Below are 72,089 nucleotides of genomic sequence, written 5' to 3'. Positions count from 1 at the left end.
TTTAAAAATTCACACGTGCAAAAAATCTGGAAAAATCACCATAATAAACTAGAGATCAAGAGAAGCAATCCACAAAAAATCCCATCAAAATTGGCCAAACGGTTTGAGAGATATGGCCCTTTGAAGTTCAAGATTTTCTGAAATCGATTCGATCATAACTTGCCAACCACACATGGGAATTGAGAGTTCTAGGACTTTTTGGAAATGGGAGAACAAGATCTTCAACTTTCATGTTGGGCAAAAATTCATTTGAGGCTTGTATCACAATGTAGGTTTGAGGATCAAGACTTTCCATTTATGGCAGGTTTCAGTTACAGGCCCAGTTTCCATTTTGGGAAATTTTTGGTCTGGCTTCAAATTCTTCCATGATGGTGTTTGGCATGATGTATGATTACTATTTGGACATGAATGAACTCTCACAAACCAATTCCAATCATCCAATCACTGATTAAATGGACAGTTGACCAACAGTTGACTTTTAGGGTTTCTGACTGATTATGCATTGACTGATGACTTCCAAACCCTAATTCCTTGAGGACTTGACTTCAAATGATGTCCCAAGCTGTATGAACTCTTGATTATTGATCATGGTGCCCAAATTCCACAAGAATGACCACCATCCACTGCTTTGACTGACTGTTGACTTTTTAGGGTTTTTGACTGTCTATGTATGAACTGATGACCTCTGAGCCTTCAACCCTTGACTTGAACACTTCAAATAGACCTCCAAGCCCTGTGAACTTGTTGGACAAACCCCAAGGCCTTGGTTCAATGAGAAATTCCTTTGCTTGCTTGGTTGACTGATCAGGAGATTAGTTTGACCTAATTCTTGATTGCTTGCTCTTGAGGAAACTGAGGACAATGCAAGTGATATGCAATGGATCATGATATGCTATGACCTAATATGAAAATGTATGCATAATGATAGGTGCAAATTTGAGGTGCTACAGTTGCCCCTATTCAATCAGCTGGGAACCCGAACGGATGATAGCAACGGCTGTCAGACTTTCAGGGTAAACAGGGATTGAATACCAAAGAACCGTAGAATTTGCACAGACTGGATATGATACAAGAAGAACCACGTCATTTACCGATGACAAAACTTTCAGAAAAAGCAAAACCATTTACCGATGGTTAGAAGATGGAAACTTGATATTTACCGATATCAACTTCAGCACGACCATTTACCGATGGTGGCTGGGAAACAGATTTTGATGTAGAAAGGAAGCAAGACCATTTACCGATGGTATCTTCAAAGAAACTTGACATTTACCGATGTCAACTTAGCAAGACCATTTACCGACGGCATGCCGCAACTGGGAATTCGATATTTATCGATATCGAAGAAAACTGGGCCATTTACCGATGGCATCTCCACTTGGGGAGGAACAACATCTTTGTGGTGTAATCAGACAAGACATTTACCGACGACTTCTGGGGATTTTGATTTTATTGACCAGACATTTACCGATGACTGGGATGAGACTCGATGTTTACCGACATCGAAAGATGATGTTTACCGACATCAAAAGAAATGATCAGACATTTACCGATGACTGGAAATGAGAAATTTATTGGGGAGATACAAATATTTGCAACTGGAAAACAGATAGGACATTTACAGATGACTCTACTGGGGATTTCTAGCTGGGGATTATCAGACATTTACCGATGACTGAGGAAAAGACTCGATGTTTACCGACACCAAACAATGGTGTTTACCGACACCACACAAAGATGACCAGGCATTTACTGATGACTGGGGAGAATACTCGATGTTTACAGACACCGAAACAATGGTGTTTACTGACACCAAAAAATGATGACCAGACATTTACCGATGACTGGGGAAAATACTCGATGTTTACAGACACCGAAACAATGGCGTTTACCGACACCAAACAAAGAAACACACGTGGGTGCTAGCATGACACTTGCCGGTATCACAAGAACAACTTTTTAGATATGTCAAGGCAAGGCTGATCACTTGCTGGGGGTCTCACTGAGGAGAAATAGACTTTCTGTCACCATCGGGTGAGGAAATAAACCTCTGTCACCATCGGGTGAGGAAATAAACCTCTGTCACCATCGGGTGAGGAAATAAACCTCTGTGGGGAATAAACAATTCTGAATGCTGTCAAGAACAACTGTAGCAGACTTGTTGTGCTGATGTCGAATGAAATGATCCGCCTCTGCCGGGGATACGGTCTGGTGAAGTTAACACATGAATGTATATGTTTGAATTTTTCTATGGCGTAATGCTCCATTTAGGAATGGGAATGCTACGCGATTTTTGAGGATGCAATGATCACTACATGCGAAATGCAAATGAACCCTGGCTAAGGAGCCAAAAGATCAGGTACTCCAACTCTGTGGGGAAGCTCTGACTGAGGAAATACTCTGCGGGGAATTCTGCTTGGGGAATGGCAAAGCGACTTCATTGGGAAGAAGGCCCAACCAATCCTCGGATAGGATGAAACTCTGCTTGGAGAATGTTTGTTACTCTGTTGGGGATGACTCGTGCAATCCACGGGTAGAATCAACTCAGCTGGGGATGGCGATACCAATCTGCTACAGAAACTCGTCCAATCCACTGGTAGGATGAACTCTGCTGGAGAAATATTTCATTGAAACCCGCTCCACTCGGGGAGGAAACGGCAAATACAGGCCTGCTGGGAATAGGCAATCCTTAGATCTGCTGGGGAATAGAAGGCCCTACCCACGGACGTCTTCGTAGGGGAACACAGCTCTGATAGCTTCCAAACTTGCTTGGGGAGAATATCTGCCGAGGGAACGTCCTCACAGACGCCATCCTGAAAAACAGCACAACAAAATGCCCCAGGGGATACGTGGACAAGATACGCTCAAGTGTCCTCAACATTCAAAATGATTTTCAAATGTTTCGTCATCCTGCAAGCTATTGTGTAGCCTCCATATTCTTATATGCAATGCTTATCAAAAATTCGGACATTTTGCAAACAAAACAGTAAAAATAAAAACAGAAAAGCTATTTATCTGAATAACGACTTTTATTGATTGAAAATGTGCCTGAAGAGGCAAATACATCGGGAAGCAATTCCTAGAAAGAGGTAATTGCGCATAAAAGGAAAAAATCTATCCTAATGGCAATGTGAATACGGCATCCACTATTTCCCAATTCTGTTATAACTCACAGATCATCAGTTTTCCTCCCAACTCCTTGCTTTCTGAGAAGAATGACTGGACGGATCACATCTTTCGAGATGGCGGATGACAAAGCTTGATGAAGTACAGACAACTCAGACTGTAGTCTTCGCTTTAATCCCTAACTTTTGCCTGGATCGCCCTTTCGGGTTTTCAATCCACCGGGATACCCATTTTTGCCTAAGCCGCCCTTGCGGGTTTTCGACTTACCGGGTGTACGAATTTTTCATTTTATCCCTAATTTTTGCCCGAACCTTTTCTTTCTGTTTTTTTGGTTCGCCGGGATGCCCTTTTTTTGCCTGGACTCTTTTATTCTTTTTGTCCAGCGGGTCGATTTATGCGAAGTATTTTTTGACTACATCTGAGTTGACAGGAGATGGAAAATCTTCACCATCCATAGTTGTAAGCATCAAGGCTCCACCGGAGAATACCTTCTTCACAACATACGGACCTTCATAATTAGGAGTCCACTTGCCCCTGTTATCTGCACCGGGAGGAAGGATCCTCTTCAAAACTAAATCACCGATCTGAAATGTCCGAGGACGCACTTTCTGATCAAAGGCTCGCTTCATCCTTCTCTGATACAACTGTCCATGGCATACAGCTGCTAACCGTCTCTCCTCAATAAGGCTCAACTCATTAAACCTTGTACGAATCCACTCGGCTTCGTCCAGCTTGACATCCAATAAGACTCTTAGAGAAGGAATCTCCACTTCAACAGGTAGGACAGCTTCCATACCATACACGAGGGAGTAAGGGGTTGCCCCGGTCGACGTACGTACTGAGGTACGGTACCCATGCAAAGCGAAAGGCAGCATCTCATGCCAATCCTTGTACGTAACGACCATCTTCTGCACAATCTTCTTGATATTCTTGTTCGCCGCTTCTACAGCACCATTCATCTTCGGTCTGTAAGGAGAAGAATTGTGATGTTCGATCTTGAAATCTTTACAAAGCTCTTTCATCATTTTGTTGTTAAGATTCGAACCATTGTCAGTGATGATTCTCTCAGGGACTCCATAACGACAGATGATTTCTTTCTTGATGAACCGGGTAACCACTTGTTTGGTAACATTAGCATAAGAAGCTGCTTCCACCCATTTGGTGAAATAGTCAATCGCAACCAAGATAAAGCGATGTCCATTCGAAGCAGTAGGCTCAATCTTCCCAATCATATCAATGCCCCACATGGCAAACGGCCAAGGCGAATTCATGACATTCAGAGGGCTTGGTGGTACGTGCACCTTATCAGCATAAATTTGACACTTATGGCACTTCCGAGCATACTTGAAACAATCGGATTCCATAGTCATCCAGTAATAACCCGCTCTCAACAATTTCTTAGCCATTGCATATCCGCCGGCATGAGTACCGAAGGAACCTTCATGAACTTCCTGCATTAACATGTCTGCCTCGGGTCTGTCCACGCATCTGAGCAAGACCATGTCAAAGTTCCTTTTGTATAGCACATCATCCTGATTCAGATAAAAGCTTCCAGCAAGCCTTCTCAGGGTCTTCTTGTCATTCTTCGACGCACCGTCAGGATACTCCTGAGTCTTGAGGAAATTCTTGATGTCATAATACCATGGCTTCTCATCAATCGCAACAGACTCGGCTGCAAACACATACGCAGGCCTCTCCAGTCGATTCACCGCAACATGTGGCACATGATTCCACCAATGAACTTTGATCATAGACGACAAAGTAGCCAAAGCATCAGCCATCTGATTCTCATCCCGGGGGACATGGTACAACTTCACCTTCTTGAAGAACGTCAGTATTCTTCTGGTGTAATCTCTATACGGAATCAAATGCGGCTGATTCGTATTCCAATCTCCATTGACTTGATTGACCACTAGAGCTGAATCTCCAAATATGTCGAGTGTTTTGATCCTCAGATCAATGGCTTCTTCTATCCCCATGATACAAGCCTCATACTCAGCTTCGTTGTTGGTGACGTCAAATGTCAATCTGGCAGAAAAAGGTATATGAGCACCTTTAGGATTGATCAGCACTGCCCCAACACCATTACCATTCATATTCACAGCCCCATCAAACATCAGTGTCCATTTGTCATCTGGGTCCGGTCCTTCCTCGACAGGAGGCTCTTCGCAATCTTTCATCTTCAGATACATGATGTCTTCATCAGGGAATTCAAACATCATGGGCTGATAATCTTCAATCGGTTGCTCGGCGAGGTAGTCTGACAGAATACTACCCTTGATGGCCTTTTGTGACGTGTACTGAATGTCATACTCTGTTAAGATCATCTGCCAACGGGCAACACGTCCGGTGAGAGCTGGCTTCTCAAAGATGTATTTTACTGGATCCATTTTAGAAATCAATAAGGTAGTATGGTTCAACATATACTGCCTTAGTCGGCGAGCAGCCCAGGCCAAAGCACAGCAAGTTTTCTCGAGCAGTGAATATCTTGTTTCACAGTCGGTAAACTTTTTGCTAAGGTAGTATATGGCATGCTCTTTTCGACCAGACTCGTCATGCTGTCCCAATACACACCCCATCGAGTTCTCAGTCACTGACAGGTACATTATCAGAGGTCTCCCTGGAACTGGAGGTATAAGGATTGGAGGTTTCTGCAAATACTCCTTTATCTTGTCAAAAGCTTTCTGACAATCATCATTCCACTTGATCGCTTGATTCTTTCTAAGCAGTTTGAAAATTGGTTCACATGTAGCAGTTAGATGAGATATGAACCTTGCAATGTAGTTCAATCTCCCTAAAAACCCACGGACTTGCTTCTCCGTTTTCGGTTCAGGCATCTCTTGAATAGCTTTGACTTTTGCTGGATCAACCTCAATCCCTTTCTCACTGACAATGAAGCCTAGCAGCTTCCCTGATCTCACTCCAAACATACATTTGTTCGGATTCAGCCTCAGTTTGAACTTGACCAGTCTGTCAAACAACTTCTGCAAATTAACCAGGTGCTCCTCTTCTGTCTGCGACTTCGCAATCATATCGTCTACGTACACTTCGATCTCTTTATGCATCATGTCATGAAAAAGAGTCGTCATCGCCCTCTGATAGGTAGCACCGGCATTCTTCAGCCCAAATGGCATCACCTTATAGCAGAACGTGCCCCAAGGTGTAATGAATGTCGTCTTTTCCATGTCCTCTGGCGCCATCTTGATCTGATTATATCCAGAGAACCCATCCATGAAAGAGAATACCGAGGACTGAGCCGTGTTATCAACCAATACATCAATGTGAGGTAATGGGAAATCATCTTTCGGACTCGCTCTATTCAAATCCCGGTAATCGACACACATCCTGACTTTACCATCCTTCTTTGGCACAGGAACGATGTTGGCCATCCATGGGGGATAACTTGTAACAGCCAAAAAGCCAGCATCCCACTGCTTCTGAACCTCTTCCTTGATCTTAGCTGCCATATCAGGACTCGTTCTACGAAGCTTCTGCTTGACCGAAGGACATCCTTCTCTAAGAGGTAATCGATGCATCACAATATCTGTATCCAATCCAGGCATATCTTGATATGACCAGGCAAATATCTCCACATATTCTCTCAGCATCTCAATCAGCCTCCTCTTGACAGAGTCTTCTAAAGCAGCCCCAATCTTGATTTCCTTTTTGGCGTCCTCAGTACCCAAATTAATAGTTTCCAACTCCTCCTGATGAGGTTGGATGACCCTTTCCTCTTGCTTCAGTAGTCTGGCCAATTCTGCAGGGAGTTCACAGTCTTCCTCACTCTCCTCTTCAGCTTGGTAGATGGGATTGTCGAAATCATACTGAGCCATAACAGAACTGTTCATAGTGAATGCCATAAGATCGCTTCTGCATGTTTTAATGCTTTGTTTTTAGAAAAAGAGTTCAAGAAAGTCACAAAAAACAAAAACATTGCCATTTTTATTGTTTTGAAAAAGTGAAAACAAAAATAGAAAAACAGGGATCACAAAGTTTGATTGCAAAAAATGTCCTTCATTAATGATAATCATTAAAACATGATGAGGCCCTACAAAATGAATCACTACGCCTTGGGCAGAACGTAGGATTTTCATGCAAAATGACAAACAACAGAAAATTACTCTGTCAGAAGAGTAACTTGAACCACTTCTTCAGCCGTCCAGTTGTTGATGGACCCCCCTGGTGCACACGGGCGAACCCAGTTGTCCAGATCACAATCACTGTCACAGTCTTCACTACTGGTTGCAGAGACGTCGCCATGATTCATCAGCCCAGCGCTGGTAAAGGTACTCGGACCTGCTTGACCATTCTGCTCTGCTTGGAGAGGCTCATAACCAACGCCAAATTTGTCTTCTTTGATAGGCAAATCCACCATCTTGCCCCAGCCTTCAGCTTTGCCAGAATCAACAACCTCCTTGGCCTGCTTGTAAGAAGTAATTGAAGCACCTGGCTTCCTCTGCTCAGCATACGCCACCTTCTCAAGAGCCACGGTCTCAAACGCCTGGCATAAGGTTTCGTGGATCTCGCCATCCACCTCAACATATTTGAACGAGGATAGGTGACTCACCAGAATCTCTTCTTCACCGCACACAGTCACAATCTGACCGTTCCAGACATATTTGAGCTTTTGATGGAGAGTCGACGAGACTGCCCCTGCTGCATGAATCCATGGACGCCCCAACAGACAACTATAGGCGGGCTGGATGTCCATAACATAGAAGATGATATCAAATACCTCAGGACCTATCTTCACAGGCAAAGTAACTTCCCCACACACGGAACGTTTGGATCCGTCGAAAGCACGAACAATCAGGTCACTGGGATTAAGCACAAACCCTTCCGCATCAATCTTCCTCAAAATCTGCTTAGGCAACACATTCAGCGACGACCCGGTGTCTACCAACACGTGAGACAACACTGCCCCCTTGCACTCCATGGTGATGTGCAAGGCTTTGTTATGGTTTCTCCCTTCAGGCGGTAAGTCCAAGTTGGTGAAACCCACACCATGCCTGGTGCTCACATTGGCCATCACACCCTCCAGTTGATTGACAGAAATCTCCTGAGGCACGTAAGCCAGATTCAACATCTTTAGCAAGGCATTACGGTGTGCCTCAGAGCACATCAATAGTGAAAGTATAGAAATCTTGGACGGAGTTTGATTCAACTGGTCTACAATCTTGTAGTCACTCTTCTTGATTATCTTCATAAACTCCTCCACGTCTTTCTCAAATGACCCCTCGGGCGCTTCTTTCTGAACAGGCTCTTCCTCAACCACAGCTTGCTTACCCTTTGCTTTGGCGAGAGCTTCAGCATTGTTGTCCCTCAAAGGCTGCGGTGCGAACAGACGACCGCTTCTGGTAAAACCTCCTGGACCCCCTACATTATCCACAGCCGGACCAACAGTTGCAGGAACTCTATTTGGTACACCAATCGTCACTGGAGTTTGACTCACTGGTCTTGTCTGACTTTCGGCCCTTCTATAATTGCGGTGAGCATTATCATACTTCCACGGCACGGCTTTACTATTCTCAACAGCCCTTCTTCCAGACGCGGCAGTAGTAGTTGGAACACTGATGGTTACAGGCACGGGAATGGTAACTGGGGTACCATTCGTTGCAGGCGCACTGACGACCCTTGGTCCACGTTCTTCAGACGGTTTAAAGTAAATGGTGATAGTTGATGCTGTTCCACGATCTTTTACAGTCCTACTGAATTGCAAACAACCTTCATCCATCATACCCTGGATACCGGTCCTCAACTGGTCGCAGCCATTCTCAGATTCTGCACAGCCCAAACAATCTTTATCACAGCCCGGGTAGACACCCCCATTCAGCAGACGACCCTTCACAACTAGCAGAGAAGTCTGAACATCATCAACATTAACAACCAGATCTTCAGCTTCTTTCCCTTCAATATTGTTCACTCTATGCCCACCATGCTGAGGCATAGGGTTGTTTACGACGTTAGGCACAGGAGCGAAGTTGATCGCCTTGGCATCAATCAAATCTTGGACCTTGTGCTGGAGAGCTCGACACTTCTCAGTATGGTGGCCCGGTGCCCCAGAATGAAAGTCACATCTGACATTAGCATCATAGCCAGGAGGCAGCACTGTTGGGGTGGCCATCGTACGCAACTCTACAAACCCTAACCGGAGTAGTTCGGGTAGTAGCTCTGCGTAAGACATAGGCAGAGGATCAAATCTTCTATCAGCCTGCAATTTCTGCCTAGGCTGGAAAGGACGTTGTTGTTGTTGTTGTTGTTGCGGTTGTTGAACTCTTTGTTGTTGTTGCTGACGAGATTGAGGTGTCGGAATGGTCACTGCAGCAGCTTGACGGTATTCAATTCTGTTCTGATCTCTGCGGTGTTGAACAACATTAGTTTCACCCTCCCTTCGACGAGGTGCCCCAACAAACGGCTTCCTAGAAGAAGAGGAACCAGCATCTTGGATCTTCCCAGTTTTAATCAAACTCTCAGTCCTCTCTCCACAAATGACAACATCAGAAAAACTACCGAATGGGCAGCTCCCCATCCGGTCCATAAACACACCTTGAAGAGTGCCAATAAACATATCTGTCAACTCCCTCTCCAGCATAGGGGGTTGAACTCTAGCAGCCAGTTCACGCCACCTCTGGGCATACTCCTTGAAGCTCTCATTGGATTTCTGACAAAGACTCTGCAGCTGAGTCCGGCTCGGTGCCATGTCCATGTTGTGTTTGTACTGCCTCAAGAAGGCCTCACCTAGATCTCTCCAGCATCGGATCGAATCTCTCTTCAATTCCATGTACCAGTCCAAAGAAGCCCCAGATAGACTATCTTGGAAAAAATACATCCACATCTTTTCATCATCGGTATACGCAGAGATCTTTCGATAATAAGCCTGCACATGGGTGCGAGGGCAAGAAGTACCGTTGTATTTGTCGAATGACGGTGCTTTGAACTTGTGAGGGATTCTCAAACCTTCAACCAATCCCATATTAGTAACATCAAAACCGAGAGAATTCTGACTTTCCATAGCGCGGATCTTCTCAGCAAGAGCCTCAACTTTACGATCTCTCTCATTAACCCTTCCCAGAACTTCTTCGTCTTCACTGAGCAGAGAGAACATATCCTCTTGTCTGTCAACAATCGGAACAGGATTACGGGTCGGAGCACGGACTACTCTAGCATTAGCGGCATCTGGAACAATAGGTTGACCGTTGATCCGAATACCCCCCAACTCATCACCTACAGCATAGTTGTTGACGGGTACAGCAGCAGCAACATTGTTATCATTGACCGGACCTCCCTCTGGCGGAGCATGGTTGATCGGTGGATTTGCAGCCTCTTGTCTCTGAACCATAGCTCGAAGCTCTTCTTGACCTTGCGCAACCCCTTGCATCATATTCATAAATTGGGCCATGCTAGCCTTCATCTCAGCCAACTCAGCTTGAAATTGATCCATACTTCTCTGTTGATTCAGTCTTGTTGAGTAGCGGTGCGGACGTTGATCAGCTATCCTGCCTGAACAGGAACCAAGAGTGAGAAGTCACGACCAAGAACACCTGTTATGCAAAATGATATGAGTATGATGCTAATGATGCGTATGATGCATATGATATGCTCATTTCTCAAGCATTCAAAGAGCCTGACCCATCCTGAAAAGATGGCAACCTGCAGCAACAAGAGAACAAACAGATACAAGGAAATGCTGACATCCTTATATATACATAAGGGTAAAAAGGCATACAACCAATGTCAACATAATATCTGAATAAACAACGTACAAAGAAAAAAGAATCCCATCCAACAAGCCTGGAGGTGATTCTTAACAAAAGATCCAAGAGATGGCTTTACACGCAAATGAATCCCATCCAACAAGCCTGGAGGTGACTCAACAAAATACAATCAAGGATACAGTCTACAGCAGACGGTCCTCCGGAATGAGGGTCTTCAGGTAATGACACTGGTCTATCAACAGCGAACATTCAGAGCAATCTGGTAAAGGAGTGATCTTCTCTTTCAACTGTCTTCTCAGCTCCAAGACTTCTCCTCCAAGGTGGTTCTCTGATGCTTGTCTCAAGTCTACTTCCTTCTTCAACTGGATGTCTTTATCTCTGAGTTGCTTCTCTAGGTCTCTGATCTTCTTCTGATAGTTGGCCTCTGCTCTTTGCAACCTCAAACACTCCCTATGCTCTGCATCCAACATGGATTCCATCTCCTGGTAAGATCTCTTCTTGCTCCTTGCTCTGCTAGCATCTTCTCCTTGCACTTCCCTGAGTTGATGGGCCAAGTGCAGTCTGTCAGCCTTAGCTTTGTATAGTTCCATCTGAGTGTCTTGCTCCTTCTCTCTCAGACGACGATTCTCCATCAGGGCTTGCTTATAGTGCTCAGCAGGTACACTATCAGCGAGAACCAAGGGTGGTTGCTCTTGCAACGGCTCCATCCTATCGTAGGGTAGCAGCAAAGTTTCCACTCTCTTCTTTACCCAATCAGTGTAATCGGGCATTGCAATGGCAAACTTCTTCCCTAAGACGGATCCATCCTTCGCTTCAACAAATTTCCAGGCTCTCCCAATTTGCTCCAATCTAACAGGGTCAGTACGCTTCTCAAAATACACACTCTCAACTACCTCAGCTTCAAGTGGCCTTCTACTCATAACGAATCCCAACTGACGCAGAGAAAGAACTGGATTATAGTTTATACAACCTTTGGTCCCCACTAGTGGTACGTTCCGGAATTCTCCACAACTCATAATAACATCCTTCACATCTATCCGGTACGACTGCCATCTGATGTCATAGGAGGTGAGCGACATGACCCTCTGAGTCCACTTAAGAGTGCTCTGGGTATCCACAAATGGTCCATTAGCTGGCAGAAGAGACATGAACCATTTGAACAGAAGAGGTAAGCAGCACCTGATGGCTCCACCCTTACCATGCCTACTGTGAATAGCATAGTAAGTATCAGCTAGAAGGGTAGGGACTGGATTCCTTCCAATGAAGATACTGATAGCTGCATGGTCAACAAAATTTGGCATACTGGGAAATAGGACAATCCCATAGATCATGGTGGCAAGCTGTGCGTGAAAAACTTCCCAATTCCCCTTTTCTGCTTCAACTCTGGCAACTCTCAATAGAAACTTCAATGGCAGACCCACAACTTCCCCACAGGGCTTCCAATTCTCACCAACTTCCTCAACACTCAACCGGAGGGCTCTGGCAATCAATCTGAAATCGACCTCCTTTGGGACGTCCAAAAAGGGAATCTGATGCTGAATAGGGATACTCAACAGGATAGAATACTCCTCGAGAGTAGGTGCAAGCTGATAATCCTGGAAAGTGAAGCATCTGAGCTCTGGGTCATAAAACTGTAGTAGTGTCTGCAGAGGCACCGGATCCACTACTGTCTTCAGTACTGTCAAGATATCTCCATACTGTCCAACGAAATTCTTCAGACGATCATCTGTCACAAAGCTACCCAACTCAATCAGTGAAGTCAACGGCTCACGATGAAAGCTGTAGGAACAGGTCTTCCGCTTCGGCTCGGGGACCGTTGCCATCTCTATCAGTAGACAAGCTCTGGAATGTACCTGAGAAATGATATGCATGCAGAGATTAGTTTTTTCTTTTTTTTTTCTTTTTTTTTTTTTTTTTTTTTGTTTTCTTTTTTTGATTTTTTTTATTGCGTTTCTTTTGAAAAATAAATATGCTATGATGCAAATGATGCAGACTGGACTGGCTGGTTGTGCAAACTCTGATACTAGGTCAAAGCTTCAGTCAAAATTAGAACATAAATCCCACTTAAGGTTTACTGAACACTGTCTGAACACAAAGTCACCATCAGAACCAAGTCACCAACAGAACCGAGTCACCAACGGTACCTGTAATGAATAACCCTTCCCCACTCACGGGTGTAGTCTAGGCCAGGGTAAAGCTTGAGAGAAACGCAGCATAAATAACCTTTCGCAGAATACTGTCATATACACACCCGAAGTATGTAACGACAGCATCCCACCAGGGTCTGAACTGCTCGTGATATCAATGTTCCGCTAAGTGGCGCCATACCACCCGCTTCCCATGAATCACTCTATTCCTAGGTATCCTAGATTGCACTCATGGTCTGGGTATTGGACCTTTTACCTCAACTGACTCTTCCCCCCCACACAGAGAGAAACAAACAACCAGCCAGGTGAACAGATGAATAAATGCAAACATTAATGCAAACATAAATGCAAACAATAGACAATGAATGCAAACAGTAAATAATGAATGCAATAAATAAACACAGCACAAAGCAACCAAAACCCTAACCTAGAGAGCGCTAGTAGAGACTCGCTCAGGGAAGATGGACCAGCATAGGTCAACTTCTCTTAATCCCCAGCAGAGTCGCCAGCTGTCGCATTACGCGAAAAACCGGCGGGAAAACAAGACAACAGAGCCGCCACCGTGCGTTAATTATCCCAAAAGAGGGAAAGGAAACGCTCAGAGTAAACCTGGAAAGAACATGGTCTCGCGACCAAAGAGAATGGGATCGGGAGTCGGTTATGCGAAGGGAAGGTATTAGCACCCCTACGCATTCGTCGTACTCGACGGGATCCACGCACAAAAGGAAGGAATATGGTTGCTAAAACACTGCTCAAACACACACACACTGGCTGAAAGAGACACAAGAAAACAAACAAGACTGACTCGGCAGGATATCGCATCCTGGGCCTACTTAGTCTATCAGGCATAGACATCAGAGTCAAAGTAGTTCGGACTGGGGAAACGACACATGCTCGCTAGGATATCGCATCCTATGCATACGTATCTCCTCGGACGAAGGAGAATCAGAGCATTCGTAGCTCGGCTAACACGCACACAAACAAACATAGGCAAAGGCAAACGTGGAGCCCGAATGCCAATCGCTGGACTTACATCAGCATCCGAACCAAAACACACACAAGAAGGCAAACGTGGAGCCCGAATGCCAATCACTGGACTTACATCAGCATCCGAACCAAAACACACACAAGAAGGCAAAACAAAGACACAGGCGCCCGGAGAGATCTGCTCATCTCCTGCCTACGTACCTCATCTGGTATGAGGATCAGGGCGACGTAGTTCCCCTACGGAGGGACAAAGGACTAGCTTAACCAGATAACAGAGGGAGACACAACTAGGGAGACTACGACTCGAGCCTAGATGTTATCATGCAAATTCATCCCTAAGTTAAGGTTTCTAGCTAACTTGCACAGGAAGCAAGCCTATCCTAAACATGACTTGCACAGGAAGCAAGCCAAACTAAACCTAACTTGCACAGGAAGCAAGCTAAAGCAAACACACAAGCACAAATAGCACACACTATATGCAATCAATGGGCTCAATCAAGGTTAGGTTTTAGTCGAGGGGTCATATCAACCTCAACAAACAAACCACTGTAACAGGGTAATGTTAGCTCTTAACCCTAACATTGAGAGTTAGGGTGAAGCTGATGAAAGGTGAGTGAAGATGAGACTTCACAGCTCTTATCCCTGGCCCGGGAGAGCTTAAGACAAGAATGTGTGGGTTCAGAAAGTGGGAACCCTTCTACACATATGACTGACACAATGTACAATGATCTTGGGTTAATATCTGCAATGCATCAACACAGTGGTGTGAGCAAAGCAGATGACACACAGAATAGCAGGGGATGGATTGCACATCCCTCATATCTGCCAATGCCTCTTCACTTAGGAGGTCTTTGAACAAGTGCAAGGACAAAGGTAAACAGTCACAAACATTGCCTCTTAAGGAGGACTTTAGACAGGTGCCTGACCAAGTAACAGGCCAGGTCTTCCAGACTACATGGAGTAAGGAAATTATACCTCAATGCAAATTGCTATCAAGCAAAGCAAAGCAAAGTTCACAAAGAACTACTAGCAACTAATGTACCTGAAATCAGTCAAACACAATTAGTATACCAGACACAAAGTTAAAACAAACAGCATAAGCCAACAGACAACACAGTCAAGCATATGTGCAAAGCACAAGCTCATAACAAGTGAGCTAAGCAACCTATAAAACAAACAAGTTAGTTCATGATAAACAATCAAACTCATTCAACTTGTATTGATCTCTTTGAAGCATTTGTTGCTTAACCTGAAAAACCAAGCTTAAACATGAGCAACAAGACCACTAGGACAAGCCTAGGGTCAAAAGGGGATAAAAAATTCAAAACAGCAAGTGACAAGTGTCCAAAGTCAAGATAAATCAATCAAGAAGCCAACCCAAGTGGTTTCACATTCATACCATTCATCATTATTATTTCACAAGCAAATTAGGTCAAAGCATGGCATATATAACCTCAAAGAAGTCAACAGAATGACTCAACTCAAATTAAATCACAAACATTTCAAAAAATCCTCAAATAAATCATGATCAAAAATCATCCAAAACATGATAAGCATACCAAATTTCATCTCATTTGGATCAAAGGAAGTAGGTCAATGAAAATCAGAAAGGCAAGGCATGCAAATACAAGTTCAAACTAGGTCATAAATGATGCATCAACTTCAACCAATAATAAAACAGTGATAAAGCATGATAAATGAATGGGACCAAAGCCATGATATACTTCAAGATGTCCACAATGCACATATCAAATTTCAAGTCCATCCAATTAAGCATTAGAATTTCACAAATCATATAGCATCATGTGTCACAAAAGTCAACAATTTGGGTCAAACAGGGGAGAAATTATCAATCAAATAGAAAATGCATTCCAAAATTCCAGAAAAAATTTCACACATATCCTCAACATGCACAAGTGTCTTCATGCAAAAATCCAGACCATTTTGAGTTCAATAAGCAAGATAATTAAAATCATGAAGTTGGACATGCATGGTGTGACACAAATTGTCACACCCCTATTCAAAAAATCATATCTCCACAACCAGCAAAGATAAAATCACAAACTCTATACCAAAATCACCATGAACATGTCTAGTTTAAGCACAAAATTTTTGAGAGGCATTGGATCATGTATCATCATTTCACAAGCAAATTGGCAAAGCATACACAAAATGGATACACATGAACAAACCCTAGCACATTTAAAAATTCACACGTGCAAAAAATCTGGAAAAATCACCATAATAAACTAGAGATCAAGAGAAGCAATCCACAAAAAATCCCATCAAAATTGGCCAAACGGTTTGAGAGATATGGCCCTTTGAAGTTCAAGATTTTCTGAAATCGATTCGATCATAACTTGCCAACCACACATGGGAATTGAGAGTTCTAGGACTTTTTGGAAATGGGAGAACAAGATCTTCAACTTTCATGTTGGGCAAAAATTCATTTGAGGCTTGTATCACAATGTAGGTTTGAGGATCAAGACTTTCCATTTATGGCAGGTTTCAGTTACAGGCCCAGTTTCCATTTTGGGAAATTTTTGGTCTGGCTTCAAATTCTTCCATGATGGTGTTTGGCATGATGTATGATTACTATTTGGACATGAATGAACTCTCACAAACCAATTCCAATCATCCAATCACTGATTAAATGGACAGTTGACCAACAGTTGACTTTTAGGGTTTCTGACTGATTATGCATTGACTGATGACTTCCAAACCCTAATTCCTTGAGGACTTGACTTCAAATGATGTCCCAAGCTGTATGAACTCTTGATTATTGATCATGGTGCCCAAATTCCACAAGAATGACCACCATCCACTGCTTTGACTGACTGTTGACTTTTTAGGGTTTTTGACTGTCTATGTATGAACTGATGACCTCTGAGCCTTCAACCCTTGACTTGAACACTTCAAATAGACCTCCAAGCCCTGTGAACTTGTTGGACAAACCCCAAGGCCTTGGTTCAATGAGAAATTCCTTTGCTTGCTTGGTTGACTGATCAGGAGATTAGTTTGACCTAATTCTTGATTGCTTGCTCTTGAGGCAACTGAGGACAATGCAAGTGATATGCAATGGATCATGATATGCTATGACCTAATATGAAAATGTATGCATAATGATAGGTGCAAATTTGAGGTGCTACAACCCCATTAGAAAAAAAATGCATTTGTGAAGAGGAATGACACACCCCATATATTGATTGTACAACCTCTTATCACTTTCACGAGGTGACACCATAAACCAAAGGAAAGACCCAATCTGATGAAAGTGTTATCTATATCATATTCACTAACAAAGGCAAAAAAATGTATCCAACGTCTCTTGATCCAACCAAAAAACCGATCTTAGACCTTGAGAGTTTTGCATTTTGATGATCCTTTCGATCCATTACCGGTTTGCTATCAGAAGACAAAAAGAACAACCATAAGTATAAACATGTGACTATGATTTTATCAACCCTATAAATTCAGTGTCCTTTAGGGAATAACCAAAATCACATATATGAGTCGTAATTTAAGTTTGAGCCTTTCGTTCTCGTTTGAAGTTATCTATGTATTATGGGTTGGCTAAATGCAAAGTGAGAAAGCAAAGTCTCTAATAACTTCTCCAAGGCCAATATGAACAATGACGTTTTTCCATTCCACAACATTACTAGCCTCGGGGTTATAACCATACCAAAAAAACAATCAAAGAACAAGCAAGGTTGTAAAAAGAAAAAGTTGTTACCTTAATGTATCCCCATGTTTCGAGATGTGAGAAACTGAATCACCAGAACTCTAAGAAGAGCTTCATAACAGGAGAATAAAGTATGAGAAAAAAAGGCGTGATGGTTCAAAGTAGCAAGAAGTGAAGAAGAATAAATGCTTTGCAAATGAGGAAATACCAAAGCATTACCAACAACCCAAATCTGACATCGATGCTGTAATGACACTCAAGCACTTTAAGGACATTATCCCTTATCCTAAAAGCCTAGGGCCATGTGAACGATTTATATTGCAAAACATTTAGATTACAAGACAAACATTTAATGCACGTGTTTTCGATACAACATACTTTCACTCAACACACCCTAACCTTTCCCCTTAACACGAATGGTTGTCTAAAGGTCTTAAAAAATAGAGAAGAGTATACTAGAGGCTGATTCCACACGTTTATGACAATCCTAACTCCATGCCCGATATCAAGGACTCGAGGGGCAATTGTTCCGAACCGTCTAAACAACTCAATAAGACTATCCTAATCCAAAATATTCTCATTCAGGATTGACGATCATGCAGACCCTTCCTACGAGATTACATATTGGAGCCAATCAACACACTCATCTTAGCCATATGAATTCAATTCAACGGTCTCATGCAGTCCACTAGGAGCAGTTTCAACCGTCATCCATATCTAAACATATTTACATGCCATAATTAAGTACAATTTATTTACTCTTACAAGTTACACCTCTCCGACCTCACTGGCGTGAACATTATAATACTAACCTTATCAGAATAATCCTTCTCCACTTATCAGAGACCCTTACTGCTGCATCACAGAGTTTTTACAACAACTTTTACCTACACATCACAAATTTTTGTTCGACATTAAAACAATAATTAATTTTTTAAATTACTGTGTTTTTCAAAATAGTCTTACATATAAAAATCAACGTAATAGTTTAAAAATAAAATTATTGAATTAAAATGAATTAAATTATCGTGTTTTTAAAATGATTTTTTCCTAGTCAATCGAAAAAGAATCAGAATAATTTGAGACAATTTTCTAAAAAAACAGATTTTTTTATCCTAAAACACAAAAAGACCAAAATGCAAGAAAGTTAGGGCAAAAAAAAGCTAAAACATAACACTTAAACCTATAATAATGATTACACTATAATAATGGTTAAGATCTACAAGAGTCCCCGACAACGACGCCAATTTGATCCGCTGTCGCACACGGGTCAAAAATGAGTTTAAAAGTGTAGTAGAACGGAAGCGATACTCAAATGTCGTATCACAAGGACTCTTGAATGTTATAATCAAACGAATGAAAAGAAGGGGGTTTTTAAGGTTCAAAACTTAAATCAAATATGATTAAAGGTAAAAGCAAAATTGATAAATAAGTTAATATATTGTATCAATTTCCGACTTATCATCGATTATTATAATTTCAATTCCCTAGCGGATTCAATTCCATTCGATTACAATACCCATTGACAAGCGCAATTGGTATTATATGATGTATGTTCCTAATTTCTGAATTAAGCAAACGGATTTAAGCATACACAAATTAAGCAAACACGATAACGAAAAAGCTACGCTAACATGATTATAGTTAAGGATCATACAAATAATCAAATTAAATCAACTTTATCCTATAAGAAACAATCGAATTAAGCAAACGAAAGTAATCGAATTAAGCAAACGAGTTTATAGGAAGAATTGAAAAGAAATCAAAATTAAACTAAAATTAATAAAAACCTCAAAGTGGAATCCGAATACAGCATATCAACTCTTGTGAATTTTAGTTCTCCATCAAATCTTCTCAGCAATATTGTATCATCAAAATTCAGAACTAAGATTTCTATAGTAGTGAAAGACCTAATATAATAAAAGATAAATTCGGGCCCTTATAGGATCCGACACGAAAATTACAAAAATTGGCCCAAACTAACTATTTTAATTAAGTCTAGAACTTCAACGAATTATTAGACCATCCTTCACTTAGATTCAGCTTTTGACTTCAACATAAAACTTTTAACTTATCCTTTCAGCTTTCCAATGCATATTAGAACGCATCAATCCGATCCTTGTAGCTCAAGTTATGATATGCATAGTAACAAGATATGAAATAACTATTTATAAGTACGAAAATAAAATAAAACTAAAAATAAACTTAAATGTAAAAATACACTAAAATAGTAAAAATAATAGAATAAATTAAAGAGTTGCCTAAGTATAATAGTAGACGAAGGTGCATCAAAATTCATTGATCACGGGGCAAGGGGCAAAATGTAGGGTATGACAATGGGGCGTAGTTGTTTATCTGTGCAGTAAAATGCCACAGGACGTGTTGTCCACTACATGCTGGAAATTGTACTACCTAGAGCTTATTTAAAGGAAAGAATAAGTAATATGATGTGTTTACTGGGCCACAAGCAAGTTATATCCACGAGACCCATGACCCAATGACAAAACAAAATCCTAAAAGTTATAGGATATAAAAAGAACCTCTTGAAAAAAGGGAGAGATGTTTAGAAGTTGAAAGAGTTGAGAAACTACTCTGAAAATATCTTATTGAAGAAGAAGAAGAAGAAGAAGTATGAACCAATAATTAAAAGTTCCTTCCATTCTCCTTTCATTAAAGAAGTGTTAAGCATCCTAGTGTGGCAAAACCTGCCTCCTACTAATTGATAGATTGTAAGGAGTAGAGTGTCATACTTATGTTTATATTTTCTTCTCATTTGTGTTTATAAATGTTGAATATAAGAACTTGTGCTGTTGTATCTCTTTTAATCATTATGAGCTAAAACTCTTTATGTTAAGCAATGTGAAATTTAATGAAAATTAGTATTTTATGTTAAATGATGTGATTTGAAGTGGTGCATTTTACTATGTGGATTAATGTTATATATCTATTTCTTTGCTCGACCACCTTAAAAATACGTAAAAGTTGGTTAAGGATTGAGAGATCTATTAATTAACAGTCTTCATGAGCAAATGTGGTTAAAAATAGTAGGTTAAACATATTCATTATATTAGTCACTTTAGAGATAAAGAACTACAACCATAAGGGAGATCAGAAGATGCAAATAAACATATTTTGATGTTACTGAGAGACCTCACGAGATGTTCCATTGACTTGATGCATATGCTTTGACGGTGTAAATATACACCACTAGATCACTTCATGTCTCGTCTGTCACGACAGATCTCATTAAACACACATAAATATGAACTTCATTAGATAAATTATTACCTAACATGTCTCTCACTACTGATTTATCTTTTTCGTCATCACTTGTCATTTATTGTATTTCAAGATGAATCTATGACAACCCATTATTATTGTTACATTTTTGCTCATGAATATTCACAAGATTTTGATTTAAGAATCAACTTAAGCTAGTACAATATATGTGTCATCAATACTTTTACTTTTATATCACTTACTATTATTTGACTGGGTATACTTGCACATATCAATAGTCCACGGTCCCTTAACTTTTAAAAATACTATTTTGATCACTTAACTTTGCAAACTGGACTATATTAGTCATTTTCATTCATTATATTAGTCAAAGTCAACTCTTAAGTCTATGTGGCGTTGACGTTGAATGCCATATGACTTAGATAAATTTTGTGTCCAATTTAGTGACAGAAAAATCGGTCACTAAAATATTTTATGGGTTTTAATTATTGTTCTTCATCTTCTTTCCCAAATCCAAACAATCCAAATTAGAATCATCATCCACACCATAAGTGAAATGAAAATAGAAAACATGACTTGGTTGTGGAAGATGAAATGGAAAATCGAAAATAAATAATAGAAAAGAAATTAAAACCACACACACACACCAAAATTAAATATCAAAGAGAAAATTTATAATGGGGTTTATTGTTGGAATTCACGAGGAATAATAGGAAAAAAACGAATTGGAATTCACAAGTATTTTTAAATAGTAAAGGTTCTTATTTGCAATTCTGATAAGTCTTTATCTTCTTCTTTTATTAGTACACATCGAGTTATTAACATGGCATTAGAAATCACTAGTATGACTCGTTACCACTATCACTTATGAGTCGTATTATGTCTTACATCTAATTTCCTTTGTCTATACAACAATATTTACCTCCACATGTTGGTGCAATTGAGGTTTATACAAGATAAATCAATTACAATTATGATGAAATGGTGAGTTCAAGTTCTCTCAATACAACTCAATAACATGGATCATGATTGAGACTACGAGAATTTCATAGTTAGTTTCGTCATATTATTTTTGTTACGGTGTTTTTAAATTATATTGTCATTCTCTTTTTGTTATGGTTAATATAAACGGTTTCATACGTATAAGTGTAACCTCAAATTTCCATTTAGTTTAACAATTATTAGATATATATGAAGGAACAATGATATTTTTCAAGTGTAAGAGCTTTCTTTAGAGTGATATTGAGTTGTTCAACTTAAGAGGAAACATGCCATTCACTATGAGTAAAAGAACAATAACATAGTTTTGGTGAGGAATTTTTAATATAGATTTGGTTTAAGAATTTTTAAAAGAACAAATCTTTCACTATTATTTCCTTTGTTCCTTTTTAAGTGTCACTTTCTTGAAAAAAAATGGTTTCCTTTTAATTGTCACTCGCAAAGTTCAAGGTAGTATTAACTGCATTTTTGTCAAAATTACCCCTGAGTAATTATTACATAGAGAGAAAAATTAAAATGAAATGTAATAAATTATTAAGGGTATTATAGGTAAAATGAGAGTTATTGTTTGAAAAGTACCAATAATGATTAACTTTCTTGATATGTGTAAAAAATAAAAAAATATCACTTAAAAAAGAATGGGGAAGTATAACAATTAATTTTTAAAATGACACTTGATTCAAGAATTTCATCAAATAAATTATGGACATCATTGAAAAAAATGCATTATAACATAAAGTTTGATGTGAAAGGTAGAAACATAAATATTAGAAAAATTATATTCAAAAGATGTATCATAATAACTATGAATATGTTCGAATTTGTGGCCAAAAAATTAGTGGCAATTCCTTACTTTGTCTATTTTAAACAAACCAAGTCTATATTTAGATAAAAAAAAATGATATCAACATCAACCAATTATCACCACAACTTATAAGTATGAATAATTATACTAATGTATTATTAATTGATTATTGCTATACATTATTGTTTAGAGTTGTAAAGGGTATACATTTTATGAGTTTGAGTTTTTGAAGAAGACGAAGAATATAGATTAAAATTCAAAAAACCTCTTTTAATGCCTGATTCCCCCTTGCTAAATCGGTCACAGAAGTTAAATGTTACATATCTTTTGCCACATCAGCTAAAACTAACATCGTTACTGACATTTTGACGAAAAGGACCGACATCCAGTTTGCATAGTCAATGGATCTAAATTGTCTTTTTTAAAAGTTAAGAGATTAAAATGGATCACGAGTCAAAGATAATGGATGAAAAAAGTATTTAGCTTATTTCCCCCCTTTTTAATAAAATCAATTCATATTGAATTTTAACCTAACAACTCAATATTTGATAAAGAGCGGCAACATTCAAATCCACGCAGATGCAAATGTATACGGCCAATAATAATAATAATAATAATCAACTTCTAAACACGTTTTGTTTTTATTTTTTCTTATACTTTTTGTATTTAAAAATTCAAATTTAACCATAAATGAATTATTTTTTTTTGTCAAAGGTTAATAATCAAAACAAATAATCAAAATTGAATTTTTTTATGACTTTATGAATAAATCAAAATTATGGTAAATAAAATAATGACTCAAATTAGAAGACAAAAACAATATTTTTTTAGAGATATTTTTAGATTTTTAAAATGATAAAAATACAATAAAATAAAACACAAAATCCACATTTTTTAAATTGTTTTCTAACAAAATTATGACACTATAACCTTCAATATAAATTAATTGAATATATAGAAGACGTTTCCACCCTTATAAAAGATGTTACACCTCTTCTCTCTTAGTGAGTGCTTCAACTAACATACACAGATTATTGTACCATTTTTTTTTCTTTTTTGAGTGATCTCCATAAGACTCGTTGTCGTCAACAACACTGAGGCCTTCCCAAAAAGTGGTGAACTTTTTTTTCAAATACTTATCTTCTTGGGGTAAATCATTGATCTCATATATGTATAATTTTTATCCCACAAAAAAGTGATTTTGTCTCAAAATTTTGGGAATTTATCAACATATCTCGAGGGGACCCTGTCCCGAATCTCACAAATACTCGTGAGCATTACAAGTAAGGGGCACACTATGTAATACACGTCCTTACAATTTTTTAGACTATCTATATACACCTCAAACAATTTTTTACCATGCTTGGAAGAAATCAACCCTTGGCATCCGTTTGAGTTGGCCGAAGTTCGTTGGATGTTAAAGAGGTGGAATAATATTTGTTGGGTTAGAGTGTCTTTCTTGTATTTGCACCAATATTGATTTTTTTTACACAAGTCAATCATATGGTGCAGATGCGAATGAGTGATCATCATACGAGTAATAATCCCCTCCTCAAAATCATTGAAAAGGAGTCGAAACCCCATTAGAAAAAAATGCATTTGTGAAGAGGAATGACACACCCCATATATTGATTGTACAACCTCTTATCACTTTCACAAGGTAACACCATAAACCAGAGGAAAGACCCAATCTGATGAAAGTGTTATCTATAGCATATTCACTAACAAAGGCAAGAAATGTATCCAACGTCTCTTGATCCATCCAAAAAATCGATCTTAGACCTTGAGAGTTTTGCATTTTGCTGATCCTTTCGATCCATTACCGGTTTGCTATCAGAAGACAGAAAGAACAACCATAAGTATAAACATGTGACTATGATTCTATCAACCCTATAAATTCAGTGTCCTTTAGGGAATAACCAAAATCACATATATGAGTCGTAATTTAAGTTTGAGCCTTTCGTTCTCGTTTGAAGTTATCTATGTATTATGGGTTGGCTAAATGCAAAGTGAGAAAGCAAAGTCTCTAATAACTTCTCCAAGGCCAATATGAACAATGACATTTTTCCATTCCACAACATTACTAGCCTCGGGGTTATAACCATACCAAAAAAACAATCAAAGAACAAGCAAGGTTGTAAAAAGAAAAAGTTGTTACCTTAATGTATCCCCATGTTTCGAGATGTGAGAAACTGAATCACCAGAACTCTAAGAAGAGCTTCATAACAGGAGAACAAAGTATGAGAAAAAAAGGCGTGATGGTTCAAAGTAGCAAGAAGTGAAGAAGAATAAATGCTTTGCAAATGAGGAAATACCAAAGCATTACCAACAACCCAAATCTGACATCGATGCTGTAATGACACTCAAGCACTTTAAGGACATTATCCCTTATCCTAAAAGCCTAGGGCCATGTGAACGATTTATATTGCAAAACATTTAGATTACAAGACAAACATTTAATGCACGTGTTTTCGATACAATATACTTTCACTCAACACACCCCAACCTTTCCCCCTAACACGAATGGTTGTCTAGAGGTCTTAAAAAATAGAGAAAAGTATACTAGAGGCTGACTCCACACGTTTATGACAATCCTAACTCCATGCCCGATATCAAGGACTCGAGGGGCAATTGTTCCAAACCGTCTAAACAACTCAATAAGACTATCCTAATCCAAAATATTCTCATTCAGGATTGACGATCATGCAGACCCTTCCTACGAGATTACATATTGGAGCCAATCAACACACTCATCTTAGCCGTATGAATTCAATTCAACGGTCTCATGCAGTCCACTAGGAGCAGTTTCAACCGCCATCCATATCTAAACATATTTACATGCCATAATTAAGTACAATTTATTTACTCTTACAAGTTACACCTCTCCGACCTCACTGGTGTGAACATTATAATACTAACCTTATCAGTATATTCCTTCTCCACTTATCAGAGACCGTTACTGCTGCATCAAAGAGTTTTTACAACAACTTTTACCTACACATCACAAATTTTTGTTCGACATTAAAACAATAATTAATTTTTTAAATTACCGTGTTTTTCAAAATAGTCTTACATATAAAAATCAATGTAATATTTTAAAAATCAAATTATTGAATTAAAATGATTTATTTTTTCAACCAGAAAAAAATGGTCCCTAGCATTTCAAAGATTTTTCGGACTATATATTTTTTAAATCAATAAAAAATATATTAGCAAAAAAACTTGGTTGGCAATAGCTAGGATCCGTTTGTTTTGATTAAAAATAATTATTTTTATAGTATAACATAATTTTGTGTAAAAATATCTACAATTTTTTTTTTATAAAAGCTTCAAATATTAAAAATATTTTTTTAAATATTTCTTTGTTTTATTTAATTTTCTTTTTATATCAAAATAAAAAATAACATTTAATTTTGAAACTAATTTAAATAATTTTCTATAAAATTACTTTTAAGATACAATTTAAACAAAAATAGATATTTCAATTATGTTTTGGTATCTTCATATCAAAAACCAATATAAAAAAATTAATAATATTTTAAAAAATAATTTTTTAATATCTTTTTTTTAAATTTTTTTTTTTTTTTATAATCTTAAAGCCGAAACAAACCGAACAAAGAAAATGAAACAAAATGAACAGTTGATGAAATAAAATTGGGCCTAGTATTACCCAATTCTGAAAGGCGGTACCCGAAATTGTCACGTGCTAGTCATTCTATTCATAAAACTAAAAAAGCTATTACACACCGCTCTAATTTCTCGTTCGACCGAGAGTCTCATCACTCCTCTTCCTTCACTCATAAACCCTAGAACCTTCAATTTAGACAAGGAGGAAGAACCCTCTGAAACCGTTCCAAAATCTTAATCATTATCACCTTAAAGTTCATTCAATTTCCGAATCTTGAAGCTCTCATACGAGTTCAAGATGTGGAACAACGGCCAGATTGCGCCACCTGGAACTACGGTTCCTTCGATTCCTCCTCCTCAGGCTTCACAGCCATCATACACCGTGCTTCCACCGCCTCCTCCTCCACCGGTGGAGACCGAGGCTGATGCAGAAGCACGGCTTGAAGAGAAGGCTAGAAAATGGCAGCAGCTTAACTCGAAGCGGTACAGCGATAAGAGGAAATTCGGGTTTGTTGAAACTCAGAAAGAGGATATGCCTCCTGAACATGTCAGGAAAATCATCAGGCAAGTGTTGTTTCTTTCACCAGTTACATTTCTGCACGTTCTGTTTGTTAGCTAGTCGTGGAAACCTAATTGTGTAGTTTTAGAAGCTGTAAGAGTGAATTGTTCGATTGTGCTGCTAAACTGAACTTTTTAGAGTTAGCTGATAAGAAGCTACAATTTTATATGTTGCTAAACTGAAGTTCGTTAGGATGAAGATAGGTGTGCGATCGGGGATAAGCTTTTTATCTGTATATAATATATATAAGTTAGTTGGATGGATTGTTGCTTTTTGTTAAACCAAAGATGCTGAGATTCTCATTTGTGTTGTATCAATCACTATCACTAAGTATAATTGCGATCTTACTCTTCGTAATTAGGATGAACTTCTATCTTATTACAAAGTTACTTTCTACTGTTGTTGCAAGCTGTGTTTATTTGCTGTTCTGTATGTATTTCAGGGATCATGGTGACATGTCCTCGAAGAAATTCCGTCACGACAAACGTGTTTATCTAGGAGCACTGAAATTTATACCGCATGCAGTTTATAAGCTCCTGGAAAATATGCCAATGCCATGGGAGCAGGTTATATTTATTTTTCAATTCCTTTTTTTTTTCAATCACTCAATCTCTGATGTTTACTGTTCTTCTTCATTTGATTAACTTTACAGTGGACTATTCCTAATATGCCATCTATTAATCTACTTTTGTGAATATAGGTTCGAGATGTGAGGGTCTTGTACCATATTTCTGGTGCCATCACATTTGTCAATGAAATACCGTGGGTTGTTGAGCCTATTTATCTTGCTCAGGTTTGTTGCTCTCTTTCCGTCTTTCTGTCTTTTTGGATCTTGTAGCTCATAGAAGATATGGATTCCTATATGTTGTGTATGGTCATGATATATCCTATTTATCTTAATGATTCTTACTTGGATAAACTATTATGCAGTGGGGTACAATGTGGATAATGATGAGAAGAGAGAAAAGGGATCGTCGCCATTTTAAGAGGATGAGGTTTCCCCCATTTGATGACGAGGAGCCTCCGCTTGACTATGCTGATAATCTTTTAGACGTTGATCCTCTAGAGCCGATTCAGCTGGAGCTTGACGAAGAGGAAGATTCTGCAGTGTATACTTGGTTTTATGATCATAAGCCTCTTGTGAAAACAAAGCTTATTAATGGTCCTAGTTATCGGAAATGGCATCTCTCCCTTCCTATAATGGCAACTTTGCATCGGCTTGCTGGACAGCTTCTGTCTGATCTAAGTGACAGAAATTATTTCTACTTGTTTGACATGGAATCCTTTTTTACAGCGAAGGCTTTGAACATGTGCATACCTGGTACTGGGATTTCTTTCTTTTATATATCTACATCTATTAATATAAAATATATTGATGCACGCAATATTAACTGTGTTCCCTATTGTGTTCATATCAAGCTAGATATCGGTTATTATAGAACTTTGTAGCAATGTATATCAAAATCATTAAAATGCATAGAAATTCATGTTTCATTTAATAGCCTAAAAATTACAATAACAGAAAATCAAAACCCTACATTGATTTTTCTAATACTTTTGCTTGCTAGGTGGGCCTAAATTTGAGCCCCTCTACCGTGACATGGAGAAAGGAGATGAAGACTGGAATGAGTTTAATGACATCAACAAACTCATTATAAGGTCACCACTTCGGACAGAATATAGAATTGCTTTTCCCCATCTTTATAACAACAGGCCTCGTAAAGTAAGGCTTTGTATTTACCATACTCCCATGGTTATGTACATAAAAACTGAAGATCCCGACCTACCTGCATTTTATTATGATCCCTTAATACACCCAATAACCAGTGCTAACAAAGAGCGACGCGAGAAGAAAATATATGACGAGGATGATGATGATGACTGGATCTTGCCAGATGGTGTGGAACCTTTTCTTAAAGATACACAACTTTATACTGACACCACAGCTGCTGGAATCTCCTTGCTTTTTGCTCCTCGTCCTTTTAACATGAGATCTGGCCGCATGAGGCGAGCAGAAGACATTCCTCTTGTGTCAGAATGGTACAAGGAGCATTGGTAAGTTTACTTTCCATCCGTTCAGTTTTTTTTTTTTTTTTTTTATTTAAATTCTTAACCATGCATACAACATAGTTTTTTTTGTCTCCTATACTAAAATATGAAAATTAACCATATCTTTCTAATTGCATGACAGTCCTCCATCATATCCAGTTAAAGTCCGGGTAAGTTATCAAAAGCTGCTCAAGTGTTTTGTCTTGAATGAGCTGCATCATAGACCTCCTAAGGCTCAAAAAAAGAAGCACTTATTCAGATCCCTTCAAGCGACAAAGTTTTTCCAGACCACAGAACTTGATTGGGTTGAAGCAGGTCTTCAAGTTTGTCGGCAGGGGTACAACATGTTAAATCTATTGATACACAGGAAAAATTTGAACTACCTTCACCTTGATTATAATTTTAATTTGAAGCCTGTCAAAACCCTGACTACAAAAGAACGTAAGAAATCACGATTTGGTAATGCTTTTCATCTTTGTCGTGAGATCCTTCGTTTGACGAAACTTGTGGTGGATGCTAATGTTCAGTTTCGTTTGGGTAATGTTGATGCTTTCCAACTGGCGGATGGCCTCCAATATACTTTCTCTCATGTTGGTCAATTGACTGGTATGTATCGGTACAAATATAGGCTTATGAGGCAGATTAGAATGTGCAAGGATTTGAAGCACTTGATTTACTACCGCTTTAACACTGGTCCTGTTGGGAAAGGACCAGGTTGTGGGTTTTGGGCACCAATGTGGAGGGTTTGGTTATTCTTTCTTCGTGGTATTGTGCCCCTTCTTGAACGGTGGCTTGGAAATTTACTGGCCCGGCAGTTTGAGGGACGCCACTCCAAAGGAGTGGCGAAGACAGTCACTAAGCAACGTGTTGAGAGTCATTTTGACTTAGAACTCCGAGCAGCTGTTATGCATGATGTGCTTGATGCCATGCCAGGTAATATATTTTACACATTCATATTTTTTATTTCGTTCATTCTCCAGTGGCTTCTGCATTTCTCTCTGATTTTACTCATGTTATGATGGTTTGTCCCCTGAATGACAGAGGGTATTAAGCAGAATAAGGCAAGAACCATATTGCAGCACTTGAGTGAAGCTTGGCGTTGCTGGAAGGCAAATATTCCTTGGAAGGTAATCTATTTTATTGTAATTTGTACCTCATGTTTAATTTAGTTTTATTGCAGATGAATTGGTAAAAGCTATAACCACATGTGTGTTTGGATTTATAGAGCACTTAAGTGTCTAGATTTTTTGTTTACTGTTATAAGTTATGTATCTATTAAGGCTTAATTAGCAATGAGATGATTGTTTCCAATTTGTTTCTGAAATTAATTTCAGTCGTTGTAGCCAGAAAATGTTATTTCTGATTTAAAATGCTTACTGGGACCGTTTGAATTTTGGTTCATTCATGGTTTTATTGTTTATTTACTTACATTGCCATCGTATAGGTTCCTTGTCTGCCCGTTCCCATAGAAAACATGATCCTTCGGTATGTGAAATCAAAAGCAGATTGGTGGACAAATGTTGCTCATTATAATCGTGAGCGTATTAGAAGAGGTGCAACTGTTGATAAGACTGTTTGTCGCAAGAATCTTGGAAGATTGACACGTCTTTGGCTGAAGGCAGAGCAGGTGTGTTCACTGTTTTTTAGGATTCAATATCAACTATTTCCCCAACAATTTTTAAAGAATTGATCTAATAGAGATTATTGTTTTCACGAAGTTACATCCTTCTGATAATTTATCCCTATTTGCAGGAGCGCCAACACAATTATTTGAAAGATGGCCCATATGTTACTCCTGAAGAAGCTGTTGCTATCTATACAACGACAGTCCATTGGTTGGAATCTAGGAAGTTCTCACCTATTCCATTTCCACCTCTATCATACAAACATGATACAAAGTTGCTTATCCTTGCACTTGAGAGGTTGAAGGAGTCATACAGTGTTGCAGTAAGATTAAATCAACTTCAAAGAGAAGAGTTGGGGCTGATTGAACAAGCTTATGACAATCCACACGAGGCATTATCGAGAATCAAGCGACACCTCCTCACCCAACGTGCCTTCAAAGAAGTATGTGAATATAATGAGTATTAGATTTTCACTCTTAAGGAAGTTCATCCCTAGCGCATGACTAATATGCTTTGCTCTTTTATTTTTGCAGGTTGGAATAGAGTTTATGGACTTGTATAGCTACTTGATTCCTGTGTACGAAATAGAGCCTCTTGAGAAGATTACAGATGCATATCTTGATCAATACCTGTGGTATGAAGGCGACAAACGGCATCTCTTCCCCAACTGGATCAAGCCAGCAGATTCAGAGCCACCGCCTCTTTTGGTTTACAAATGGTGTCAAGGTATCAACAATTTGCAAGGCATCTGGGACACTGGTGATGGTCAGTGTGTTGTGATGCTGCAGACCAAGTTTGAGAAATTTTTTGAGAAGATTGATTTAACAATGTTAAATAGGTATGCATATTTGTAAACCATATTTTGAATGAAATTATTGCTATCTTCAAATCTAATTTTGTTTATAATGTTACAGGCTTCTCCGTTTGGTTCTAGACCACAACATTGCTGATTATGTCACTGCAAAAAATAATGTTGTCTTGTCATATAAAGATATGAGCCACACAAATTCATATGGTCTTATACGTGGACTACAGTTTGCATCCTTTGTTGTTCAATATTATGGTCTGGTATTGGATCTTTTGCTTCTTGGATTGACTCGTGCAAGCGAGATTGCTGGACCACCACAGATGCCTAACGAGTTCATTACTTATTGGGACACCAAAGTTGAGACAAGGCATCCAATTAGGCTGTATTCTCGGTACATTGACCGAGTTCACATACTATTTCGCTTCACACATGAGGAGGCTCGTGATCTCATTCAGCGATATCTCACTGAGCATCCTGATCCTAACAATGAAAACATGGTGGGGTACAATAATAAGAAGTGTTGGCCAAGAGATGCAAGAATGAGGCTCATGAAACATGATGGTATTTCATTTCCTTTTATTTAGTTTTGGTTTTGACTTGTTATTTTTTACCCTTGGTTCTTATTATGTTTGGCAATTCACTTTTTGTAATTTCAGTCAATCTTGGGAGGAGTGTCTTTTGGGATATGAAAAACCGTCTTCCTCGAAGCATCACCACTCTGGAATGGGAAAACAGCTTTGTTTCTGTTTACAGCAAAGATAATCCGAACTTGCTATTTAGCATGTAAGTATCGATTATTTTAAGTTTATTTTTCTGTCCTCTTTTTATTTTTGACATGTAAAAGGTTATGTTTGTCATGAATATGATGATTGAAAATGCAGTAGTTTGCTGGCTGTCAATTTCTATCAGTATATTGGTTATTATACTCATACGAAACTCTTCAATTCTATTTGTTTATGTCTTTGGTTGTTGCTATTATTAACCATTTGTCATCTGACTCCAGTTTGTCAGTCATCGTTTTTTGGAATTTAGTTCATCTTTTAACCTGTGTCTGATGAATGGGTATCTCTTTGGTGTAACATCTTCTAATAACCTGCAGGTGTGGATTTGAAGTGAGGATACTTCCTAAAATTAGAATGACTCAAGAAGCATTCAGTAACACAAGGGATGGTGTCTGGAATCTCCAGAATGAACAGACAAAAGAAAGAACAGCTGTTGCTTTCTTAAGAGTTGACGATGAACACATGAAAGTTTTTGAGAACCGTGTGAGGCAGATTCTTATGTCTTCGGGTTCTACTACATTCACAAAAATTGTCAATAAGTGGAATACAGCTTTAATAGGTAAGAGAAATTGAATTGTAAGAGCTCTTTGCAGAGTTTTCAGCCAATTTTATCACTGACTTTGGTTCTTTTTAGGTCTCATGACTTACTTCCGGGAGGCAACTGTACATACTCAAGAGTTGTTGGATTTGCTTGTCAAATGTGAAAATAAAATTCAGACTCGTATTAAGATTGGACTCAATTCAAAGATGCCTAGCAGGTAACAATCATACAATCATTTAGTTCATTTGGAACTTTGAGTTCAAATGTTGAAATCTATGTTTCTGTCTCTTTGACCAGATTTCCACCTGTCATTTTCTACACCCCCAAAGAAATTGGAGGACTTGGAATGTTGTCTATGGGTCACATTTTGATTCCACAGAGTGATCTGCGGTACAGTCAGCAGACAGATGTTGGTGTGACTCACTTCAGAAGTGGGATGAGTCACGAGGAAGACCAGTTGATTCCCAACCTTTATCGCTATATACAGGTGAACCATTGCTCTTTTTCTGTTATGTAACTTTATATTTGCACTTAAATTAGATAGATCTATGTAGACAGATTCACATGTTTTTATGTTCTCTTGGATAATGCAGCCCTGGGAAAGTGAGTTCGTAGATTCACAGCGTGTCTGGGCTGAATACGCATTGAAAAGGCAGGAAGCACAAGCACAAAATAGGCGATTGACTCTTGAGGATTTGGAAGTGCGTTCTCTGAAATATTGGGTTCTTGATTTCTTTGAACTGTAGTGAATGTCTATTTTTTTCCATTCTTACTCTTGATTGTTTTGGCAGGACTCATGGGACAGAGGAATACCACGTATTAACACTTTGTTTCAGAAGGATAGACACACTTTAGCTTATGATAAAGGATGGAGGGTACGTACAGACTTCAAGCAGTATCAAGTTTTAAAACAAAATCCCTTCTGGTGGACACACCAGAGGCACGATGGAAAGTTGTGGAATTTGAATAATTACCGAACTGATGTTATTCAAGCTCTTGGAGGAGTTGAAGGAATTCTTGAACATACTTTATTCAAAGGAACATAGTAAGTAATATTTTTCCTTTGAACTTGTTTTCTGTTTGGGTATTGAGTGATTTTCCGTTTGTTAAACCATTCTCAAAGGTCGAAATGGATTAGTCCATCCATCTATTTATACACTCCTGTTATTTGGAGCTGTAGTCATTTTATCTTGTGAATCTGACAGAAACGGGACACAACATGCACTTAGGATGAAAAGAACACCAAATTCTAAATAATAAATGACACAAATATGGCAACACCACAAAATTTAAAATGTAAGGAATGATCTATTTCAGAATGAGTAATTACCACACATAAGTTTAGTATCAAGTTTTGCTCTTGTGTGATATATAGTGAACAACTGAAATTAATAGCTTGGAGAAATGTATTTTGTATGCGAGGAAAGCATGCTTGCATGATTATTTTATGAAGTAAAATTTGGTTAAAAGTTAAACAGATCCAACTGTGTGAGTCTATGTTGTGTGTTAATCTTGAATAGCTCCCCAATCCCAGTTGATGTTGTGTTAAATTTTGTATCCATGTTGGAGTCAAATGTTTGTATCATATAGGAAGCAAGTTAAAATGTCTTGTTGGATCTAATTCAAACACAAAACCGGGCACTAAGTTGGTCTGTTTGTCTTAAGCCGCAAGCCAGTCTTTTTCCTGGCATTATATTTGTAGAAGGTATAGGAAATGCAACTTCATTTGCAGCATGTCCATTATTTAGTTCTTGCTATTTTTCTCCACTATGGAAGAGTTATTGACATTTTGTTATTTTCGACTGCTAGTTTTCCTACCTGGGAAGGTCTCTTCTGGGAAAAGGCATCAGGTTTTGAGGAATCTATGAAGTATAAGAAGCTCACCAATGCACAGAGATCTGGTCTCAACCAGATACCCAACCGTAGATTTACGCTTTGGTGGTCACCAACCATTAACCGAGCCAATGTTTATGTTGGTTTCCAAGTGCAGCTAGATCTGACCGGTATTTTCATGCACGGAAAAATTCCAACTTTGAAGATCTCTCTTATTCAGATATTCAGAGCTCACTTGTGGCAGAAGATCCACGAGAGTGTTGTCATGGATCTTTGTCAGGTTTTGGATCAAGAGTTGGACGCATTGGAGATTGAAACTGTCCAGAAGGAAACAATCCATCCTAGGAAGAGTTACAAAATGAACAGTTCTTGTGCAGACATCCTTCTCTTTGCTGCCCACAGATGGCCAATGTCAAAGCCTAGTCTTGTAGCTGAATCCAAAGATGTTTTTGATCAGAAGGCTAACAATAAGTATTGGATTGACGTTCAGCTTCGGTGGGGTGATTATGATTCTCACGATATTGAGCGTTACACCAGGGCCAAATTCATGGATTACACAACAGATAATATGTCTATATACCCATCTCCTACTGGTTTGTCTCTGTCATTTTCCGATCCTTCTTATATAATTTTTATACAGTGTTACCTGATCATTATTTTCATGCAGGGGTTATGATTGGCCTTGATTTGGCATATAACTTGCATTCTGCATTTGGGAACTGGTTCCCTGGATCAAAGCCCCTACTTCAGCAGGCCATGAATAAGATTATGAAGGTAAATAGAAAACTTACATACAGAAGTTACATTCAAGTGAACTGACTTTTTTGTTGTTGATAAACTCTTGGGCCTGTAATGTGTAATTCTTTGATTATTAACACAATTGTTTCACTAATGTTGTTGTGGTGTATGTGCAGTCAAATCCTGCTTTGTATGTTTTGAGGGAGCGAATCAGGAAAGGTTTGCAGTTGTACTCTTCTGAGCCCACTGAACCATACTTGTCCTCTCAAAACTATGGAGAGATATTCAGCAACCAAATCATATGGTTTGTTGACGACACTAATGTGTACCGGGTTACAATTCATAAGACATTTGAAGGAAATCTGACTACAAAACCCATCAACGGTGCCATTTTTATTTTCAATCCAAGGACTGGGCAGTTGTTTCTCAAGGTTTGTTTTTAATGCTTCTAGCCTGGTTGTTTCTACAGTTAGCTGTCTAGGTATTCATGTTTCGAATCATACCTTGCAGGTTATTCATACTAGTGTGTGGGCTGGTCAGAAGCGTCTTGGCCAATTGGCTAAGTGGAAAACAGCAGAAGAAGTTGCAGCTCTTGTAAGGTCTTTGCCCGTAGAAGAGCAGCCAAAGCAAATTATTGTTACCCGTAAAGGAATGTTGGATCCATTGGAGGTTCACTTGCTGGATTTCCCAAATATTGTTATCAAAGGAAGTGAGCTGCAGCTTCCATTCCAAGCATGTTTGAAAATTGAGAAATTTGGGGATCTTATTTTGAAGGCCACAGAACCACAAATGGTTTTGTTCAACATTTATGATGATTGGTTGAAGAGCATTTCTTCATACACTGCATTCTCCAGGCTGATTCTGATTCTGCGAGCACTTCATGTGAATAATGAAAAGGCAAAGATGTTACTGAAGCCGGACAAAACTATTGTCACTGAACCTCATCATATATGGCCTTCTCTAAGTGATGACCAGTGGATGAAGGTAAATTTAATTGGCAATTTCTTATATTTTAAACCTGTCTGTTGCAAGGTCAATGCTTGGATTCTTAAGAAATGCTAGTTGTTACAGAAGCATTGAAATTATCTTTTATATGTTACTCACTCTATCTCAAGTTGTCACTTTGACAATTTTACACAAATTAAGAAATATAGTTAATGTTGTATGAAAAGTAAAAATTATTCTTTATTAATCGTATGAGAAAGATAAATTAAAAGAATTGGAGAAAAATAGAGTAATAAATAGTAAAAGGTATAATAGAAAAATAAATATGAGTGTTTTATTGATATTGTAGAACAATATAAATTGGGACAAATATGTTTTGTTTGAATGCCATCATTATGGAAGAAGTCTGTAATTTGCAGCTTTCTGTTTTCTCATGGTATTCATAGTCTTAAACATAATAATGCCTTGGCAGGTGGAGGTTGCATTAAGAGATCTTATACTTTCTGATTATGCAAAGAAAAACAATGTGAATACTTCAGCTTTGACTCAATCTGAGATTCGTGATATTATACTTGGAGCTGAGATTACCCCACCATCACAACAGCGGCAACAGATTGCCGAGATTGAGAAACAGGTTATATTCTATTTGCTGCTTCCTGGAAATATAATACAACTGTATTTTTCTCTAGTCAGCTCAATTATTCGTGACCTAGAATTGATATATACTGCCATCTCAATCTAGAATATTTACTCTACTCGTTCTACTTTCACTACTTCACAGGCGCATGAAGCAAACCAAGTGACAGCCGTAACAACAAAGACCACAAATGTTCACGGTGAAGAACTTATTGTTACAACCACTAGTCCCTATGAGCAAGCTGCTTTTGGTTCAAAGACTGATTGGCGTGTCAGAGCAATATCAGCCACAAACTTATACCTTCGAGTAAACCACATATATGTGAACTCCGAGGATATAAAGGTTGGCATCATTTTTTTCCGTTTCTGTAGATCTTATACTCACAACTCATATTTAATATCTATTTTTTTGCAGGAAACGGGCTATACCTATATCATGCCAAAGAACATCTTGAAAAAGTTTATATGCATAGCAGATCTTCGAACGCAGATTTCTGGGTACTTGTACGGTGTAAGTCCTCCAGACAATCCACAGGTTAAGGAAATCCGGTGCATTGTGATGCCACCACAATGGGGGACTCATCAGCAAGTCCATCTCCCATCAGCTCTCCCAGAACATGATTTCTTGAATGATTTGGAGCCTTTAGGATGGATGCATACTCAACCAAATGAACTCCCGCAGTTGTCGCCTCAGGTTTTGCTTGATTTAGTTTATATTACGATCTTTTAAATTTAAATTTTAGACAGTAGTGTTTTAAATTCTTCCTGGGAATAATATTATAACAAATTTAATCTGAGATGGAAGAAAATAAAGCTTCAGACAGTATGTCCTTTCCTCCATCTGAAAACCATAGAATTTGATCGTTGTTAATATGTTAGGGAGCTATAGTTATGATTTGAGATAGATTGTCTCACCCAAAAAATGATCATTGCAGGATCTCACTTCACATGCTAAGGTTCTAGAGAACAACAAACAATGGGACGGGGAGAAGTGTATTGTCTTGACTTGCAGTTTTACTCCGGGTTCCTGTTCTTTAACTGCATATAAGCTCACTCCATCTGGTTATGAGTGGGGACGCATTAATAAGGATACTGGAAGCAACCCACACGGTTACCTTCCAACTCATTATGAGAAGGTTCAGATGCTCCTCAGTGATCGCTTCCTTGGTTTCTATATGGTAAGCTATACTATACTAAGTCCCCAAAGTAGTTTGTTATATAACCTTATTCTAATATATTATTGTATTTGTTTACTAATTGTTTTGTCACAATTTCTCCTAGATTCCTGATAATGGTCCTTGGAATTATAACTTCATGGGAGTGAGGCACGCATCAGGGATGAAGTATGGAGTGAAGCTTGGGACTCCTAGGGAGTATTACCACGAAGATCATAGACCAACCCATTTCTTAGAGTTCAGCAATATGGAGGAAGGGGAGACAGTTGCTGAGGGTGATAGAGAGGATACGTTCTCTTAGATATAAAAGTTCGTTAAGTTTATCGTACAGATACATACAAGTGGCAGATCCTTTAATTTCTGAAACTTGTCATAAGATGTTGTATTGTCTATTTATTGTTTGTACGTCCTAATGATTTTGTAGTATGAAAAGCATCACAGATTTGTAAATAACTACAGTCCGAATATTCTAACCTGCCGTTGCCTGTTTCTGCAATTTGGCTATTTCAGCTTTAGTTCATTTCCCCAAAATTTTGGCTTGGTCTCGGTCAAAATCTTTTGGTAATCCTAGCTGTTCAGTATGATTTTAAAATCAATTAGTTCAAGAGAACTATGATTCAAAAATGCCAAACTATATTTAATTAGAGCTCGAGATCAAATGTATATGGGTGTTTTAAATATTTAGTCTCTATTACAAAACTAATGATATTGATCTCTTGGTTTTTAGATTTTTGTGATTTCCTTCCATTTTTAATTGATGACTAGGATATTATTATTATTTTTTTTTTATAAAATAAATTAATAATTAATTGTTCTAATTAATGTTTTTAGAAATTAATAATTTAAAATTTTGAAAAGAATTATTAGGTTTAAGATCAATTCATAACATATTCCAAGAAGATATTGGGTAAGGGATAAAACATTAAAATTGTTTATGAAAAAAATGATTGCTGGGCAATTATAAACTTGTACTATTTCATTTTCTTTTTGGCTTCATTTCCCAATTGAGTTTTACTAAACACAATAAAAGGATTTTGGAGTTCAACAGATACTAGCAAAATCAGCAGATCAGCGGTAACACACTCACCGTATTTTTGACCTTATTGATTTTGGAACGAAAATAAGGGTTGCTTGGGTTGAATTCATTGGCAGCATGTTCTGCTCTCTTAGAAGCAATGTTACACATGATTCCCACTTGTTTTAATTTTGGACTTTGAATGGATAGGAAATCTTAACAAAGTGTTATCAAATATAATAACATTACACTTTGAATTCCCTTCATATTTGAAACACAGGTAGCAACCATATCCTATACAATAGTATTTTGCAAATTGTTGCCATTTGTTGCAAAAGTAAACATCGTTACCACGTTTCTTGAGTTCCACTTCCCAAACACGGCCATCTGGAAGAGTAAAATTGTTTTTCTCTGCTGAGGCAATTAATTCATTTTTTGTGCCTCTATTCAAATTCCACTAGAAAGAGTTCAACATATTCATAATGTTTACAGTCGTACAACATATGAGGGGATATCTTACACCTAGATTCAAGAGCTTTTCTTCCTACTTTTAAGAGCATTTTACTATTCCAACCAAATTATATGACCTCGTCCTTGATGTAAAGAAAGATGTCCTTGCTTCTTTCGATTGTGGAAGGAAGGCCCACGATATATTCTTTCCACTATTAGGTGTTCCCCGACACCTTAAAATCTCACAAATGTTCTCTAAATGTATTTGTTTTACACACTCTTTTGAAAATGTATCTCTAAATGTATTTGTTTTACACACTTTTAAATGCAAATTGGCAAATCATATTTATTTATTAAAATTTAATTCAAAGATATATTTTAAATTTATTTTAGAATGCATCCGAAAATATATTAAGCTCATCCAACCATATGAACCATCTCTATTTTACTCAAATTTAATATATATATATATATATATATATATATATATATATATATATATATATATATATATATATATATATATATATATATATATATATATATATATATATATGTCGAGAGATACTCGGAATCTGTTTGTTTGTTATCACTAAAAAAACCGGCTAAAAATACTCACTCTCTCAATCATACCTTGTTATCAATAAACAACCATTGAATCATATTTAAATACAAGTTTCACCAATTGTATACTAAAGTCAACATGAAATTATTAAGTGATAGAATTTGAAAAAGTATTTAGTATAAATTAATTTCATGGAAAAGATCACAAAATAATCATGATTTATGGCGAAAAGAAATGAAATACCATTAATAGATGGAATAAGTTCTTACTAAATTATTAGATTCTTCAGGGGAAAAAACATCAAACACAAATATACTACTTATTAGATGTTGCAAGACCTTTGGCTATGTATTTTATTTACTCATGTACTCTTTTTTCAATGATCTTGCAAGATATTTGACGTTGTATTTTATTCACCTATATACTCTCTCATTCTATGATACGGAAGCGTATCTCCAAAAATATTATATATATATATATATTTGAATTAAACTTAAATAAAATGGGACTGAGTCACTCACAAATGATTGAGTTGTACTTTGGAACATATTAATAATATATATAATATAATATGAATAACAAAATTTATCAAAAACATAACCTTAATTGAATTTACAAGTATCATATAATACGAACATTAAACCATATATGTAAATATGCAAATCATATTATAATATTAAGAAGGACTTTTACATAATGCCAATCCTTTCTACATCGTCAATAAATGTCTTGGGCTATAAACGTTTAGTTAATGGATCCGCTATGATTAAATTTGTACCAATATGTCCAAATGACACTTTTTGTTTATGCACTTCTTCTTTCACTGATAAGTACTTCAATTCCATATGTTTAACACCTTTGGAATATTTATTATTCTTAGAGAAGAAGACAACAACAAAATTATCACAATAAATCCTTAACGGCCTAGGTACACTGTCGACAATACCAAACCCTAAAACGAAGTTCCGCAACCACAATGATAGAATTGTGACCTCAAAGCATGCCACAAATTCTGCTTCCATAGTAGATGTAGCAATGATGGACTACTTTCCAGTCTTCCATGATATTGCTCCTCCAGTCAGAAGTAAAACATACCCAAATATGGATTTTCTTGAGTTCACACATCCTGCAATGTATGAATCTGAGTAGCCAACTACTTCAAGTTGATATGATATTCTATAAGTGAGCATGTAATCTTTGGTGCTTTGTAAGTAAATAAGAACTTTCTTTGAAACTTTCCAGTGATCCATTCCGGGATTACTTTGATATCGACCAAACATACCAACGACAAAACTGATATCCGTCTGAGTACATGTTTGGGCATACATCAAGTTCCCAACCACTGATGCATATGGAATATACTCCATTTCTTTTCGTTCTAATTCATTTTTGGTACATTGCATTTGACTAAACTTGTCCCCTTTATGAATAAGAACTATCCCAACAAAGCATTTATCCATTATGAATCTCTCTAATATTTTATTTATATAGCCTTTATGAGACAATCCCAATAGTCCTTGTGATCTATTACGAAATATTCCTATCACATATGATGCCTCACTCATATCCTTCATTTCAAATTTATTGGAGAGAAACTTATTTACACCATTTAAGAAAGCAAAATCATTGGCAGCAAGTAAAATGTCATCAACATATAAGACCAAAATAATGAATTTGCTCCCACTGACCTTCATATAGATACACCGATCTACAGTGTTCTCTACAAAACCATATGACAAAAAATAATATTGTTAAATTTAACATATCATTGTCTGGAAGCTTGTTTTAGTCCATATATTGACTTCTTTAATTTACATACTAAACTTTCTTTTCCCGTAGTAACAAATCCTTCGAGTTGAGTCATATACACTTCTTCCTCTAAATCACCATTTAGAAAGACAGTCTTCACATCCACTTGGTGATGCTCTAAGTCATAATGAACCACCAAAGCTAAAACAATTCTCAAAGAGTCCTTCTTTGAAACAAGAGAAAATGTTTCTTTGTAGTAAACACCATCTTTTTGAGTGGAACCTTTGGCGACAAGTCTAACTTTATATCTTTCAATATTACCTTTCAAGTCTCATTTGGTCTTAAAGACCCATTTACAACCAACTCGTTTTAAACCTTTAGGCAACTCAACTAGATCCCATATATTATTGTCATCCATTGATTTTAACTCTTCTTTCATAACATTGGTCCAATTTTCAGAATTGTCAAATTCCGTGACTTGTGTGGATGAGACTGGATGCTCATCAATGCTCAAGTCACATTCATGTTCAAGTGAATAAATAACACAATCTTTCGAAATTGCTGGTCTTCTTTTCCTTTCAGACCTTCTTACTGTTATTTCTTGTGTTTCTTTATTCACTTGTTCTTGCTCATTTGTGACTTGTATATTGTCAACCAGTTCATCAACTATATGTTCATTTTGTGGGTTTTGAATATTAATTTTTTGTCTATGTGTGTTGTGTGACTGTACCACAACTAGAGGGACAACAACCTGAGAAGACTCTGTAGGCGAAGAATATTCTTCACGTGTCTCCATAATTTCCATTTTATGTGATTTCTCACTCCCACTGAACTGTCAATTTTCAATAAATTGAGAATTGTCAGACTTAATTATTCTCGTACTATGATTAGGACAATAAAATCTACACCCTTTTGATTTTTCAGGATACCCAATGAAAAAATCACTAATGGTTCTTGCATCAAGCTTCTTTTCATGTGGATTATACACCCTTACTTCAGCTTGGCATCCCCAAATATGAAGATGCCTTAAACTAGGTTTCCTTCCTGCCCATAGCTCATAAGGAGTCTTAGGAACTGCCTTGCGAGAAATCCTATTAAGAAAATACGCAGCGGTCTTTAATGTATAAGTCCACAATGATAATGGTACATTACTATAATTTAACATTGGCCTAACCATATTCATGAGAGTATGATTCCTCCTCTCAGTCACACCATTTTGTTGTGGTGTTCCATGCATATTATATTATGCACATATGCCACGACTTTCAAGAAATTTGCAAATTGACCTGAACATTGTCCTTTCTCATTATATTTTTCATAATATTTACCACCTGTATCAGACCTCACTATCTTGATTTTTCTATCCAATTACCTTTCCACCTAATAAATGAATACTTTTAACATGTCCATTGATTGAGATTTTTCATGCAACAGATACAAGTAACAGTAACATGAGTAGTCATCAATAAAAGTGATAAAATACTTTTCTCCTCCCCAAGAAGGAACATCGGAGGGACCACAAATATCAGTGTGTATCAATTTAAGGAGTTCACTACTTCTTATATACGAATTCATAGATATTTGTTTGGTCTGTTTGCATTTAATGCAATCCAAACATATATTCCAGTCACCAAAATCTATTTGAGTTAATATTTTACCTTTCATTAACCTCATTACTCTTTCTTTTAATATATGACATAATCTTTGATGCCATAAATAAGCAGAACTCTCATTTTTTGTACTTCGCTTACTGCCAACAACATGTTTAATATTAAACAGAGATTCTTTAAAATTAACATCAAGATTAAAAAGATATAAACCGTTAACTAAAATATCATAATCTTTAAATAAAGAAAATACACTGTTTCCAATCCTAAAATTAAAATTCAATCCATCCAACTTTGCACAACAAAAACTAAATTCCTAGCACATCCATGTACATAAAGACAACTTTTCAGATTTATATGATATTCAATATCCAACATCAATCTATACGTCCCAATTCCCTATATTCGTGCCTTCATTCTGTTTCCCATATAAAGAAACTTTTCACTTCCTTTTATGATTTGGATCGAAGGGAATCCCTGCATAATATGTGACACATGAGTAGTCGCACCCGAATCAAGCCACCAAATATTATTTGGTACTTCATTAAGATTTGCTTCAAAATTCATGGAAACATAAAATATACCTTCCTTTTCGAACCACATCTTCCTTTTAGGATAATCCTTTTTGAAGTGTCCGATATCCTTGCAGAAATATCACTTATTTTCCTTTTGGACTCTGCCCTCATTAACCTTTAAAGGAGTTTTGCCCTTCTTCTTGTCCTTCTTCCCGGACTTGACCTTACTGCAACTGGCTCCATCGTGAGTCGTGAGATGAACAAAATGATCTTTCATCTTCTTTATCCTCCCTTCTTCTTGAACCAACATGGCCTTAATTTCTTGAAAGTTCCATTTTTCTTTGATGGTGTTGTAATTCACCTGAAACTATCCAAAATGATAAACTTTGCTGCCAAATTACAACACCATCAAAGATTCATGAATGGGTTGAGACCATTCAAACTTTTTAGTCGTTAACTTGCTCATCAAATTCCCCACAATAAATTTGTCAGTAATTTCAGAATTTGAATACTCTTTCACATTTTTCATAAATTCCCTTGCATTTTAAGTGTTGGGTATATATGGCTTAACATTTTCAGCCAATGTCATTCTCATCAAGTTCAAAGACAACCTGTTTGACCTTTCCCAAGCCTCAAAAAGATACCTTTCACCTTCCGTACTTTCCTCCGTAATGGTTGCGGACTTCTCATCCATTATCAGTGTCATGTCCAAGTCCATAACACCAAATTGAAATTGAATCTTTTTAGATCAATCAACATAGTTCAGCCCATTGAACTTTGTCATTACATTGCCCAAGACAAACATATTAGTAGCATTGGAAACATTTAAAACACACTCATACGTTAATGCTTTGAATAAATTTCATGGATTCGAACCAATTTAACTTTAATCATGTATCTAAATTCACCTTTGGGTGATGCATAAATACATTTCAATAAAATAAATCGATGCTAAATGAACATACTTTAATGAAGAATTAATCAAACTAAAAATAACATGCATGTCTATCTTTGGATATACAAGTAACAAGTATGTTAATAAAGATTTTAATTTCATTAATTATAGATCATAATCCACCTTTGGATGTTCTATATATGTTTTATAATAATAATTATCATTTAACATAAACATGTTATCCATATAACATCAAATCAAAATTCATTTCCATAATTTAGAATTATAAACTTTAAAGAATTTGACCACTTTGATGATTAACAAATTCTAATATAATAATTCAAAAATAAAAAATATACTATTTTAAAATAGTAGCATTTAAAAGAAAACTAACATGAGAATCTTGCAAGTATATTAAACTAAGATATACACATAAAAGAATATATATATTAAAAATATAACAGAACCATTAAAATTACATGTTATACATAAAGTTTCTGTGTATATGCATGGATTAATATTGTAACGTTAATACACATGAATATATAAAGTTTAGGTACCACTTTTATACCTTGTTACTGTACGAGCATGTGCATAACATAGAATTAAAAAACAATCATCAAATTTCTATATTATTAATGCGATGCCATCACGGTTCCTCTTAACATTTTCAATGTGCATTTGCATATATCTCAATATAAAATAAAACCAAGTCAATTAAATGATTGTTGATGAAAGCATTCATAATATTATCATCCAAAATGATAAAAACTTTTATGTACATTAACAAAGCAATAACAAAAATATTATTATATTAATCATTATTGGAAAATCATAATATCAGTAACTACACTTTGATATCAATTGTTAGAAAAATTTCATATTTAGAATTTTGATATCATAATTTTCACACTATTCCAATTTCTATGAAAAATAGTAAAAACGTATATGGGCCATGACCCCAATTATTTTCCGGTTCTCGATCTTGCTTCAAATTATTCTCCCATCTCTTCCTTATTTCTTATATGTATATTTGATGATGAAGATATTTTTTATGTATTTGTCAAAAAAATGAGAAGGAATGATAAAAATGTTGTTGTTTTTCTAAAGTCTCTATTTATAGACATCTTACTTCAACAATCACATATCATCCCAAGAGTCATGTCCCAACATTCAAGAAGAGAGAGAAAAGAGATTTAAATTTTGAATTTCAAAATGAAATCCCATTGACTTAATTATTCATCAACCCAAATAAATAATCATCACATTAGGATATCCTTCATTTAAACCAAAATTTTAATTGCATGGGTCATAATTCTTGGATGAATAAATTAATCCAACAATGCAATTGACCTTGATTGCAAGCTTGTTCTACCAAAGATGTAAGTCCTTATACACAAAATGAACAAATAAGTAGATAAAATGTCTAGAGAATTTGTTAATGTACCTCATAAGCTTCTTATCCACCACATAGAAATTAAAAAATGCCTCATGTTTCTAGAGATGCATCTCTGGACGCACCTATTACACACCCAACACTTGCCATTCTGAGCGACGCCCTATAAGTTGCGTTATTTTTATTCCGGAGATGAATCTACATAACATTTCATGAAATATATTCATAATTGATCAGTTCATTAGAAAATCCGAAGATACATAGCCAGAAGTTTGGGCAGTATTTTGAAGTATTTTGTCACCTTTGATGTCAGATGCTTCCGAAGATGCATCTCCAGATTAATCTAATACTAGCATCAGTAGCATAATCACACAACCATTGTTTCCATTTTTGTTTTTCAACTCAAACCCTCATAAAATACACCTTCATTCTCAATCCATTTTTTCCACTCCAAATCTCCAATGTTTTGGCTCATCACATCAAAAGGAGCAATAGAAGATAGAATTTCAGGTAAAGATCCTTTATTTCCCACTGCATTATTCATATTAGTCATGCATTATTTGCTACGCTGGTATATCACAAATGTCTCGCTCACTATCTTTACACCCGAGCGCATGTTTAAGCTCACTGATTTCACCTCCCTTAAAGATATCAAAGACGAAATCCACCATCTCCTATCTTACAGATATAATCAAAATATTGTGAAGCTCGAGTACCGTTCACTGTCGATTGATAAGGAAGGGAAGATTGAGTTCAACAAATTTGAGCTCAAGACGCAAGCAGATGTAAGGGATATGTGTAATACATATTTTCGTTTCGAAACAAAAGTTCCGCTCGAGTTAGAAGCGACGATTTCAAAATCGGTCGAAGATATTTTGAAGATGTTGAAACGTTCACTTGGATATTGAAGTGTAATGTTGCATTTTATGTTGAACTCATCTATGTAATCCTAATTTTATTTTATGAATCTTTTTGTGAAAACGATGTCGGAATTATAAAGTATAATTGGTTTCTTGATCATTAAGAAACCTACAAGGGTAGAAAAGAAGAAAATAATAAGAACACAATGAAATTGATTATAAAATGTTATTCTTTACTTTCTCTTTGAAACAAGATTACAAGTGTTACAAAATAAAAAATAACCTCTCTCACCCTAATTAGGTTTGCATTATACAATGACGAGAGACTAGTATGATATTTATAAGAAAACTATCACATTAAACTAATGGGCTTTTACACACATTCCCATTATACAAGTTAACTTAGAGAACAAGCTAACTTAAACAATTAGGCATAACAAACAGACCCTATTCAACATGCTAACAATCCTAGCATACTTCGACTACAACATGTGAACAGACTTCGACGACATGCTAAGGTCCTGTCTAATTATCGAACCAAGAAGCTACCCTTCGACCATACTAGAGTTCGATCCAATATTTCACAAATCCCCACTTTGGAACAAACTCTATAACATCAAGGGAACAAACTAGCTTTCTTTATGCAGCTTTATCAACTGCATACAGTGGAAAAAGTTACAACTTAGTAATGTCTTGGTGATCATATCAGCAACATTGTGATTAGTCGAAACCTTCAACACTTGGACTTATCCATGCTCGATTACCCCTCTGACGAAATGTAGCCTCACATCGATGTACCTGGTTCGCTCATGATAAGCTGAATTCTTCGGCAGGCATATATCACTTTGATTATCAGATTTAACAATGATAAATCGACCTTGAAGCTTTAGTTCCTTAACAAAACCTTCAAGCCACAATGCTTCTTTCACAACTTCAGTGAGGGCGATATATTCCGCTTCAATGGTTGATAAGGCAAAAACCTTCTGAAGTGTTTCTTTCCAACTGATTGTTGTGCCAAACATAGTGAAACATATCCATAAATAGATTTTCTAGAATCCATACAACCTACATAATCATGGTGAACATACCCTTCAATTTCTGCTTTACTATTTTCACCACATGCTCCACCATAAACCAGGACTCTATTCAGAGACTCGTTTATGTACCTTAGAATCCACTTCAAGCTGACTAACCTGGCTTCAGTAGGTTTCTTGATCAGTTCCCAAGTGTGGTTATCATGAAGAGACTTCATCTCATCATCCATGGTCTTCAACCATTCAATCTTATTTTGACTCCTTATAACTTTCTTATAGTCTCTAGGTTCTTTATCTATAACCTCACTTGCAAAGATTAGGGCATAAGCTATGAGATCTGCATATCCAAGGCTTTGAGGTGGCTTGATGACTCTTTTCGGCCTATCTCTTGCCAACAGGAAGTCATTGACAGTTTCCTCATCTTCCTCAATATCTTCAGCATCTTGTGCTTCTTCTTCAACTTGATATGGGATACACAATTCAACATAGACATGTTCTACCTCAACATGAATCTCTTATTGTTCCATCTCTTCATTAGATATTTGTGCACTTTATATCTAATGCAGTTTAAGGACATTTGTTTATCAGATATGTTGCTGTCAAAATAGCCTATGCCCAAAACATCTACTTTAACCCATCACTATTCAACATGCATCTAACTCTTTCTAAAATGGTTGGATTAAAACTTTCTGACAAACCATTTTGTTGGGGAGTACCTGTAGTAGTTTTGTGCCTTGCAATACTAGAGGCTGCATAAAAACTGTCAAACGCCTCATTGCAAAATCCACGGCCATTGTCGATTCTCAACCTCTTAACCTTCCTGCCAGTCTGATTTTCGACCAGAGTCTTCCAACTTTTGAAGTTCTCAAAAGTTTCATCCTTAGTATTCTTGATGAATACCTATAACTTTCTGGAATAATCATCAACTATGGATAGAAAATACCTTGCTCCTTAATGTGATTGACACCTCGCAGGCCCCCAAAGATCAACATGGATGTAATCAAGGGATCCATGTGTTATATGTTTACCTTTATTGAACTTCACTCTGCAAGATTTTCCAAGTACAGAGGGTTCATAAAACTTCAGCTTTTCGAATTTGTCTCCACCAAGTAGATTTTGTTTCCCCAATTCGACTAGACCCATTTCACTGACATGGCCCAATGTCATGTTCCAAATTTCTGTCTCCGGCAAAGGTTTTGTGGATGTAACATTTGCAGAACCACTGATAACTTCAGCCTCAAGGGTATACAAGCCTTGTTTCTTCACGCCTCTTAAGACTTCCTTCGACCCCTTCATGACTTTTAGACTACGTTTCTCTCCTAGGGAAACATATCCTTTCTTGTCAAATTCACCAAGAGAAATCAAAATTCTCTTCAAATTAGGTACATACCTGACTTCAGTCAACAACCTTATTGACTCATAATAGAGCTTGAATCTCACAGATCCAACACCTGCAATTTTGCAAGCTTTATTATTTCCAAGCAATACATATCCACCATCTTGATCACATAGTTCCTCGAACAAGTCTTTTTTTTGAAGTCATGTTCCAAGTGCAACCTGAATCCATAATCGACTCTTTACTTGATTCGTCGCTTGAAACCACAAGAACATCAGATGAGTCAAAATCATCTTGAACAATGGATGCATCCTTACCTCCATGTTATTTCAGGCGTTCAAGGCATACTTTTCTTGTATGACCCTCCTTCTTATAGTGATAGCATTGAATACCAGATGCATCACCACTATAAGACTTATGCTGACTTTTATCCTCCTTCTTGTCGAACTTGCCATCTCTCTTTGTGAATTTCGCCTTAACCGATAAACCTTCACCAATCGAAGATGGTCTGTGCTCCTTTTGTTCGTTCAAATCCTTAGATTACATGGATAATTGAACTTCTTCAAAGGTCAGAGACTCTCTTCCATACAAGAGAGTTTCTTTGAAGTGAGCATGTTTAATGGGAAAAGCACACAACAAGAACAACGCTTGACCTTCATCCTTGATTTTTACATCGACATTTTTAAGATCAAAAATCAGCTTGTTGAACATATCCAACTTCTTAGCAGGAAATTTGTCTTCACTCATATTGAATGAATACAGAGCTTGCTTCAGGTAGAGGCGATTGACCAATGATTTAGTCATGTACAAACATTCGAGTTTCTCCCAAAGACGCGACACCGTCGTCTCCTTCAAAACATGTAGAAGAACCTTATCACCAAGGCTCAATAAGATGGCGCTGCGAGCTTTCTCTACCATAGTGTTTTATTTATTTATCCTTTAACGCAATGTCCATGGTTGCGTCTCCATTCAACGCTTCTGAACAACCTTGCTGAATCAATCGGGCTTTTATCTTCAAGCGTCATAGACCGAAATCGTTCACTCCGGTGAACTTTTCAATATCATACTTTGTTGACGACATCTTCTCCATGCTCACCACGCCAATTTGTTGTGAAAACGATATCAAAATTACAAAGTATAATTTCTTTCTTGATCGGTAAGAAACCCACAAAGGTAGAAAAGAAGAAAACAATAAGAACACAATGAAATTAGTTATAAACTGCCATTCTTTACTTTCTCTTTGAAACAAGATTACAAGTGTTATAGAATAACAAATAACCTCTTTCACTTTAATTAGGATTTGCATTATACAATGATGAGAGACTAGTATGTTATTTATAAGAAAATTAACACACTAAACTAATGGACTTTTACACACGGGCCCATTACATAAGTTAACTTAGAGAACAAGCTAACTTAAACAATTGGATATAACAAACATGCCAAATTCGACATCCTAACAATTCTAGCATACCTCGACTATAGCATGTGAACAAACTTCGACGACATGCTAAAGTCCTGTCGAATTGTCGAATCAAGAAGCTACCCTTCGACCCTACTAGAGTTTGATCCAATATCTCACAAATCTTAATTTCAATTTGAAAAATTACATGTCTTTGGATCTGGTATTGATGTGTTTGTCTTATGAAAATGTAACTACGAGAAACTTTTGGAGATGAATCTTCGTAATAAAATAAACCAAATACTAGAGCGTCACTTAAAATGATATGTGCCGAGTGTGTATTGTGATCGGCCGAAAATTCAACTCCGAGAACGAATGATATTTTAGAATTTTTGCATGATGCCTAAAAAATATACATGGTGTATTAAGAAATTCTCAAATATTTATTTCTAGGAGCCCTCTTATTGGAATGATAAGGCATATATAATTTTTTCCTCTAAAAAATCTTATATTAAGAGGTGAAATTATACAATGTAATTAATTTTGAAACTATCTATAATTATATAATTATGTCTAGATAAATTTGTCTAAAGAAACCCTATCAAGTAAAAGTTTACTTTTGAAGTTGACTTAAGATAGTGATAGTATATATTCTATAGATAAAAACAAGTAAAAATGTAGCTTTCAATTTGAAAAATATAAAATAAAATAGTTGATCAGTATTTTAACAATTATTACTCCCGTGGTCTTATTTATAAGAAAAATATTAGAGTTTTAGATTTTTTTGAATAAGTAATATATTTAGATAAAATATTGATCAAATATATTAGTTGTTGAATGAATTAAAAAACAATTTTTTTTTATAAATAGAAATAAAGGTAATATCATTTTGATAGTGACCAATTCATGAGACTTACAATTTTAAAAATTAAAAAATTCAAAATTTCCAGAAAACAATATTTAATTTGAATATGAAAATGACATTCAAATCTAGTGTTATTTTATTTCACCGTTATACCAATTACCAACACATTTTGTTTTTTTGCTTCCCAACAAGATATTTTTGTTTAGGATAACACTATCTCCATTTTTAATACAGAATATTTTGTCCTATTAAATTATTTTTTACCTAAATATTTTAAAATTAACTATTCTTCATCTTAAAATTTGTATCTTTAGAACACAAGTCATCGATATTTCATTTTTTATACCAAAAGCATATTCATAATTTTAACAAATGATGTAATTTTTTTTAAATAATCATGTTTTTTAAAAATTAAAATATCATAATATATATTTTTATTATTAATCAAAAAGATATTTATACTTCAAATAAAAAATTTCCGCAACAAAGAAGAAGTGCCACTAGTAATGACACATGCACTAAAAAATACACATATGCGCCTATCTCATTGGCGTACACACCATGAATGCGTCAATAAGTTTGCCGTATGTGTTGTAGGCTAAAAAGGAGGCGCCAGTAGGTCGGACGCCTATGTATAGTGGCCTTTTTTTTATATAAATAGTTCATTCATTCTCCATTATTTCCACACATCTTCTCATTTCATTCTTAAGTTTTCTTCAATTTTTCTAACATGATTATTAAAAGAGATGCTCTTGTTTGTTATTCAAATCTCAAGCCTCCGATGAATATTCGACTTTGGAAAACTCAAACTTTCGAGCATCTTGAGAGGAGATTGACCCGTTGGTTAGACGAAGAGATTCAAGACGGTGAAAAAATTAGAAGAATTGATAGGCTTGTTTCAGTGTTCAACATTGCAAATGAGAATAACGAAACACAACGTGCGTAAGAGTCTGTTAAAATTGACAATGATGTCCGTGTTATGATGTATGAACCATATGATATTCTTTTGATGGTTGTAACTTGTAATCTCTTAGATGTGTTGTAGTGCTAAGTCCTTTTATTTGTTCTCCGTGTTGTTGTTTTAGGCGTGTTTGTGTTTGTTTTATTGTAACCAAAAATTGTATTCAATATGAAATTTCATGGGTATAAAAAACAAATTACATATCGAGAATGCATACAATAATTATGTCGTGAAGTTTGTTCCAAGATTGGGATAACATTTCCGTGTGTGTCAGGGGGACACCATATACCAATTTTTCAGTCAAATCCATTTTGGTTCAAATACGTGTGCTGTTAGGACAATCCTTTTTCTTCCTTCGCATGTTTTCGTTGTGTCCCATTGATATGTAGGTCAATATTCATTGTTTGCTACCACCGGGAAACTATTGCTATACACATTGAATACATTTATGACTTTGTAAACGACAGATAGATGCTTGGAAGAGTCTTGACGAGCATATGAACATGCGTCAATGACATGGGAGCAAGGCATACGGAAGATGAATTCAACATATGTTCATACTCCGTTGATTATAAACTTATCAACACATTAGTAGAACGATGGAGATCCGAAACACACACATTTCATCTTCCTACCGGTGAATGTACCGTCACACTAGAGGACGTGTGCATGATGTTGGATCTACATATTGAAGGCAATGCTATTAATAGACACATTAACCAAGACAATTCAATATGCGAGAAACTTTTCGGTGCCGATTTATTTGAAGAATCGGCGAGGGGCCAAGGTATTTATCTAAGACACCTTAAACAACATTATTTCTCTTTGGTATTAACTGAAGATTCGACAAAGAACGAAAAAATAATTAAAAATGGATGTTATATTATGATACTATTGGGTCACTTTTTATTTCTCAAAACTACTATAAATATTATGTATTTACAAGTTGTTAAGAGACATAGATAAAATAAAAATATATAGTTGGGTTTAACCATTTTGTCTCATCTATATAGTTCTTTGTGTAAAAACGTATATAAAGGTACTTGTTCATTTTAATCTTGTGCTTTTTTGCTCCAAGCATGGGCTTGGTCGAGAATGTTGTCCCTAGCGCCCGTTAACAAGAACAACTTCACATTTCCCTACGCGACAAAGTAAGTTTATAACATTATTCTCATTTGCTTTCTTTATACTGTAAATAACTCTAAATGATTTATTTTCACTCTTTTGGTTTAGGTGGTCCACTTAAGGGATGAACTACAACAAATGTCCTAAATATTATATAAGGGTCTATCGAATCTTTTGGATCACCTTGGACCAAACTATGTATTACAGCTAAACTATTCATTATCTTGGTAATTTAGTTTTAATATTAACCATTTACTAATCTAATAATATTTGTTCCCTCTAAAATTTATTTGGACGCCATATTTGGGCCTGGACCATGAATTTAACCCCAAAGATGCTGCAGTTTGTATTCCAAAAATGTCGATCATCAGGCTCACTACTGTGGAAATGCACCATAGTGACCGCATCAAATTGAAGTTCGACATGCATACAAAAAATCTCAGATCCCCCGACATGTTCGGGATAATGACATCAACTTAGAGTCGATGTCCAATGAAATTTTACCGGTTGGAGAGACTTCGCTAAGAATACACGTCTTCAGTGAAAGCGCCATCATCAACTGGTCATAAATGAAGCAGTCATGCCATACAAATCTAAACCAACTCAAAATTATATGAATTTGTATAAATCAGTTACAACAAACTCAGTTTGTGTCTGACCCGAGGTATTTGATTGACCAACGCCTATGAGCTTCGTCATCAAATGCCCAACATAATTACCAACACACCTACACCTTACAACCAACCCAACAAAATTGTCCACCCACTTATACCCAACAATCAACCAAACATGATTACCAACACACATACACCCAACAATCAACCCAACACCATTAACAAACCACATACACCCAACCACCAACTAGACATCATTACCAAATCACATATACCTAAATCCGCAACCAATTTATGCCACACACCCAAACACCAAACTAAGAACATGACCCATACCACCAACAAACGTATGCCGCCACCACATCTTACCATAGCACAATTGAGGCATATGAGACCACCACATCTTACCATAACATCCAACAAATATACACCTTAACATCACACTACCAAAACACCAAAATATCACATGCCTACCAAACACCACGATGACCATTCATTCATTTACAAAACAAATCAATGTCCCAATTCAACCGATCAGTCTGCCTACCCGTAACCCAACCAACACGAACAAACTACGACGACATGAACACCGAGTTAAATAACGGCGACAATTGGGAAGAGATGCTAGCTTTCATGTATAACACTAATATTCCAAGGACATCGCACCAAACACCTCAGGTGAATCCTAGGAGGCACCAAACATATCATAGGAATCGTGGGAGGCCTCAACGACAAATGGTAGCGTCAAGGTGTAGAATCGGTGACCGTTATGATCAAGCGGATCGTTAAAATATGTTTACAAATTTTTTCCATGTAATTCTATTTAAATTAAATAATATTAGTATTTTTTTTATTTCACATTTTTTTTAATTAATTGTAAACTTAATTAAAAAAAAAGCAAATGCACATAAACGCCAAAGCTACTGACGTCTCCTCTTGGACTACAACACATGCGTTAGATCCATTGACATCTTGGTGGTGCATGTTCCAATGAGATAGGTGCATATGTATTTTTTTAATGCATGCACCATTACTAGTGACGATTCCTTTTTGTTATGAATTTTTTTATTTAAAATATATTTATTTTAATTAATAATTGGAAGAGATGATATTTTTTTAATGTATACCCATTACTAGTGATGACTCCTTTTTGTTATGAATTTTTTTATTTGAAATATATTTATTTTAATTAATAAAGGGGGAGAGATGATTAATGTAGTATTTTAATTTAAAAATATGATTATCTCAAAAATAAAACCTCTAAATTATTTAATTAGTTTATTTACTTTGAAATACTAAGTAAATACAACTTTTTTGTTTTGTTTTATATATCAATGCTATTAGACCGTAAAAAGATAAGATTTTAATTAGCTTAAAAGTAATAGAATTGATGTAGATAGTGCAACGACTTTAAAAAAACCAAAAAACTTAAAGTAATTAGAGGAGAGAGGAATTATGAGTTCTAACAATATATAGCCACTAGGGATAAATTGGAAAATAATATTAGGCTAATGGTAACACGTATTTCTGGACTAATATTAGATTAATATTAATAATTTATTTATATAATATTCTTTTAGAAATAGCGAGAATAATAGATAGGATCCGAGCAAAATATTATAATATTCATCTTTTTATCTATATTTTTAAAATATATTTATACCTATTCTCATATTCGTGTGGATAATTATTTAAGTGTTTATCCTCACTTATCTGTGTATCTATATATCTATATCTATATTAAATTAAATAAAATATAACTTTTATTATTTATATTTTTCAATTGAAAACAAAATTTAATTGTTATTATAAAATAAAAATATATTAGTTAAAAATATAAAAGACCATTTAAATATGTAACAAGTAAAATTATTTAATTAATTATAAACTTAACACTTTGGTCTTAAACTAGAAGATAATACTAAAAATCTAAATACATCTAACATGTATGAACCGTGCCGCTGCTCTCCAAGACCTCTAAAAAACAATAAATTAAGTCTGATTAATTTTATATTTTAAAGTTAATATGACATAAAACTTAAAAAAATAAAAATAAATATATTATTTTACCTCATCATCAGAATCAGATTCTACAAAACGAATTGCAAGTGCATATCTTTAAAATCTATATAATACTTTGCTCCAGTAATACCAATAGAAACTATAACATAAATAAGAAAATAATATATACACTAGTGCAATATTTCTTACCTTCATTGTCATGTTTTACTCAACTTTATGTCTTCATAAGTGTCTCCAAAGTATGATCATGAAGCCTAAAACGATGAGAACTCAACACTATATCTCCCATGCTAAAAACATATTATGAAGAAACAATGAATATTTGGATGGCCAGTATATCCGTGACAATATTTTGCGAAATAGGATACTTGACCTTATTTGTTTTTATTGGAAATCCCCCAAAATATATGGAGAATTTCAACCAATCTTGATGAACAAGATTGTTATTACGCACACAATAACAACGAAAAGAGAAGAACAATGGAGAAATAAAGTGTATAGAACGATGAAGGAGAAAAATAATTAAATTCTGCAGAGTTTCTCTCTGCCCACAAACTGTGGAAAACTTGTTATTCACTTTGCAACTGCAAAATACTGTGAATACAATATGTTATGAATGCTCTATTCACTTCTGTTATAAAATAAGGGTTACTCCCTCTATTTATAGATTTATGTTAACTTGGACCTCAAGTCAAAACGCAAAACTATAAAAACCAAAAATTATAAAAACCAAAAATAGCTAACACTACTAAATAGGCATAGGTGGTTTGACACTTCCTTACTCTGTCGAGTAACCTGCTTGACACAAGGAATTACAATTCAACACACCATCTAATTCATTGTGTCTAAGCTATCTACATTCATCATAGCTCTTAGTCTTCTGAACACTTCGACCTGCACTCCCTTCGCCATGATGTCTGCAATCTGATTCTCAGTTCTGCAGTGTTCGACATTCATCTTCCCATCTGCTACCTACTCTCGAAGATAATGGAACATCATATCGATGTGCTTGCTTCGACCATGTGCTATCGGATTCTTCGCCAGATTGATAGCTGACACGCTGCCGATCTTCATGGTAATTGCTCCATGACTCTTTGTTGTTATTTCTTCGACCAGATTCACCATCCATGTTGCTTGGCATTCACAAAGAGAAACATCTATGTATTCTGCTTCGCATGACGATAATGCCATTACTGGCTCCTTTCTCGAACTCCAAGCAACTGGTGCACCACCTAGCATAAACACATAGCCAACTGTGGATTTTCGATCCTCAGCATAACTACACCAACTTGAGTCGGTGTATCCCACTAATTTGCATTCTTTTCCTTCATCAACTGTAGGAAACAAAATGCCATAGTCGAGAGTTCCTTTCAGATACCTTAGTATCCTCTTCGCTACTGCTAGATGTGATACCTTTGGCTTCTGCATAAACCTACTCACCATACCTACACTGTATGCTAAGTCAGGCCTTGTGTGACAAAGGTATCGAAGTGACCCAATAAGTCTTCTATATTGGGTTGGGTCGACATCATCTTCATCTGAATCCTTTGACAGTTGTAATCTGGGCTCAGCTGGAGTCGAAGTTGGGTTGCAATCTTGCATCTCAAATCTCTTGAGAATTATGCCTGCATACCTTCTTTGGTGCATCATCAACCCTCTACCACTCTTGTAGAATTCGATGCCAAGGAAATATGAAATGTCACCCAGATCTGACATTTCCAATTCCCTGTTGAGATCACCTTTGAAGTCTTCGATCTCCTTCTTGCAACTACCTGTTATCAACAGGTCATCGACATAGAGACATAGTATAAGCAATTCACTCTTGCTTCTTCTTACATATACTCCATGTTCAGATTTTCACTTTACAAATTTCTTCTCCCTTAGAAATCCATCTATTTTCTTGTTCCAAGCTCTTGGAGCTTGTTTAAGTCCGTACATGGCTTTATGCAACCTGTACACCTTTCTTTCTTCGCCATGTTTCACAAACCCAACAGGTTGTGCAACATAAACTTCTTCTTCTAATGGGCCATTAAGGAATTCACATTTCACGTCCATCTGGCACATCTTCCAGTTGTTCATGTTTGCTATACCAACAACCAACCTGATTGTTTCGATCCTAGCAACATGTGTAAAAACTTCGTCGAAGTCGATTCCTTCTTTCTGAAGAAATTCTTTCGCCACAAGTCTCGCCTTGTGTCGAGTCACTTCTCCTTTGGGATTCAACTTCACCTTGTATACCCACTTCACATCGATTTCCTTCTTGTCTTGGGGAAATTCGACAAGTGACCAAGTGTTGTTGACTTCGATTGACTTTAGCTCTTTATCCATTGCTTTGATCCACTTCGAATATTTCAATGCCTCAGCTGCATTCACATGTTTGACATATGCGCAGAAAGAATAATGTACCAGCTCACCTTCATCATTAACCACATCATCTGATGTAATCACACATTCTTGCAACCTTGCAGGCATGCGTCTTGTTCTTTGAGGTCTGCTTGTACTTGCTTCACCTCTGACTTTTTCTTATCGAACTTCTCTTTCGATTTCACTAGCTGGTTCATAACAAAAGATTCTCACTGAATCTTTCTTGACATTCTCAGTCCAATCCCACTCCTTAAGCTCATCCATGATCACGTCCCTGCTGATCACTACTTTCTTATTCATTGGGTCGAACAATTTATATCCTCAAGTCGAATGATATCCTATCAGGATCATCTGACTGGACTTGTCATCAAGTTTTCTTCTCAAATGATCTGGCACATGTCTATGTGCTATAGATTCAAACACCCTCAGATGACTCAAGCTAGGCTTGACACCAGATCAACATTCTTCTGGCGTGATTCCTTCTAGCTTCTTTGTCGGACATATGTTCAAGATATATGTCGCAGTCGACACAATTTCTCCCCATAATTCTTTAGGTAGATGCTTACCTTTCAACATACTTCTAACCATATTCATAATGGTTCTATTCTTCCTCTTTGCGACTCCATTCTGCTGTGGAGTGTAGGGTGGCACCACCTCATGCACAATCCCTTCTTTCACACATAATGCATCGAAGTCTTTCGACACATATTCTCCACCACCATCTGTAATACCCCAAAATTTACCCTTCATTTTTCCTGGAAGCATACGCTTTACACCTCATGCATACATTCCTTTTTAGGTCATTTAGCATTTGCATTTCATTATGACAATCGGAATCGGATCCAAGAAGCTTGAACATCATCCAGGGCACTTTGTGGGCTCTATTTAGATGATCAGTAAACACAAGGGAAATACTTGAGTTACTTCCAACAGGGGTCTATTCGTCAGTCAAAGCGTTAATCTTGAATGAGCAAAGGTTTGTTCATGAGCTGTCATGCTCGCTAGGCGAAGCCCACATGTTTTGAAAAAAAAAAACGGAAAACGAAAAAAATAAAAAAATAAAATAAAAAATAAAAATAAATAAATAAATAAATAAATCTTGGACTTGGACCTCTCTCATTTGAGCCCACAGGTCCATAAAAATCAGGTTATAAATTCAGAGTTTCAGTGAAACAAAAGTTCATTCTATTCCTATTACCCTGGCTAGAGGAAAAAGATAGTGAGAGAAGAGCTAACAGAGTTCAGAGCAACCTCCAAACCCTGAAGGGAACTCAACTGCACAAAATCACCTCTGCCTCACATAAACCCTAAAGATTGTTTTGTAAACCTCACGGGTGCAACTCAATTTCAATCAAGCTCTCCAATCAGGTTTGCCCTATTCCCATTATTTTACGCCTTCAATTTGAATGTTCTAAATATGTGATGTATTATGTATGAATGTATAGATAATGCCTTGAATGCTTAATCGTTTAATTTCTGAAGTGTATGCCACAGGGTTTGAGGTTTCTAAAACCATACTGTTATCCATGAAAAAAATGCTTATCGTGTTTCACTAACCCTTTTGTTGAGTTTTTGTGAAGGCTCACATGACTTTTGCAGGGATAGCTCGCTGGATATTCCACTTTGCTTGTGGGATACCATTTGGGAGATTTATTCTGATTGCCTTGTTGGCACATTTACTTTATACATGTTTGTTTTGTATGTGTTCGTATCCCCACAGGTAGCGCGGTTCCTTCGTCGAGGACTGCCTTTTTGCATAAGCATCCCTAACCCTACAAACCCATTGATTTTTCTTCTCCTAACACGTTTACTCCTTCTACTACAGGCGAGTAAGTCTCCAAAGGTAGAGCATCCGGTAGATTGCGTAGTGACGTCGTTCGTCCAAAACCCAATCCATAACCCCGTAGTTAGCCGAACTACGGTGTGCTCTGATTCTCATTCCCGATGAGATACGTAGGCATAAGACGCGATGTCATAGCGAGCACACATCCCCCCAACCCATAGGTCAGTCGAGCTACGAAGACTCTGATTCTCATATTCAGATGAGATACGTATGCAGTGGATGCGACATCCGTGCGAGTCATTTTCTTTTGACCCCTTTTTTTGGTAAACAACACAAGATAAACTCACACCCTTTAGACAAGAACTACAAAAGTGGATCCCGTAGAGTACTACAGATGCGTAGGGGTGCTAATACCTTCCCTTCGCATAACCGACTCCCGAACCTAAGATTTGGTTGCGAGACCTTGTCTTTTCCTTTCCTTTTTTCAGGTTTACTTCGAGCGTTTCCTTTCCCTCCTTTGGGATAAATAACGCACGGTGGCGACTCTTCTGTCATTTTCTTTCGCTGGTTGTTTTTTCGCACACTGTATTTTTCAGGTTGCGACAGCTGGCGACTCCACTGGGGACCCAATTTCCCTAAGCGAGTCCCTCCTAGCTTTTGTAGTTTGTTTGTTTATTGGGTGTTCATGCTTTTGTACAGTTATTTATTTACCTGCTTTACCTTATTGCATTGTGTACATATCATTGCTGTATCTGTTGGCTGGCTATGGCTGCTTGGTGATCTTTGTGAGATGAGTTCTATACCCGAACTCGAGTGCACTTAGGATAGGAGAATGGCATAGTCTTGTCGACTTGTGTGGAGTTATTCCTTAACAAGTTGACTTGCAAGCCCATTCACTTGGTGGAGGTCATGTTGAGATCAATAATGTCACACAAGTAGGTTGTGGTTAGACATTACTTTTTCCAATATAGACCTTAGAAGCCGAGGACCTTAGTTTACCAAACCCATCTTAGCCTATTCGTAGGACGTAGTGCGAAAGTCGTTCAAGTGTAAGATTTAATACGATTGTTACGCGATACTACACTCATAAGAGTCTCTCTTGAGAATATTTTTGGAATACGAGTAGTCGTTCCTCCGATAATATCCGAAAGATGGGATTATGACTATGGGAACCTTTGGTAGAACATGTTTGGCAGGTTTAAACCTTAGTACACTCCTTTTGGGTGGTTCTTAACCTAAACTCCATGCTCGTGACTTGCAACAAACCCTTGATTCATGGTTGATCCGATCAGGTATCCTTAATATCAATGAAACTTGGGTGTTGATAAGGTGTAAACCACAATCCACCAAAATGGGTGGTTGATATTAAGGATAACATGATCCATCCCATGACCTTTGTTTGGTGTGCTCTTAATTTCTCTCCAGACAGTGCAACCTGACAGATGTTCAAGCAGATACAGCGATCCTGATTCCCATGCCACTGCACTGCATTCACATCATTTTGCATCACATCATTTTGCATTCATAATCATTCACAGATGTTTATCCATTTCTGTGGGGTTTATATCTTCTACTTGATTCTAGTCAGAATTTTCTTGGTTCTCATCAACGACTTAGTCTTTTTTTTTTACATCGTTTATCTATTGAGAGACTGGAATCAAAGGGGTAGAATACCTTTGGAATTGATAAACATGTCATTTCATTTACATATTCATTAGCATGTCTTGCATAACAGGTACCGCCACAGTGTTCTCAGTTTGTTTGGTGTTCAATCAGCAGGATAGCTGACCCAGGCATTCACCGGTACGGTACCCGCAGAAACCAACAGAGAGTAATGGAAAGCCTACAGGCAGAGTTCATCGAGATGAAAATCCGCATGAATCAATTCATGGATGTGGTTCAAGGGGTGGCTCAGGGACAGCAAGAGCTCAGGCAGATGATACAGAGGAATCCCCCTGCTCAACCAGAGACGGCGACTGATCCTCCAGCTGGAGAGGCTAATGGACCCGATGGACCGGGGCCCATCCCAATCCTACATGTCACCTCCGGTCAACAGCCCGTTCATGATGATCAGGACGATCAGTTCCCCCTGCTGCAGGAAGACTTTGGTGTGGGTCATGGTGTGGACCCCATGTTTAGAAGATTGGAAGAGAGGTTGAAGGCAGTGGAAGGACAGAATCCTCTAGGAGTAGATGTTGCTGACTTGGGGCTGGTCCCAGGTGTGAGAGTGCCATCGAAATTCAAGGTCCCGATATTTGACAAATACAATGGCAACTCTTGCCCGAAGACCCATGTGCAAACCTATTTCCGTAAAATGGTTGCATACTCCGATGACGAAAAGTTGCTTATGTACTTTTTCCAGGACAGGCTAGCTGGGGCATCCCTGGAATGGTATATGAGGCTGGACAGAGCCCACATCCGTTGCTGGAGGGATTTGGCTGAGGCTTTTGTGAAGCAGTATCAGTATAACGCAGACATGGCTCTGGACAGAACTCAACTTCAAAATCTGTCTCTTAAAAGCAATGGGTGCTTCAGAGAATACGCTCAACGCTGGAGAGAAACAGCTTCCCGTGTTCAACCTCCTATGTTGGAGAAGGAAATGGCTAACATGTTCATGAACACTCTGCCAGGACCTTATTTGGAGCGCCTGGTGGGTTGCAATGCCTCCAATTTTGCTGATGTAGCCTCTACCGGAGAGAGGGTGGAGAATTACCTGAGGACATACAAGACCCAGAGTGGAGGTGAATCCTCATCAGGGGTAAAGAAGCCGTTCATTCAGGGACAAAAGAGGAGAGAAGGGGATGCAAGTGCCATATCTTCTTATCAGAACAGGGATAACCGGAGGAATAGCTTTCAGAACTATCATCAGCAACCGTATGTTGCGGCTGTGACCATTCCAGCTGCAGCACCACTACAACAACAACCGGGTAACAGACCCACCCATCAACCGAGGCCGAGGACGATGGACCGACGTTTTGACACTTTTCCAATGTCGTACGCTCAGTTGCTTTCTAGTCTTCAACAACTACAACTTGTGCAGTTGCGCACTCTGGCTCATCCTGTTGGTATACTTCCGGTGGGTTACGACACCAACGCTAGATGTAGCTTCCACTTTGGGGCACCTGGCCACAATATTGAGAACTGCAAAGCTTTTAAGCACGTAGTTCAGGACCTCATTGATTCAAAGGCCGTTAACTTTGCACCAACTCCTAATGTCGTCAACAATCCCATGCCCCAGCATGGCGGAGCCAACGTTAACATGGTTGAAGGAGAAGTCAAATTAGTCTCTGCGGTCAACAATGAAGATGGGGATAGTGATTGCGACATCGATAACTGGGTGCGTCCGAGGATCCCGGGTGAAGTTCTCAACAATTGGTCTTCTGAGGAGATTGTCCAAGCCACTTGTCTGGAGGAGTAATTTTCTTTGTTTATTCATGCATATCCAAGTCTTACGTTCCTCCAGGGCGTAATGACTCATTGTAGGGCTCATCTATGTGACACTTGCATTTTTTATCATAAATAAAGGACGTCTTTTTGCATTCAAATATTTCGTTCCCTGTCTTTCTATTTTTGCAGTTTTTCAAAAAAAATGGCAATGTTTTGTTTAGTTTCCACTTTTTTTTCTTGTTTTTCACACTCATAAGCACATACCATCACTCATGCAGATGCACATCACCGGATCCTATTGATAACGGTTCTGCTATGGCTCGCTTCGACTTTGAAAATCCAATCTTTCAAGCTGAAGAAGAGGGTGATGAAGACTGTGAACTCCCTGAAGAACTTACCAGGTTATTAAAACAAGAGGAAAGGGTCATTCAACCGCATCAAGAGTCTGTTAAAGTGATTAATCTCGGCACCGAGGACGCCAAGAGAGAAATCAAGATAAGGGCCGCTTTGGAAGACAATGTGAAGAAGGGGTTGATTGAATTGCTGCAAGAGTATGTTGACATCTTCGCTTGGTCTTATCAGGACATGCCAGAGCTTGACACAGACATCGTGGTACATCGCTTGCCGCTCAAAGAAGGTTGTCCTCCGGTCAAGCAGAAGCTCAGAAGAACAAGACCAGAGATGGCTGTCAAGATAAAGGAAGAAGTGCAAAAACAGTTGGATGCAGGGTTTCTAGCAGTCACAAATTATCCGCCATGGGTTGCAAATATCGTTCCGGTACCTAAGAAGGATGGAAAGGTACGGATGTGTGTTGACTACCGGGATCTGAACAGGGCTAGTCCTAAAGATGATTTCCCCTTCCCTCACATTGACGTTTTGGTGGATAACACGGCTCAGTTCTCGGTATTCTCCTTCATGGATGGCTTTTCTGGCTATAATCAAATTAAGATGGCACCAGAAGACATGGAGAAGACAACATTCATAACCCCATGGGGCACCTTCTGTTACAAGGTGATGCCGTTTGGTCTGAAAAATGCTGGGGCAACATATCAGCGAGCGATGGTGACTCTGTTCCATGATATGATTCATCATGAAATCGAGGTTTATGTTGATGATATGATTGCCAAATCTCAGACAGAAGAAGAAAATTTGGTGAATTTGCAGAAACTGTTTGAGCGTTTGAGGAAATTCAAGCTGAGGCTTAATCCGAACAAGTGTACTTTTGGGGTGAGATCTGGAAAACTACTGGGTTTTGTTGTTAGCGGAAAAGGGATTGAGGTGGATCCGGCCAAAGTGAAAGCGATACAGGAAATGCTTGAGCCAAGAACAGAGAAACAAGTCCGTGGTTTCTTAGGGAGGTTGAACTACATTGCAAGGTTCATCTCTCACCTAACAGCCACGTGTGAGCCAATATTCAAATTGTTGAGAAAAGATCAGGCTATCAGGTGGAATGATGATTGTCAAAGGGCGTTCGAGAAGATAAAAGAGTATTTGCATAATCCTCCTATCCTTATGCCTCCGGTCCTAGGGAGACCGCTGATTATGTATTTGACAGTACTAGACAATTCCATGGGTTGTGTTCTCGGTCAACACGACGAGACAGGTAGGAAAGAGCATGCCATCTACTACCTGAGTAAGAAATTCACAGATTGTGAGTCGAGATACTCAATGCTTGAAAAAACATGTTGTGCACTTGCATGGGCTGCTAAGCGATTGAGACAATACATGCTGTCTCACACAACCTTAGTGATCTCCAAAATGGATCCAGTCAAGTATATATTTGAGAAGCCAGCTCTCACCGGAAGAGTTGCTCGTTGGCAAATGGTACTGACAGAGTACGACATCCAGTATACTTCCCAGAAAGCCATCAAGGGGAATATTCTGTCAGACTATCTTGCTCAACAGCCGGTTGAAGATTATGAGCCGATGAAGTTTGATTTTCCAGATGAAGACATCATGTTCCTCAAGATGAAAGACTGTGAAGAGCCAGTTGTTGAATTGGGACCTGATCCAGACGAAAAGTGGACTTTAATGTTTGATGGGGCCGTCAACGCCAGAGGAAGTGGAATTGGTGCTGTCATTACAACTCCGAAAGGTGCCCACATGCCTTTCACCGCTCGTCTGACTTTCGAGTGCACCAATAATGAAGCTGAGTATGAAGCCTGTATCTTGGGTATTGAGCAAGCCATTGATTTGAGAATCAAGACTTTGGACATCTTCGGAGATTCAGCTCTGGTAATCAATCAAGTGAATGGTGATTGGAATACTCTCCATTCTAATCTGGTCCCTTACAGAGACTACACGAGAAGACTATTGACTTTCTTCACAACAGTAAAGCTATATCACATACCTCGTGATGAGAACCAGATGGCAGATGCTCTTGCCACTCTATCCTCCATGATCAAGGTGATTCGGTGGAACCATGCTCCCAGGATCGATGTGATGCGCCTCGACAGGGCCGCGTATGTGTTTGCTGCTGAACTGGTAGTTGATGACAAGCCCTGGTATCACGACATCAAGTGCTTTCTGAAGAATCAAGAGTACCCTGAAGGGGCATCCAACAATGATAGAAAGACTTTGAGAAGATTGGCAGGCAGTTTCTTCTTGAACAAAGACGATGTGCTGTATAAGAGGAACTTCAACATGGTTTTGCTCAGATGCGTGGACAGACACGAAGCAGACATGTTAATGCAGGAAGTTCATGAAGGCTCCTTCGGTACTCATGCCGGCGGACATGCAATGGCTAAGAAATTGTTGAGAGCAGGTTATTACTGGATGACCATGGAATCTGATTGTTTCAAATATGCTCGGAAGTGCCATAAATGCCAGATTTATGCTGATAAGGTGCATGTGCCGCCGGATCCTTTGAATGTGATGTCTTCGCCGTGGCCTTTCGCCATGTGGGGCATCGATATGATTGGAAAGATTGAGCCGAATGCTTCCAATGGGCATCGCTTCATCCTTGTTGCCATCGACTATTTCACCAAGTGGGTCGAAGCAGCGTCATTTGCGAAGGTCACTAGACATGTGGTTGCCCGATTCATCAAGAAAGAAATCATTTGTCGCTATGGGATTCCCGAAAGAATCATTACCGATAATGGTTCTAATCTCAACAACAAAATGATGAAGGAGTTGTGCCAGAACTTCAACATTCAGCATCACAATTCTTCCCCTTACCGCCCTAAGATGAACGGTGCTGTTGAAGCGGCAAATAAGAACATAAAGAAGATTGTGCAGAAGATGGTCGTTACATACAGAGATTGGCATGAGATGCTACCCTTCGCCTTGCATGGGTACCGTACTTCAGTACATACATCGACCGGGGCAACCCCTTACTCCCTTGTGTATGGTATGGAAGCAGTCCTACCTGTTGAAGTGGAGATTCCTTCTCTAAGAGTCCTGTTGGATGTCAAGTTAGACGAAGCTGAATGGATTCGGACAAGGTTCAATGAGTTGAGTCTTATCGAAGAGAAGCGAATGGCAGCCATTTGTCATGGGCAGTTGTATTAGAGTCGAATGAAGAGAGCCTTTGATCGGAAAGTGCGTCCTCGGTGTTTCCAAGTTGGAGATTTGGTATTGAAAAGGATCCTTCCTCCTCAGACAGATCACAGGGGCAAGTGGACTTCTAACTATGATGGACCGTATATTGTTACCAAGGTTTTTAATGGTGGGGCCTTAATGCTTGCAACGATGGATGGTGAAAACTTTACTTCCCCGGTGAACTCAGACGCAGTTAAAAAATACTTCGCATGAAATAGACCCGCTGGACAATAAAAAGAGTAGTCCAGGCAAAAAATGGGCATCCCGGCGAACCAAGAAAATGAAAAAGGTTCGGGCAAAAATTAGGGATTAGAAATGAAAAGATCGTACACCCGGTAAGTTGAAAACCTGAAAAGGCAACTTAGGCAAAAATGGGTATCCCGGTGGATTGAAAACCCGAAAAGGGCGATCCAGGCAAAAGTTAGGGATTAAGCGAATGATTGCGTTCTGAGTAGTTCTGAATCTCATCTCGTGTCAATGACTGGAAACTTTTGAAGGATAGGAAACAGTCCAATCACTCTTTCAGAAAGCTGATCATCTGGAGGATCTTGAAGACGAGCAAGTCATAGCAGAATTGGAACCCAATAGAAATCCATTTCACATTGCCATTAGATTAATGTCTGTTTTTATCTGTTGTGCGATTACCTCTTTCCAGGGATTGCTTCCTGATGTAAATTCCTATTCAGAGGCCGTTCAATCAAATCATGTTATTCAATATATCTCTGTTTTCATTTTCATTTTTCTGTTTTGTTTGCAAAAATGACGTCCGAATTTTTTGATAAACATTGCATCATGACACATAAGAGCTTTACAGGTACACGCTTAATAAACATTGAAAATTGCTGTAAATTTTAAGTGCTTTGGATCGTCTATTCAGAACAGGTACTCTCGGGGCATTTCCTTAAAATCCCCTGCAGATGATCGTGAATGTTTTCCCCAGTAAAGTCGCCAACAGGCGAATTCGGTATCTTATCCCTGCAGAGCTGATCAGAGCGTTGGATTCTTCAATCCCCAGCAGGTTCTCACCACTGTACCTCCCCCCAAGTGGTGGTTTCAGATTATACACTCCCCAGTAGAGTTGACAGTGTCAGACTATATACCCCCAACGGAGTTGACAGTGGCAGATTGTATCTTCCCAGCAGAAGCGACTGCTCCTCAGAGTTCGAGGCCATATCGATAATCCCAATGCCAGATCCATGGTTTCTTTCCTTGAAGCAGAACCTCGGTACCGTATCGGTGTTTGCTTCCCCTGCTGAGTCATCTCTCGCAGATCGTGGTTGCCAGAACCACTATCGCTTTCCCCAACAGCAGGTTTTCAGTGCCGTTCTCTCCCCAGTCAGAATCTCGGTATTTCATCATTGCTAGAACACCGTGTGGCGGGTCATTTCCCCACAGAATTCTTTGCGCCGTGCATCTCCAGCAGCCTTGCCAGGGTCCAAAAGATGGTGATTATTTCCCCAGCAGAATTCCTTGCCTCGGCTTGGCATTCTACCCAACATTTTGCATCCCTGCATGTAGAATCATATTGCATTGCTTCCTCCCAAATCGCGTAGCATTTCCATTTTCATGGAGCATTACGCCATTGAAAAATTAAATTATACGCATGTAAGCATAAAACATTCTCGGTATCCCAAGTGATAAGCCAGAAGTTGTTTCCAGTACTCAGACTGAAGATTGTTCATGACTTACCTTTGTTATCCCCAGCAAGTGTCATTGGCCCATGCGCCGCCTCTATTATCGTTCCCTATTTCTGCCGATGCTGACAGGCATGAAGTTTCCGGTATTCAGACCGAAGTGGCGTTCAAGCCAGTTTTCTGATGTTCACATCGAAGAAGTTTCCGACGTTCAGGTCGATGCAACTTGTGGCGTTCAGGCCAGTTTTCCGATGTTCAAATCGAAGAAGTTTCCGACGTTCAGGTCGATAAAGTTTCCGGCGTTCAGGTCGATGCAACTTGTGGCGTTCAGACCAGTTTTCCGATGTTCAGATCGAAGAAGTTTCCGACGTTCAGGTCGATGCAACTTGTGGCGTTCATGCCAGTTTTCCGATGTTCAGATCAAAGAAGTTTTCGACATTCAGGTCGATGCAACTTGTGGCGTTCAGGCCAGTTTTCCGATGTTCAGATCGAAGAAGTTTCTGACGTTCAGGTCGACGCAACTTGTGGCGTTCAGGCCAGTTTTCCGATGTTCAGATCGAAGAAGTTTCCGACATTCAGGTCGACGCAACTTGTGGCATTCAGGCCAATTTTCCGATGTTCAGATCGAAGAAGTTTCCGACATTCAGGTCGATGCAACTTGTGGCATTCAGGCCAATTTTCCGATGTTCAGATCGAAGAAGTTTCCGACGTTCAGGTCGATGCAACTTGTGGCATTCAGGCCAGCCTCTCGGTGTTCAGATCGAAGAAGTTTCCGACGTTCAGGTCGACGCAACTTGTGGCATTCAGGCCAGCCTCCTGGTGTTCAGACCGATATTAATAATCTCATATCTCCCGATGTTCAGATCGAAGTCATTTCGGTATTCAGACTGATGAGCGGCATTCAGGCCATGGTTATTTCTGTGTTACCATTTATTTTGGTATCCAAGTTAACATTCTTTTTCGGTATTCAGACTGACTCTCACCGTACTAGACGGATTCTTCTTTCAAGACCACCTCTTTGCCGATTTTGACAGGCATTGTTACTTCACTTCACTTCAGTGCAAATTTTCGGGCTTTTATTGTATTCAATCCCTTGATACCTCGAAAGCACGAAAGCCGCTGCTATATTCTTTCCAGGTCTCCAGTTGATTGAATAGGGGCAACTGTAATACCCCAAAATTTACTCTTCATTTTTCCTGGAAGCATACGCTTTACACCTCATGCATGCATTCATTTTTAGGTCATTTAGCATTTACATTTCATCATGGCAATCGGAATCGGATCCAAGAAGCTTGAACATCATCCAGGGTACTTTGTGGGCTCTATTTAGATGATCAGTCAACACAAGGGAAATACTTGAGTTACTTCCAACAGGGGTCTATTCGTCAGTCAAAGCGTTAATCTTGAAGGAGCAAAGGTTTGTTCATGAGCTGTGATGCTCGCTAGGCGAAGGCCACATGTTTTGAAAAAAAAAACGGAAAACGGAAAACGAAAAATAAATAAATAAATAAATAAATAAATAAATCTTGGACTTGGACCTCTCTCATTTGAGCCCACAGGTCCATAAAAATCAGGTTATAAATTCAGAGTTTCAGTGAAACAAAAGTTCATTCTATTCCTATTACCCTGGCTGGAGGAAAAAGATAGTGAGAGAAGAGCTAACAGAGTTCAGAGCAACCTCCAAACCCTGAAGGGAACTCAACTGCACAAAATCACCTCTGCCTCACATAAACCCTAAAGATTGTTTTGTAAACCTCACGGGTGCAACTCAATTTCAATCAAGCTCTCCAATCAGGTTTGCCCTATTCCCATTATTTTACGCCTTCAATTTGAATGTTCTAAATATGTGATGTATTATGTATGAATGTATAGATAATGCCTTGAATGCTTAATCGTTTAATTTCTGAAGTGTATGCCACAGGGTTTGAGGTTTCTGAAACCATACTGTTATCCATGAAAAAAATGCTTATCGTGTTTCACTAACCCTTTTGTTGAGTTTTTGTGAAGGCCCACATGACTTTTGCAGGGATAGCTCGCTGGATATTCCACTTTGCTTGTGGGATACCATTTGGGAGATTTATTCTGATTGCCTTGTTGGCACATTTACTTTATACATGTTTGTTTTGTATGTGTTCGTATCCCCACAGGTAGCGCGGTTCCTTCGTCGAGGACTGCCTTTTTGCATAAGCATCCCTAACCCTACAAACCCATTGATTTTTCTTCTCCTAACACGTTTACTCCTTCTACTACAGGCGAGTAAGTCTCCAAAGGTCAAGCATCCGGTAGATTGCGTAGTGACGTTGTTTGTCCAAAACCCAATCCATAACCCCGTAGTTAGCCGAACTACGGCGTGGTCTGATTCTCATTCCCGATGAGATACGTAGGCATAAGACGCGATGTCTTAGCGAGCACACATCCCCCCAACCCATAGGTCAGCCGAGCTACGAAGACTCTGATTCTCATATTCAGATGAGATACGTATGCAGTGGATGCGACATCCGTGCGAGTCATTTTCTTTTGACCCCTTTTTTTTGGTAAACAACACAAGATAAACTCACACCCTTTAGACAAGAACTACAAAAGTGGATCCCGTAGAGTACTACGGATGCGTTGGGGTGCTAATACCTTCCCTTCGCATAACCGACTCCCGAACCCAAGATTTGGTTGCGAGACCTTGTCTTTTCCTTTCCTTTTTTCAGGTTTACTTCGAGCGTTTCCTTTCCCTCCTTTGGGATAAATAACGCACGGTGGCGACTCTTCTGTCATTTTCTTTCGCCGATTGTTTTTTCGCACACTGTATTTTTCAGGTTGCGACACCATCAGCTCTTAAAATCTTGATTTTTCGACCGCTCTGTCTTTCGACCATAGATTTAAACTTGGCAAATACCTCGATCACTTCACTTTTCTTCTGGATCAGGTAAGACCACACTTTTCGACTGAAATCATCTATG

The 72,089-nt window shown here is 37.9% G+C and overlaps 1 protein-coding gene across 1 annotated transcript; it reads left to right on the top strand.

The window, feature by feature from the left end:
- The first annotated feature begins 26,445 nt into the window (after positions 1-26,445).
- On the top strand, positions 26,446-38,534 carry LOC127087588 (pre-mRNA-processing-splicing factor 8A). Its single transcript, XM_051028495.1, has 26 exons — positions 26,446-26,892; positions 27,330-27,453; positions 27,588-27,680; positions 27,818-28,208; positions 28,456-28,942; positions 29,079-29,869; positions 29,978-30,063; positions 30,381-30,563; positions 30,689-31,003; positions 31,095-31,399; positions 31,476-31,930; positions 32,026-32,152; positions 32,469-32,710; positions 32,786-32,909; positions 32,990-33,179; positions 33,286-33,393; positions 33,484-33,737; positions 34,502-35,118; positions 35,193-35,299; positions 35,440-35,694; positions 35,774-36,247; positions 36,681-36,842; positions 36,990-37,187; positions 37,260-37,538; positions 37,780-38,022; positions 38,126-38,534. Exons 1-26 carry the CDS (start codon positions 26,627-26,629, stop codon positions 38,318-38,320), a joined length of 7,071 nt encoding a protein of 2,356 aa, XP_050884452.1. The 5' UTR covers positions 26,446-26,626; the 3' UTR covers positions 38,321-38,534.
- The last annotated feature ends 33,555 nt before the right edge of the window (positions 38,535-72,089 follow it).

Source organism: Lathyrus oleraceus, chromosome 5, assembly GCF_024323335.1.
Source record: "Lathyrus oleraceus cultivar Zhongwan6 chromosome 5, CAAS_Psat_ZW6_1.0, whole genome shotgun sequence".
Taxonomy (NCBI): domain Eukaryota; kingdom Viridiplantae; phylum Streptophyta; class Magnoliopsida; order Fabales; family Fabaceae; genus Lathyrus; species Lathyrus oleraceus.
Note: the sequence above shows the minus strand (reverse complement) of the source record. Positions and strands in the feature narration are given on the sequence as shown.

Excerpts from the sequence above, each read along its gene's own strand:
- LOC127087588 (XM_051028495.1), top strand. The coding sequence starts at position 26,627 with ATGTGGAACAACGGCCAGATTGCGCCACCTGGAACTACGGTTCCTTCG. Across the intron at positions 29,870-29,977 it reads TGTGCTTGATGCCATGCCAG|AGGGTATTAAGCAGAATAAG; the intron begins GTAATATATTTT and ends CCTGAATGACAG. Across the intron at positions 35,695-35,773 it reads CTGGGCAGTTGTTTCTCAAG|GTTATTCATACTAGTGTGTG; the intron begins GTTTGTTTTTAA and ends CATACCTTGCAG.